Source organism: Miscanthus floridulus, chromosome 18, assembly GCF_019320115.1.
Source record: "Miscanthus floridulus cultivar M001 chromosome 18, ASM1932011v1, whole genome shotgun sequence".
Classification (NCBI taxonomy): Eukaryota; Viridiplantae; Streptophyta; class Magnoliopsida; order Poales; family Poaceae; genus Miscanthus; species Miscanthus floridulus.
The window spans coordinates 20482547-20551479 of NC_089597.1; the positions used below are offsets into that span (position 1 = coordinate 20482547).

Here is a 68933-nt window from a genome sequence, read left to right on the forward strand (position 1 = left end):
CGCAAAGCCGACTACCGAAAAATGACTATCAGGTTTTTGGATTATTAGAAATTTAGGCAATTTCAATACTAGTTTAACCCAGAAAAATATTAACAAAATGTTGGTGACATCAGACATGTGCACGTGTGATCTAAGTGTCAGGAACATATAGACGATACTAATTATCATGATTTTAATCGCTGAAAATAGGGGATGAACTACAACATACTCCGCGGCACCAGAGCCGGTTGCGCTAGTCGACATAGCGCCTATTGGAGTAGAGGTTGTTGTACGATCGAGCAGTCGCGTAGTTGCTCCCCCAAAAACCTGATTGTCGATCTTCACTCGAGCAGATGAACTCATGAACGGCACCAGTTTCGGAGGCCTGCTCTCCCTATTTCTGTGCTCGCAGGAACTGAGATGGGAAGACTTGGCCGCAGTGGAAGCGTGGATGTCTAGCGCTCGTAAGAGAGAGAAGAGACTAAATGTTGTCTTGCTTTATCTTATAGACAAGGAGCAGAGCGAGCACAACCATCCGCAGGAGATCAAGAGTCAGAAACAGAGGAGACGCTCACAAAAGAAACTCTAATCATCATGAGTGGAAACTCCCATAACTTTCACCATTAGGAGTAGAAACTTCCGTAACTCTCGCCATTAGGAGTAGAAACTCCCATAACTCCTGCCATGCCATTAGGAGCAGAAACAACTGTAACTCCCTCATTTAGGAACAGAAACTCCTGTCCATAATTAGCTTGAATGACAAAACCAATTCATGCACCGCATGCTCCTGTGGCTCATTCTTTTCTCAACTTCTCAATGTAGACATACATGATCCGCACATATAAGTCGAGTCAACATTCAATAAAAAATCTCGTATATGACTAAATCATATAGCGCATAATATTTAATATGGGCCTTAAAATTATTCGATTTAATTGGATAAAATATTGGACTTGGACCGCATTAAATCTAACAGAAACACCCTCAAAATGCTATGCCTGAGCGAGAGCTCTCTTTTTTTTTGCTTGATGTCGTCCATAATTCTTGCAGCCACCCGTAACACTGTCTCTGAGGTGTCGTTGAAAATTCTCCGGTTACTCTCCTTCCGAATGTTCCAGAAGGCGTAAATCACCATCCCATTGATGGTCCTATGCAGACATGACTGATTCCAAACAATCAATCAAACCCATATGACAAACTGTCAGTTGGTACTTGCTCCGCGCACAAAAACTTGAGTTAGAGGTAGACGATTCACTCTTACTCCTTTCGTAAAAAAAAATAAGTGTCACTTGTCTTCTATACGTGTCAAAAAAAAACAAGTGTTATTCTCGCTTCCCAACCCAATACACCTCTTTTTCCCAATCTATCTTTATTTCTGTATCTCTCATTCTTGTTTCCTGCTTACTTCACACCTTTTTTACTTTTCTTTAATCATGCGTCTGACAGAAGAGTTCACCCAGTAGGGCGCTGGTTCATTTTCTAGTCTTCAATACCCCTCGCCCCACCAATAATGCAAGTTCTAGATCGGCGTAATTGTGACGGTAGTACGGATCGGTGTCGTTGACTTGGGCGCAAGTGATGTCAAAGGCCGACAGCACCATCTCATTTACTTGGTGTCGGGTACCTTAGAACGGGGTACCCCAAGCAAACATCAAATGGGTCGCTAAAATCCCATCTAAAAAATAAAGCTAGAAGGTAAGCCGTGGGCCCCTCACCTGCCACGACCGAGCCCACTGGGCCCTCCTCCACCTTGCCTCGAGCCTCGAGCAGGAGGTCTCGGCATCCTAGAACAAACTCCACCTCACGCGAGGCTCCCCAGGGAAGGCCTCAGCAGGGAGCGCCGTCTCCGTCTCGCCCGAGGCTCTCCAGGGAAGGCCTCGGCAGGGGGCGCCGTCTCCGTCTCGCCCGAGGCTCTCCAGGGAAGGCCTCGGCAGGGGGTACATTCTCCGTATCGCGCGAGGCCTCAGTCTCCGTGTCGCTCGAGGCCGGGTCGCCCGCAGCCCGTCACCCCCTGCCTCGACCGACCCTCCAGACAACGCGTCATGTCCCATTAATGCTTCAACCACTCCCGCAATCTCAGCTGGACGACGGCTCAACGCCATAGAATGGCTGACGCGACCCGAGGTCGCATCAGCGCCATACCGGCCGGGACAGGGCACGGTGGGGATTACCGGCCACTGTGTCCTAACGCTGTGTCCATGATCAGCGCCATACCGGCTGGGACAGGGTATGGCGGGGATTACTGGCCACTGTGTCCTACCACTGTACCCACGATCAGCCGCCCACTCGAGGCCTCGGCACTGTACACCAAGGTCTCGGCTATCTTGGGGTTCGTGCCTGCCGAGACCCCTCCACCACGGTGCAGCCTCGACACCGACCAAGTCTCGGCCTCGCGCACAGTCCGTCCACAGTGGCTTGCACGTTCACCGCCGCACCCACTCCGAGGCAGTCCCGGGACTCCCACGACGCACAGGATCTGATGGGATGGCCACGCCGCCCCAGTGCTCCAAGGACGGACCACTCCGATGACTATGCCGCCACAGGAACAGGCTACAGGGCCCGGACACGCCGCCTTTGTTCACACGACGCCATATAGTTAGCTCATGTACCATCCTAGTCCTCCCTTCATGCTATAAAAGGAGAGGACTTGGGCTGTTAGAAGGAAAAAAGAAGAAGACCTTGAAACACACACACACACACACGCACATCCCTGCCGCCTGAGAGCAACGTCTCAAGCAGCCCGCACGACACCCTACCGAGACCTAGGACTAGCTCCCTCTCTCCTTTAGCTTGTAACCCCCTACTACGAGCACCCCGGTGCAAGGAATACAAGTTCGATCTCTCAGACTGGACGTAGGGCCTCGATTGCCTGAACCAGTATAAACCTTGTGTCTCTTTGCATCACCATCCGGAATCGGGAGCACGCAGAACAAATTCACTGGTTGGTTGAGGACTCTCCCGGTCCAAAACACCGATAGTTGGCACGCTAGGTAGGGGGCGCTGCGTGTTGGTTTCGTCATCCCAGCAGGTTCCGGATGGCAGACCCCGTACGACCATTGCATCTCGGCACCGTGGTTTGGTTCAGGAGCCTAGAGTTCATGTCTCTAGGGCATGAGTACGACATGGTACTCCTCACTCCTCGAGCCCCACCGTCCGACGATGAAGTTACGCCCCGGCAGCCCAGGCACAGGCGGCGTCCGGGCGGCCGCTCTCGCCGCGCTCGCCAAGCACGGCATGAACAAGGCCACCCCGACGCTACGCGAATCCGGGGCGACACGCCACCCCCCGCTGATATCCTACGACCAGCTGTTAGCATAGGGTCCCTAGCTAGGGACTTGTCTAGCCTGAGCTTGGATAAAGGAAAGTTTCCTGTGGCACGCGGCGATGCCCAGTCGTCAAGCTCTGCTCCACCACTCCCTGAAGAGCCGACCCCGGCGGGGCAGAATCTGGCGATGGCACCGTCCCCATACCCCTTTGGGTTGAGAAATGCCGCTGCCTCTTACGCCTACGCTTACATTGCCGCTCATGAGCATCCCTCGGAACGTAGCCAGCGCTTCGCTCTTGACCTAAGCACCCACGCCGACTCCTCGAATGAGAACGAGGCATGGCCCGGAGTGGATTTCTCCGAACTCAACAACCCTGGGGCTCTGCGCCAGTTCCTGGCCGCAAGCGACTACTGCTTCGGCTACTCCGACTCCGACGACGAAGGCACCTACGACCCCACTCGTGAGTGTTTTCACGTCGGGCTCAGGATGCCGAGGGTGGGTGAGGAGGACGAGGGGGTAGGTAGCCATTCCCTGCTTCGCCCAGGTGCGGGCGCCGTCACACCTCCACGCGTCGTCCTGCTGGCCACACGAAACGAGAACGTCGCTCTTGCGCGACCTCAACGCCTAGACCTAGAACAGCTCCGCGAGCTCCAGGCCAAGGTCGAACAAGACCAACTCCTTCTACAGTAGCTTTGAGACTCTCTCGAACAGGAACAGCGAGGTCACGGCGAAGGCGGGGGAGCCCGATGGAGGGCCCGCGATGTGCATCACCGCATCCATGACGACGAAGGGAGTGAGCAACCCCCAGTCTTCAATCGCGCTAGCCAGAACGTCGCGGCTGCGGCAATACTGGTCCATGCAATGCCCGAGCCTTCTACCACGGAGGAGCGGTGGGTCCGCGGTGAGCTCCGGGATCTCCTAGAGACCACCGCGGTTCAGCAGGCTGAGAGTTCTGCCTCCCGACGACACGGGGGTGCCTCGAACCTGCCCATGGCACTGCCTCGGCAGGACAGGGAAGCCCAACTCATCCCGAGCCCGACCGGGCACCGATAGCCCATAGGGCCCCCGTGCTTCTGGACTGCCTCGGCAATCGACACGAGGTACAGGGAGACCATGAGGTGGTCAGCAGGCGACGATGCCACGACAACGAGGGGCCCGCTAGGGGCTACCACCCACACCGAGGCGGTCGCTACGACAGCGGAGAGGACCGCAGTCCTTCCCCTGAACCGCCAGGCCCTCGGGTCTTTAGCAGGGCCATCCGCGTTGCTCTTTTCCCCGCCCGGTTTCGGCAACCAGCCAATCTCGCGAAGTACAGCGGTGAGACCAACCCTGAACTCTGGCTTGCCGATTACCGCCTGGCCTGCTAGCTAGGTGGCGTGGACGATGACCTGCTCATCATCCGCAATCTCCCTTTGCTCTTGTCGGACTCAGCGCGAGCCTGGCTCGAGCATCTTCCTCCCTCACAAATCCACGATTGGCGCGACTTGGTGAGGATATTTGTCGGGAACTTCCAGGGCACATACGTGCGTCCTGGGAACTCCTGGGATCTTAAGAGCTATCGCCAAAAGTCAGACGAGTCTCTCCAAGACTTCATCCGGCGCTTCTCCAAATAGTGCACCGAGTTGCCCAGCGTCGGCGACTCGGAGATTGTCTAGGCTTTCCTCTCTAGCACCACTTGTCGGGACTTGGTTCGAGAGTTAGGTCAGAACGTGCCACGCTCTGCTGCCGCGCTCCTCGACATCGCCACCAGCTTTGCCTCAGGTGAAGAGGCTGTTGGAGCCATCTTCCCCGACACTGACACCAAGGGTAAGCGGAAGGACGAGGCACCCGAGGCCTCAGCCCCCACCTCCCCAAGAGAAAGAAAAAGGGGTGCCTGGGGAAGCAGGAGGTCCTGGAGGCTGATCTGATCGTGGCCGCAGAACACAAGAATCCCTGAGGCTTCAAAGGCCCTAGGCCCTTCGACGACATGCTCAAGAAGCCCTGCCCTTACCACCAGGGTCCTATCAAGCATGCTCTCGAGGATTGCACCATGCTGCGGCGTTACTACGCCAGGCTTGGGCTCCCCGACGATGACGCCAAACAAAAGGGCACCGGCGACTGGGACGAGGACAAGGACGGCGGGTTCCCTGAGGTACGCAACGCCTTCATGATCTTCGGTGGGCCCTCAGCATGCCTCACGGCGCGGTAGCGCAAGAGGGAACGCCGAGAGGTCTTCTTCATCAAGGTGGCCACCCCCCAGTACCTCGACTGGTCCTGAGAGGCGATCACCTTTGATCGAGATGACCACCCTGACCATGTTCCGAATCCCGGGTAGTACCCACTGGTTGTCGACCCTATCATCGGCAACACCCGACTCTCCAAGGTGTTGATGGACGGAGGCAGCGGCCTCAACATCCTCTACGCCAACACCCTGGAGCTCTTGGAGATCGACCGGTCAAGGCTTCGAGGCGACATCGCACCCTTCCACGGCATCGTGCCAGGGAAGCGCATGCGACCCCTCGGGCGCATCGACCTTCCTGTCTGCTTCTGCACCCCTCCAACTACCGCAAGGAAGTCCTCACCTTTGAGGTAGTCGGGTTCAGAGGAGCCTACCATGCCATCCTAGGGCGGCCGTGCTACGCCAAGTTCATGGCAATGCCCAACTATACCTACCTCAAGCTCAAGATGCCAGGCCCTAGCGGTGTCATCACGATTGAGTCCACGTATGAACATGCATGCGACTGCGACGTCGAATGCATCGAGTACACCGAGGCCCTTGCGGAGGCCGAGACCCTCATCGCCCACCTCGACCAACTCAGTGGCGAGGTGTCTGACTCCAAGCATCGTGCGGGGGCATTCGAGCCTATGGAAACCATCAAACTCATCCCGGTCGACCCCGCCTGCCCTGACGACCGAGTGCTGAGGATCAGCGCCACCCTCGACATCAAATAGGAAGCCATGCTCGTCGACTTTCTCCGTGCGAACGCCGACATATTCGCATGGAGCCCCTCGGACATGCCGGGCATACCAAGGGAGGTCGCCGAGCATGCCCTAGACATCCGGGCCGGATCTAGACCCGCGAGACAACGCCTACGCTGCTTCGACGAGGAAAAGTGTAGGGCCATCGGTGAGGAGATACAGAAACTCTTGGCGGCCGGGTTCATCAAGGAGGTGTCCCACCCAGAGTGGTTGGCTAACCCCATGTTAGTCAAGAAGAAAAATAGGAAATAGAGGATGTGTGTAGACTACACCGGTTTGAACAAAGCCTGTCCAAAGGTCCCCTTCCCATTACCTTGAATCGATCAAATCGTTGATTCCACTGCAGGGTGCGAGACCTTGTCTTTCCTTGATGCGTACTCTGGTTACCATTAAATTAAGATGAAAGAGTCCGACCAGCTCGCGACTTCTTTCATCACACCATTCAGCATGTACTGCTACGTGACGATGCCCTTCGGCCTCAGGAACGCAGGTGCCACATACCAGCGGTGCATGACCCAGGTCTTTGGCGACAACATCGGGCAGACCGTCGAGGCCTACGTAGACGACATCGTGGTCAAAACCAGAAAGGCTGAGGATCTCATTGGTGACTTGAGGATAACCTTCAAATGCCTTAGAGAGAAGGGCATCAAGCTCAATCCCGAGAAGTGTGTGTTCGGGGTCCCCCGAGGCATGCTCTTGGGATTCATAGTCTCGGAACGTGGCATTGAAGCCAACCCAGAGAAGGTCTCGGCCATAACTAGCATGGGACCAATCAGGGACCTCAAGGGGGTACAGAGGGTCATGGGATGCCTTGCGGCCCTGAGCCGCTTCATCTCGTGCCTCGGCGAAAAAGGTTTGCCTCTGTACCGACTCTTGAGAAAATCCGAGCATTTTTCTTGGACTCCCGAGGCCGAAGAAGCCCTCGACAGACTCAAAGCACTGCTCACGAATCCTCCCATCCTGATACCCCCGGCCATGGCCGAGACCCTCTTACTCTACGTTGCCGCAACGACCCAAGTGGTCAGCGCTGCCGTAGTGGTAGAGAGGCAGGAAGAAGGGCATACTCTGCCCACCCAACGACCTGTTTATTTCATCAGCGAGGTGCTCTCCAAGACTAAAGCACGCTATCCCCACATCCAGAAGCTAGTCTACGCCGTGGTCCTGGCCTGGCGCAAACTGCACCCAGTGACTGTGGTATCATCTTTCCCCTTGGGCGAAATAGTTCATAACCAGGAGGCCTCAGGCAGGATAGCCAAATGGGCTGTCGAGCTTATGGGGGAAACCTTGACCTTTGCGCCTCGAAAAGCGATCAAGTCTCAAGTCTTGGCCGATTTCGTGGCTGAATGGATAGATACCCAACTGCCACCCGCTCAAATTCAGATAGAGTGCTAGACCCTGTACTTCGACGGATTCCTGATGAAGACCGGAGTAGGCGCGGGTCTGCTCTTCATTTCGCCCCTCGGAGTACACATGCGCTACATGGTGCGGCTCCACTTCGCTACCTCCAACAACGTGGTCGAATACGAGGCCCTCATCAACGGCCTACAAGTCGCCATTGAACTTGGGGCACGACGCCTCAACGTCCGAGGTGACTCGCGGCTCATCATAGATCAAGTGATGAAGGAGTCAAACTACCTCGACCCCAAAATGGAGGCTTACTGCAAGTTGGTACGACGCCTAGAAGACAAGTTCGGCGGTCTCAAACTAAATCACGTCGCACGGAAGTACAACGAGGCCGCCGACGAGCTGTCAAAGATGGCCTCGGCGCGTACCCCGGTCCCCCCGAACGTCTTCGCCAGAGACCTCCACAAACCTTCCATTGGATACACCTCGGCAACGGAGGAGGGCCCACCTGCGGAACCCGTGGCGAAGCTCGACGCCCCCTCTGCTGCTGAGACCCCCTCGACCAAGCCCGAGGTCATGGAAGTCAACGCCGAGACTCCACAGACTGATCAGGACATGGATTGGTGAGTCCCGTTCCTCAATTGGCTTGATCGGGGGGAGCTTCCTGACGATAGAACCGAAGCACGATGGCTTGCACGGCGAGCCAAGACCTACGCCCTCTACAATGACGAATTGTATAGGCGAAGTCCCTCAGGTGTCCTCCAATGGTGTATCAGTTCCGAAGCGGGCCAAGCCCTGCTTTGGGACTTACACGCAGGCGCCTGCGGGCACCATGCGGCGCCTCGAACGCTCGTAGGGAACGCTTTCCGCCAGGGGTTCTACTGGCCAACGGCAGTCGCCGATGCTACCAAGCTGGTACGCTCCTGCGAAGGATGCCAGTACTATGCTCGGTAGACCCATCTCCCGGCCCTAGCCCTGCAAACCATCCCCATCATGTGGCCATTCGCCGTGTGGGGGCTCGACCTGGTCGGGCCTCTACAAAAGGCCCCCGGGGGCTTCACCCATCTATTGGTATCAATCGACAAGTTCTCCAAATGGATCGAGGCTCGTCTGATCAATCGAATCAAATCCGAGCAGGCGGTGCTGTTCTTCACTGACATCATCCACAGGTTTGGGGTCCCCAACACCATCATTAGTGACAACAGGACGCAGTTCACCAGCAAAAAGTTCCTGACGTTTTGTGACGACCACCACATCCGTGTGGCCTGGTCGGCCGTAGGACACCCAAGGACCAACGGCCAAGTAGAGCGTGCCAACGGCATGATCCTACAAGGCCTCAAGCCAAGGATTCACAACCGGTTGAAAAAGTTTGGCAAGAAATGGCTCGCTGAGCTCCCGTCGGTCATCTAGAGCCTAAGAAACACTCCAAGCCGAGCCACGAGATTCACGCCTTTCTTCCTAGTCTATGGGGTCGAGGCCGTCCTCCCCACCGACTTGGAATATGGTTCTCCGAGGCTGCAAGCCTACAACGAACAAAGTAACAGCACCACCCGAGAGGACGCCCTTGATCAACTGGAGGAAGCCCGAGACGTCGCGCTACTGCACTCGGCCAAATACCAGCAGAGCCTACAGCGCTATCAGGCCCGACGTGTTCGAGGCCGAGACTTGAAGGTAGGCGACCTGGTGTTGAGATTAGCGCAAAGCAACAAGGGTCGCCACAAGCTGACCCCGCCATGGTAGGGACCGTACATCATCGCCCAAGTGCTAAAGCCCGGGACCTACAAGCTGGCCAACGAGAAGGGCGAAGTCTTCACCAACGCTTGGAACATAGAACAGCTACGTCGCTTTTATCCCTAAATTTCCAAGCATTGTATATATCGTTTCTCGAAATACAATTAAAAAGCGTTCTTTAGTTGGTCTAACTTTTCGAGAAACCCCCCGAGCCCATCGTAGGCCTCGGCAATACAGTAACACGGCAAGGGAGACTCGGTTCTGCCTCGGCAGAACCAAGCCCCCCTCGGGGGCTAGATAGGGGACCCCCCCTGGGCGTCCCCTAGGTCCCATGCGCCATTCTTCAATTGTTTTTCAAAAATTCCTACGCTAAGTCCCTAGCAGGCTCTGATGAATCAGTTGTAAAAACCCCTCGGACCAAGGTCTGTTTCCTAAGCAAGAGGCCGGTAGAGTCGCGAGACGGCCTACGCCTCCGGGCTACGGCACTCCCTCACTACCTCTCGCTCAAGGGACGGCTTAGGCCCAAAGGGGGTGTTTTGCAAACGAAATCCGATTAGGAGCGACAGAGGGCAGAAGCTCGGAAACATAAGAAAAAACAACTAAGAAACACAAGTACTTCAAAAGTAAAGGCCTCGATGGCCACAAGCGTTACGATACAAAAAATAACCCCTATTCTAATTTTTACATAGCCCTCGGGGCCCAGATCAAGGCTCAGGGCTTTTCAGCACCGGTAGATTGCAGGGGAGGAACCACCTCCTCTTCGAAGAGCGTCGCCAGCGCCGTGCCAGGGCCTTCCGCAGCCTCCATCAGCTTCGTGACCGCCGCGTCGGCCTCCTCCTCATCATCAGGCAGAACATAGCCATCACTAATGGCCGGGAGGTCGACACCAAGGTAGTGAGAGGAGATGACGGCCAGCGCCCGCTTGACACCCATGTGCAGTGCCCCCTCGGAGCCACTCACGCATCTGGCTGCTCAGCGCAATCAAGCGGCTCCCAAGGGAGCTGCCTGACTGAACCCCTTTGACCTCCAAGGCCTCGCAGGCAGAATGGGCAGCACGCTTCAGCACCTCGTGCTCCCCGATCTCAGTCTCGAGCACCATCTGCACTGCGCTGGAAGCCTCGGCGGCCCGAATGATCTCTGCCTCTGACTTGCACCGCGGAAGATGGAATGAGGTCGAGCGAGAGAAAGGACAACCTAAGTTAGGGACGGAAGCCCACGGAACTCACCCTTGGCCTTTTGCTCCCAGCGATGGGTCTCGGCTTGATAGGCCTCGGCCTTCTCCTTCAACCGCTGGGCCTCGAACCTAGAGGCCTCGGCCGCCCTGGAAGCTTCACTGCCTAGCTCTGCGTCATACAAGGAAGTCAGGGAGCAAACATAAGGAAAGGGAAACAAAATAAGGGGACTGGAACTCACCCTCGACCGCCCCCTTCAAAACCACAGCCTCGATTTGCGAGGCCTCAACCGCAGCAAGGGCCTCATTCAGAGCGCCTTTTGTTAGCCGGTGCACACTCTCCTCTGCCCCCAGTCGCCCGGCGAGGGCCTTGCTTGAGGCCGTCGCTTCTTCGGCCCGGGACCTGAAGGCATCCCGATCGCTGACCGCGCGGGTAAGCTCCTCCTCCAGCTCCTTGACCCACGCCGCCAAAGGGGTGAGCTGCGCCTGGACTGTGGCCGCCTCGACCTTCGCGTCAGCACAACGAAGGCGGAGGTCCTCCACCTCCGCACTTCGCGCCGACAGAAGCTCGTTAGCGTCGGCAAGAAGGCCCTTCTGCCGCTGAAGCTGGTCCCAGACGCCCCTCTCCCGCTGGAGAAAGACCGACTTCCCAAGCGACCGGGTCTCGAGCTCCTGGGGAAGCAGAACGAGGGTCATTGGTCGCAACAAAATCAGGAAAGGAAACGTCGCGCAAGAAAGGAAAACACGAACCTGGGCGACTCCGGGCAGTTCGTCGGCCACCACGGACAGCGCCGTCCGTAGCGACCGCTCCTGCCAGCTGGCGGTACTGCTCGAAGGTGTTCCAGCGCCCGCCCTCGGCCTGCGTCCTCAAGGGCGAATAGAGGCTCCCCCTCAGGGTCGTCCCGGCTCCGCCACAGTACCCGCGGGTGATCCCACCCTGCGAGGCTCGGGCTGGACCCGCACGAGGGCCGAGCTTCCCTCGTCCAAGAAGCGGCGCCGGCTGCTCCACGGCATCGGTCTCCTTGGCGTCGACCACCTCCCGTGCCCGGGAAGTATCATCGGAGGAGATCGGATAGACCTCCGCCTCCCGGGCGCTCTCTCGCAACAATGGCGGGCCCTGAACCAAGGGCACCACCGACGCCTCCGCCGCCTGCATCTCCGCCTCCTGCACAGACGGCCTCGCCGCCATCACGACGGCCTTGGTGACCTCGGGGGCTCCGGCCTCTGCAATTACGGACCTCGGCGGTGCTCGGGGGCTCTGGCCTCCGCCATCGTGGCCTCGGCAGACGCAGAGACACCGAACGCGGCCACCGCGGTCTCGGCGGTCGTGGGCGCCGTAGCCTCTGTCGCCTCAGCCTCGGAGACCTCGGGGGCCTCGGCAACAAAGGGCACGCCGGCCCCATCCAACTCGTGAGCCTCGCCCCCATGAGGCGGAAGCGCTCCCTCCCTCGTCTGTATAGGGGCTGCCTCGACAGCCCCTCCTTGGGCGGCCGGCCCCTTTGGGTCGACCCTCGCCGACGCCGCGCCGCGTTGGATGGCGGCTTGTGCCTCTGCCACCCAGTGGGCGGAGGAGCCGGGGCTCGCCTTAAGCGCCTTAAGGGGCGCCAAGGGGAGGTCGTCCGCAGGCCGCTTCCGACTAAGGAAAATTAACCTACAGGGTCAGCGCAAAACTAAAAAAGCGATTGAAAGACACCATGACCCTGCCAAGAATACACTTGCCTTGAACGGGGCGGCCCCCGCTTCGCCACGGCAAACCTCATCCGCAGCAGCGGAGGCGGCGGCAGAGGCGTCGCCTCCGTATCCATGGACGCCGGTCGGTCTTCAGCGGACCCCGGCGCCCCTTCGGTCCTCTGCAGGGGCGGTGGTGTCACCTCCGCCGCCACCTGCTCCACCACGGTCGCCGAGCCTACCGGGCTGACAGCGCGTTTGCCTAACGCCCGTGCCTCGGGCGTGTCGGCCTCGGCCCCGGAGCGGGCAACCGCCGGCCCTGGGTCCGCTTCTCCTCCCCTTCCCGGGGGTGCCGGGCTGCTTGCCGACACCTCGGGCGCCACCTCCATGACATCAGGAAGGTGGTCCAGGGGACCTCGCTCTCTCTCGACCTTGTCGTCCCCGTCCGAGGCCTCCGTCGACAACGACGTCGATGGGGATTCCTCCAACGGAAGACCGTCCTTCCATTGTTGACGGCGGCGCTTATCCAGCTCCTCACGCACGAGGATGTGCTTCGTGCGCTTCGCCACCTTGGCGTCCTTTCGCCTCTTCTGCGCATCGGCGTGAGCACGGTTGACCGCCCGCCGCCCCGCGTCCTCAGGAATGGGCGGTGGAGAGGAGCGCACGTCCCTCATCCCCTGAAGGAACGACAAACGCACATGAGGGAACAAGGGGTAAGGGGAGACTGAGGAGGTTCAGAGGCTACAGCGACGCACGACTTACCAGCGAAAGGAACCCCCGCGATGGCCGCATCGCGATAGGGGTCAAGTTGCCGCCCCTCAGCTTCGCCTCTACCGTCTCCCCCACCCGACGAAGAATCTCCTCCTCGGAAAGGGCGGAGGAGGACATCCGAGGTGCCCTCAATGGGCTCACCCGGCTTCATCTCGAACAGCCGCCGCCGCCGAAGCCATCAGCGGCAGCACCCTCCGGTGGTGGAACGCGGCCACAACCACAGCCATGGTGAGGCCATGGCCCCACAGCCTCGCCAGCCCCTCTAGGAGCGGCTCTAGCTTGGGCTGGTCGACCTTCGGGACGCCCCACTTCCACTTCTCCGGGCAACTCCCCACAATCCGCCCGGTGTAGGGGGGAAGCCCTCCATCGTCGTTACGAAGGTAAAACCAACTCGTGTACCACCGGCGGTTGGAGGACGCGAGTTGGGCCATGATGTAGAGGAGCAGGCGGTCCTGACGCACTTGGAGAGTGCAGCCTCCGGCCCTCGCCGCCTTCCTCTTACCCGACGTGCCCGTCGGCTTTGTAGTATGCCCCGCCCGGAACAGATGGAGCCACAACTCCCAATGGGGAGCGATCCCTAAATACCCCTCGCAGACGGCAACAAAGATAGCCGCCTGAGCGATGGAGTTGGGATTAAAATTGTGGAGCTCCATGCCGTAGTAGTGCGTGAGCGCCCGCATGAACCGGTCCGCCGGGACGCCGAGGCCGCGCTCGTGGAAGGAGACGAAGCTTACGACATAGCCGTCATGAGGCCTCGGCTCCGGCTCGCCGTACGGAGCAATCCACTCCGGCCTAGTGGAGTCGATCACCGGGCGGAGGAGCCCACCGTCGACAAGCGACTGGAGCATCTCCTCGGTGACGTCCGATGGATCCTAGGGGTCCACCTCGACAACAACGATGTCACTGGCCATGGGTGCGATGGAGGAATCAGGTGCGGCGGTGAGTCTTTTCTCTCCCTCCCACGCTCTCGCTTTTTTCTCGCTTTCTCCCTAGGCTCGCTCTTCCTCCTCTTCTTCTCGGCACTCGCTGCTCTAGCGACGGCTCGACAGGGGGCGGCGCTAATGCAGGCAAGGTAAGACGAGGAGGGGCGAGAGTCTTCGGGTATTTATGCGGGGAGGAGGCGAAACGAACGGGCGACGAAATCGGGGAGGTTTTCCCCCCGATCCGGCGCGGTTAACCACGAGCTGATTTTGCCGGCCCACGCGCCCACGTCTCCCGCATTAAATGCGAGGACAGTTACGTCCCATCCACCACGCCACGCTCGGCCACTACGGCAGCAGGTGTCGTTTCGACTCCCCATGAAACTGCCTCAAAAGGCACGCCGCCCGTACCGAGCCAATAGGGAAGATATTCCCTGCGGCCTATTCCTTTCGTACTGAAGGAACCGGGCTCTGAACCTATTACGATCCAGGGGTTCGAAGGCTGGGCCCCAAAGGGTTTCGACAGCCGCCCCAGGATAACAGAGTCAGGGACGACCGCGGGCGAGCCCATACGGGGCCGAGGCCCAAGCAAGCGAAACGCTTGGGACGCCCAAAGTTGTGTCCGAGACCGGAGGAAAGTCTCCGAATGGGATCCCACCGTAGGGAGGCACCGAGCCACCGAGGCCTAGCGAACGGCCTCGGCACCCACTAGAGACATCCTCTGGTACTCTTGGAGTGTGTCTCTGGACCGCTAGCCGTCCCCTAGCGAACGGGGTACGGGCCTCCACTCGGACTACCCGATAACAGCTCACCGGAAGTGCCACCGCTCGTGCCCATCGAGGGTAGCGAGGCACATTCCACCCCTCCTTCCGAGCGAAAAGGAAGCGCGAGGGTCGCACAAAAAGTCAGGGGAACCCCCGACGGCCTTCTCATTCTATGCAGAGGCTAGGGGGCTCTTCCTGCAACCTTGCCGAGACCCAGCGACCCCAGCTCGCACTCAAAGGGGCTCGGCAAAACAAACCCTCCTTCCGAGCGAAAAGGAAGCGTGAGGGTCAGTACAAAAAGACAGGGGAGTTCCTGACAGGCCCTCTCACCCTGTGCAGAGGCTAGGGGGCTCTTCCTGCAAATACGCCGAGACCCCACAACTCGGGCCCGCGCCCAAAAGGGGCCTCGGCAAACAAACCCTCACTGCGCGAGGGGCGTATAAAAAGTCAGGGGAACTCCCGACGGCCCTCTCGCTCTGCGCAGAGGCTAGGGGCTCTTCCTGCAACCTTGCCGAGACCAGAATGGGCTCGGCAAACAAACCCTCCGTCCGAACGAAAAGGATATGTGAGGGGCGGATGAAAAAGTCAGGGGACCCCCGACCGTCCTCTTGCTCCAGGCGGAGGCTCGGGGGCTCCTCTTGCACCCAAAGACCAAGACAAACGGTTCAAAGCCATGCTAGAGGTTTCATTACAAAACACGATAAAGGGCACCGAGCCCGTTACGGTCCAGGGGTTCGAAGGCTGGGCCTCCAAGAGGTTTCGAGCAGCCGCCCTAGGGCAACAGAGTCAGGGACGACTTCGGGGCGAGCCTACGAATGGCCCAGGCCTCGAGCGAACAGTCGCTCGGGGCGTCCTAAGTCGTGTCCGAGACCGGCAGGGAAGTATCCGAATGGGATCCCACCGTAGGGAGGCATCGAGCCACCGAGGCCCAGCGAACGGCCTCGGCACCCACTAGAGAAACCCTCTGGTACTTTTGGAGTGCGTCTCTGGACCGCTAGCCTGTCCCCTAGCGAACGGGGCTCGGGCCTCCACTCGGACTACCCGATAACAGCTCACCAGAAGTGTCCACGCTCGCGCCCATCGAGGGTAGCCTGGCACATTCCACCCCTCCTTCCGAGCGAAAGGAAGCGTGAGGGTCATACCCAAAGTCAGGGGGGCCCCTGACGATCCTCTCGCTCCGTGCGGAGGCTAGAGGGCTTTTTCTTTCTACATCCTCGCCGAGACCCCCGCAACCCGAACTTGCGCTTATGGGCTCGGCAAATGCAATAAGAACTAATCGCTCAAACGCGAAAATGGAGAAAGCCCCTGGAGGAGTAACTTCACTCCTCCAGGGGCTCGGGGGCTACACCCGGCGGGTGCGCTCGCGCGCACCCACCGGAACCTCAAAAAACAAACCAATTCCTACGGAGCAGGCATAAACCCAGCCTCGACAAACCCTCAGGGAGAGTGCACGCACTCCCCCCGAGGCTCGGGGGCTACTGTCGGGTACCTTAGAACGGGGTACCCCAAGCAAACATCAAATGGGTCGCTAAAATCCCATCTAAAAAATAAAGCTAGAAGGTAAGCCGTGGGCCCCTCACCTGCCACGACCGAGCCCACTGGGTCCCTCCTCCACCTCGCCTCGAGCCTCGAGCAGGAGGTCTCGGCATCCTGGAACAAACTCCGCCTCGCGCGAGGCTCCCCAGGGAAGGCCTCGGCAGGGAGCGCCGTCTCCGTCTCGCCCGAGGCTCTCCAGGGAAGGCCTCGGCAGGGGGGTACATTCTCCGTATCGCCCGAGGCTCTCCAGGGCAAGGCCTCGGCAAGGGAGTCCCGATCTCCGTCTCGCGCGAGGCCTCAGTCTCCGTGTCGCTCGAGGCCGGGTCGCCCGCAGCCCGTCACCCCCCGCCTCGACCGACCCTCCAGACAACGCGTCATGTCCCATTAATGCTTCAACCACTCCCGCAATCTCAGTCGGACGACGGCTCAACGCCACAGAATGGCCGACGTGACCCGAGGTCGCATCAGCGCCATACCGGCCGGGACAGGGCACGGCGGGGATTACCGGCCACTGTGTCCTAACGCTGTGTCCACGATCAGCGCCATACCGGCTGGGACAGGGTACGGCGGGGATTACCGGCCACTGTGTCCTAACACTGTACCCACGATCAGCCGCCCACTCGAGGCCTCGGCACTGTACACCAAGGTCTCGGCTATCTTGGGGTTCGTGCCTGCCGAGACCCCTCCACCACGGTGCAGCCTCGACACCGACCAAGTCTCGGCCTCGCGCACAGTCCGTCCACAGTGGCTTGCACGTTCACCGCCGCACCCACTCCGAGGCAGTCCCGGGACTCCCACGACGCACAGGATCTGATGGGACGGCCACGCCGCCCCAGTGCTCCAAGGACGGACCACTCCGACGACTACGCCGCCACAGGAACAGGCTACAGGGCCCGGACACGCCGCCTCTGTTCACACGACGCCGTATAGTTAGCTCATGTACCGTCCTAGTCCTCCCTTCATGCTATAAAAGGAGAGGACTTGGGCTGTTTAGAAGGAAAGAAGAAGAACACCTTGTAACACACACACACGCACATCCCTGCCGCCTGAGAGCAACGTCTCAAGCGGCCCGCACGACACCCTGCTGAGACCTGGGACCAGCTCCCTCTCTCCTTTAGCTTGTAACCCCCTACTACGAGCACCCCGGTGCAAGGAATACAAGATCGATCTCTCAGACTGGACGTAGGGCCTCGATTGCCTGAACCAGTATAAACCTTGTGTCTCTTTGCATCATCATCCAGAATCGAAAGTACGCAGAACAAATTCACTGGTTGGTTGAGCACCCCGGTCCAAAACACCGACACTTGGGCGCAAGTGCCTCTCCTTATTTCATTTCGCTGCCCCATCTCCAAGGGCTGGAGACGCAAGGACACCATCTTTTGATCTTCTGGTCGCCCACTTCAGCAGCAAACTAAATCGAGGCTTATCAGGTATGTCTTCGTCAATCCGCCTTTGCGGTTTTGCCATCTCTAATAATGCATCTAGCATGCTCGTATTTGAATCCATGAATTGCCTTAACAATCTGCACAACCAGAGATACGCCGCACGCGCCACTGCCACTTTACTGGAACAAAGAAAAAAGAAAAATTGAAGTGCTTCCTTCAATGTTGATCTTCAATTTTTCACAGATTTTAGTGAGACCATTGCTCGATAGTCCTCCTATTAATTAATTTTGGTCTGCAGCTACACATCATTTATATGGTCGATGAACGATTATGGTGGATGCAAATCTGATTTATGCGAGGCTCTCTTCTTCTTCGATCCACGGTTGCTCCACCTTCTCTCCTTTTCTTCTTCCTCCTCCTTTTCTCTTCTCCCCCTCCTCCTTTGCTTCTAATTGAGATCTTGAACAGCAGAGAGTAGAGCCCCCTACCCACCCCTATATGCGCCCCTACTTGTACCTACAACCACTCGCTTCTTCACTAGTTCTTGGAGCTATAATTACGAAATCACCGTTGCCCAAAAAATGGATTTAAAACTTGGGAATGTTTGTTTTTAGGTCAAGAAGATGTCTCCACTGCTTCAGTCAAATCGTTGAACAGATTGACGGCCGGTTTGGTTGGGAATTTTCCATGTGCACCAACTAGAGCTACATCCTGCCAAACTTAGCACGACTTTGCTGCCTGTGTTGATCTTTCTTTGCAGTTTGTATTATCCAGCATTTTAGTCAAAGCTAACTGATGTGTATATTTATGTTTGCTGCTATTTGAAAATGGATCTTCAGACAGACAAGGAGTCAATCCAGGGGGCCGACATATCAAAGTGGACAATGCATAGCAATTGTAACATAAAAAGCTTCACAGAAGGTGAGATCAGACGAATAACAGACAACTACAAGACTATTATCGGGAGAGGTGCATTTGGAGAAGTTTTCAAAGGAGTCCTCGATGACGCAAGTATGGTAGCAGTGAAGAGGTTAATTCACAACGTGAAAGAAAACTTTGATAAAGAACTGGTCGTCCATCGTGAAATCAACCACAAGAACATAGTCAGACTCATTGGTTATTGTGTTGGGGAAAATGCCCTAATGATGGTCACCGAGTATGTGCCTAACGGAAATCTGACTGCCATTCTTCACCGTGATAACACTCCCATCCCGTTGGATATACGGCTTAGAATTGCAACACAGTGTGCAGAGGCATTGGCATGCATGCATTCTTACAAGAATACTCAAGTCATTCACGGGGACATCAAACCTGATAATATTCTGCTAGATTATGACCTAAATGCAAAAGTATCAGACTTCGGAATATCAAGGCTGGTGAACACAGACATGACGCTGTACACAGGCAATGTAGTGGGCAGCATAGGTTACATAGACCCATTGTTTACTAAGGATGGACGTGTCACTGCCAAGAGTGATGTTTATAGTTTTGGAGTTGTCCTCTTGGAATTATTAACTAGGAAGAAGGCAACACCAACGGATGGACAAGTAAGTGTTGTTACTGCATTTGCTGAAGCTCTTGAAAGTGGCCGGGTCAGAGAGGCGAGAAAATTTCTTGATTCTGAATTAGATCCTTCGAGAAACAAGAATATTCTTGATGAGATGGGAAAGCTGGCAGCTGAGTGCCTGAAGATGAAAAGGGATAAACGTCCTGAGATGAAACATGTGGCAGAACGTCTTAGCAAATCAATGAAAGCTTCGCTTAAGGGAAAGTTGCGAAAGCACGTGTGCCGCCGCTTCTCATATACAGAGATGGTGGCCGCAACAAGGAACTTTGATGAGTCGCATCTTCTTGGTCTGGGTGGTGTCGGTAGATTTTACCGTGGAGTGATAGATGGTGGAGCAACCATGGTGGCTGTAGAGCGTTTGTGGCATGGATACGAACACGATGAATATGGAGATTTGTTTCGTTCTTTTGTAGAAAGCAGGTCGAAGCTCAACCACATCAACATTGTGCCCCTTATTGGTTACTGCGATGAGAATGACGAGAGGATCCTGGTGTACACCTACATTGATCATGGAAGCCTACATGAGCATCTCTTCGAGACCCAGAACTCACTTACCTGGAAGCAGCGTCTGGAGATCTGTATCGGTGTAGCCCGTGGCCTGCACTATCTTCAAAGAGGCGCCAAGCACCAAGCCCCTATTTGGTTCGCTCCCGGGCGGAGCTGCCTGAACCTGCCAGGGCTCCAGGTGAGCTGCCTAACAGAATTCGAAGCAAACACACCCCAACTCATCAACCATAACCTGAGGGTAAATATTCTTTTGGATAAGGAGGAATTGGTGCCCAAAATTTCAGCTAACAAAATGGCTGATCCTGGCTTGGCTGAATTAGTGGGCTGTGACACTGGCGGTGGTGATTGTGATTTCATTCCCGGTGATGTTGCCAACTGGTTAACTGAGAAATTGGGTGTCTATTCTTTTGGTGCCGTTTTGCTTGAGGTCCTATGTGCTCGTCCACATTTTGACCTTAGAGATCCAGAGGAAAAGGTAAATTTGCAAGTTTGGGCTCGGCGTTGCAAGAGGGATTTTAATTGGATTGACCCCTATCTAAAGGGGAAAATTAATCCACAGTGTTACAACAGGTTCCTCGAAATTGCTGACAAGTGTCTTGCTCATCGTTTTTTTGACCGTCCATCGATGCAAGACGTGGTTTTGGACCTGGAGTGTGCCCTTCAATTGCAGGTGAGTGCAGAGGTGAGCGGAAGCTAGTAGTCTCTAAGCACTGTCTACTTCGGAACCCCCGCGATGGCCGCATCGCGATAGGGGTCAAGTTGCCGCCCCTCAGCTTCGCCTCTACCGTCTCCCCCACCCGACGAAGAATCTCCTCCTCGGAAAGGGCGGAGGAGGACATCCGAGTGCCCTCAATGGGCTCACCCGGCTTCATCTCGAACAGCCGCTGCCGCCAAGCCATCAGCGGCAGCACCCTCCGGTGGTGGAACGCGGCCACAACCACAGCCATGGTGAGGCCATGGCCCCACAGCCTCGCCAGCCCCTCTAGGAGCGGCTCTAGCTTGGGCTGGTCGACCTTCGGGACGCCCCACTTCCACTTCTCCGGGCAACTCCCCACAATCCGCCCGGTGTAGGGGGGAAGCCCTCCATCGTCGTTACGAAGGTAAAACCAACTCGTGTACCACCGGCGGTTGGAGGACGCGAGTTGGGCCATGATGTAGAGGAGCAGGCGGTCCTGACGCACTTGGAGAGTGCAGCCTCCGGCCCTCGCCGCCTTCCTCTTACCCGACGTGCCCGTCGGCTTTGTAGTATGCCCCGCCCGGAACAGATGGAGCCACAACTCCCAATGGGGAGCGATCCCTAAATACCCCTCGCAGACGGCAACAAAGATAGCCGCCTGAGCGATGGAGTTGGGATTAAAATTGTGGAGCTCCATGCCGTAGTAGTGCGTGAGCGCCCGCATGAACCGGTCCGCCGGGACGCCGAGGCCGCGCTCGTGGAAGGAGACGAAGCTTACGACATAGCCGTCATGAGGCCTCGGCTCCGGCTCGCCGTACGGAGCAATCCACTCCGGCCTAGTGGAGTCGATCACCGGGCGGAGGAGCCCACCGTCGACAAGCGACTGGAGCATCTCCTCGGTGACGTCCGATGGATCCTAGGGGTCCACCTCGACAACAACGATGTCACTGGCCATGGGTGCGATGGAGGAATCAGGTGCGGCGGTGAGTCTTTTCTCTCCCTCCCACGCTCTCGCTTTTTTCTCGCTTTGTCCCTAGGCTCGCTCTTCCTCCTCTTCTTCTCGGCACTCGCTGCTCTAGCGATGGCTCGACAGGGGCGGCGCTAATGCAGGCAAGGTAAGACGAGGAGGGGCGAGAGTCTTCGGGTATTTATGCGGGGAGGAGGCGAAACGAACGGGCGACGAAATCGGGGAGGTTTTCCCCCGATCCGGCGCGGTTAACCACGAGCTGATTTTGCCGGCCCACGCGCCCACGTCTCCCGCATTAAATGCGAGGACAGTTACGTCCCATCCACCACGCCACGCTCGGCCACTACGGCAGCAGGTGTCGTTTCGACTCCCAATGAAACTGCCTCAAAAGGCACGCCGCCCGTATCGAGCCAATAGGGAAGATATTCCCTACAGCCTATTCCTTTCGTACGAAGGAACCGGGCTCTGAACCTATTACGATCCAGGGGTTCGAAGGCTGGGCCCCAAAGGGTTTCGACAGCCGCCCCAGGATAACAGAGTCAGGGATGACCGCGGGCGAGCCCATACGGGGCCGAGGCCCAAGCAAGCGAGACGCTTGGGACGCCCAAAGTTGTGTCCGAGACTGGAGGAAAGTCTCCGAATGGGATCCCACCGTAGGGAGGCACCGAGCCACCGAGGCCTAGCGAACGGCCTCGGCACCCACTAGAGACATCCTCTGGTACTCTTGGAGTGTCTCTGGACCGCTAGCCGTCCCCTAGCGAATGGGGTACGGGCCTCCACTCGGACTACCCGATAACAGCTCACTGAAAGTGCCACCGCTCGTGCCCATCGAGGGTAGCGAGGCACATTCCGCCCCTCCTTCCGAGCGAAAAGAAAGCGCGAGGGTCGCACAAAAAGTCAGGGGAACCCCCGACGGCCTTCTCATTCTATGCAGAGGCTAGGGGGCTCTTCCTACAACCTTGTCGAGACCCGGCGACCCCAGTTCGCACTCAAAGGGGCTCGGCAAAACAAACCCTCCTTCCGAGCGAAAAGGAAGTGTGAGGGTCATACAAAAAGACAGGGGAGTTCCTGACAGCCCTCTCACCCTGTGCAGAGGCTAGGGGGCTCTTCCTGCAAATACGCCGAGACCCCACAACTCGGGCCCACGCCCAAAAGGGGCCTCGGCAAACAAACCCTCATGCGCGAGGGGCGTATAAAAAGTCAGGGGAACTTCCGACGGCCCTCTCGCTCTGCGCAGAGGCTAGGGGCTCTTCCTGTAACCTTACCGAGACCAGAATGGGCTCGGCAAACAAACCCTCCGTCCGAACGAAAAGGATATGTGAGGGGCGGATGAAAAAGTCAGGGGACCCCCGACCGTCCTCTTGCTCCAGGCGGAGGCTCGGGGGCTCCTCTTGCACCTAAAGACCAAGACAAACGGTTCAAAGCCATGCTAGAGGTTTCATTACAAAACACGATAAAGGCCACCGAGCCCGTTACGGTCCAGGGGTTCGAAGGCTAGGCCTCCAAGAGGTTTCGGCAGCCGCCCTAGGGTAACAGAGTCAGGGACGACTTCGGGGCGAGCCTACGAATGGCCCAGGCTCGAGCGAACAGTCGCTCGGGGCGTCCTAAGTCATGTCCGAGACCGGCAGGGAAGTATCCGAATGGGATCCCACCGTAGGGAGGCATCGAGCCACCGAGGCCCAGCGAACGGCCTTGGCACCCACTAGAGAAGCCCTCTGGTACTTTTGGAGTGCGTCTCTGGACCGCTAGCTGTCCCCTAGCGAACGGGGCTCGGGCCTCCAGTCGGACTACCCGATAACAGCTCACCAGAAGTGTCCACGCTCGCGCCCATCGAGGATAGCCTGGCACATTCCACCCCTCCTTCCGAGCGAAAGGAAGCGTGAGGGTCATACCCAAAGTCAGGGGGGGCCCTGATGATCCTCTCGCTCCGTGCGGAGGCTAGAGGACTTTTTCTTTCTACATCCTCGCCGAGACCCCCGCAACCCGAACTTGCGCTTATGGGCTCGGCAAATGCAATAAGAACTAATCGCTCAAACGCGAAAATAGAGAAAGCCCCTGGAGGAGTAACTTCACTCCTCCAGGGGCTCGGGGGCTACACCCGGCGGGTGCACTCGTGCGCATCCACCGGAACCTCAAAAAAACAAACCAATTCCTACGGAGCAGGCATAAACCCAGCCTCGATAAACCCTCAGGGAGAGTGCACGCACTCCCCCCGAGGCTCGGGTGCTACTGTCGGGTACCTTAGAACGGGGTACCCCAAGCAAACATCAAATGGGTCGCTAAAATCCCATCTAAAAAATAAAGCTAGAAGGTAAGCCATGGGCCCCTCACCTGCCACGACCGAGCCCACTAGGCCCTCCTCCACCTCGCCTCGAGCCTCGAGCAGGAGGTCTCAGCATCCTGGAACAAACTCCGCCTCGCGCGAGGCTCCCCAGGGAAGGCCTCGGCAGGGAGCGTCGTCTCCGTCTCGCCCGAGGCTCTCCAGGGAAGGCCTCGGCAGGGGGCGCCGTCTCCGTCTCGCCCGAGGCTCTCCAGGGAAGGCCTCGGCAGGGGGTACATTCTCCGTATCGCGCGAGGCCTCAGTCTCCGTGTCGCTTGAGGCCGGGTCGCCCGCAGCCCGTCACCCCCCACCTCGACCGACCCTCCAGACAACGCGTCATGTCCCATTAATGCTTCAACCACTCCCGCAATCTCAGTCGGACGACGGCTCAACGCCACAGAATGGCCGACGTGACCCGAGGTCGCATCAGCGCCATACCGGCCGGGACAGGGCACGGCGGGGATTACCGGCCACTGTGTCCTAACGCTGTGTCCACGATCAGCGCCATACCGGCTGGGACAGGGTACGGCGGGGATTACCGGCCACTGTGTCCTACCACTGTACCCACGATCAGCCGCCCACTCGAGGCCTCGGCACTGTACACCAAGGTCTCGGCTATCTTGGGGTTCGTGCCTGCTGAGACCCCTCCACCACGGTGCAGCCTCGACACCGACCAAGTCTCGGCCTCGCGCACAGTTCGTCTACAGTGGCTTGCACGTTCACCGCCGCACCCACTCCGAGGCAGTCCCGGGACTCCCACGACGCACAGGATCTGATGGGACGGCCACGCCGCCCCAGTGCTCCAAGGACGGACCACTCCGACGACTGCGCCGCCACAGGAACAGGCTACAGGGCCCGGACACGCCGCCTCTGTTCACACGACGCCGTATAGTTAGCTCATGTACCGTCCTAGTTCTCCCTTCATGCTATAAAAGGAGAGGACTTGGGCTGTTAGAAGGAAAAAAGAAGAAGACCTTGAAACACACACACGCACATCCCTACCGCCTGAGAGCAACGTCTTAAGCGATCCGCACGACACCCTGCTGAGACCTGGGACCAGCTCCCTCTCTCCTTTAGCTTGTAACCCCCTACTACGAGCACCCCGGTGCAAGGAATACAAGATCGATCTCTAAGACTGGACGTAGGGCCTCGATTGCCTGAACCAATATAAACCTTGTGTCTCTTTGCATCATCATCCAGAATCGAAAGTACGCAGAACAAATTCACTGGTTGGTTGAGCACCCCGGTCCAAAACACCGACACTTGGGCGCAAGTGCCTCTCCTTATTTCATTTCGCTGCCCCATCTCCAAGGGCTGGAGACGCAAGGACACCATCTTTTGATCTTCTGGTCGCCCACTTCAGCAGCAAACTAAATCGAGGCTTATCAGGTATGTCTTCGTCAATCCGCCTTTGCGGTTTTGCCATCTCTAATAATGCATCTAGCATGCTCGTATTTGAATCCATGAATTGCCTTAACAATCTGCACAACCAGAGATACGCCGCACGCGCCACTGCCACTTTACTGGAACAAAGAAAAAAGAAAAATTGAAGTGCTTCCTTCAATGTTGATCTTCAATTTTTCACAGATTTTAGTGAGACCATTGCTCGATAGTCCTCCTATTAATTAATTTTGGTCTGCAGCTACACATCATTTATATGGTCGATGAACGATTATGGTGGATGCAAATCTGATTTATGCGAGGCTCTCTTCTTCTTCGATCCACGGTTGCTCCACCTTCTCTCCTTTTCTTCTTCCTCCTCCTTTTCTCTTCTCCCCCTCCTCCTTTGCTTCTAATTGAGATCTTGAACAGCAGAGAGTAGAGCCCCCTACCCACCCCTATATGCGCCCCTACTTGTACCTACAACCACTCGCTTCTTCACTAGTTCTTGGAGCTATAATTACGAAATCACCGTTGCCCAAAAAATGGATTTAAAACTTGGGAATGTTTGTTTTTAGGTCAAGAAGATGTCTCCACTGCTTCAGTCAAATCGTTGAACAGATTGACGGCCGGTTTGGTTGGGAATTTTCCATGTGCACCAACTAGAGCTACATCCTGCCAAACTTAGCACGACTTTGCTGCCTGTGTTGATCTTTCTTTGCAGTTTGTATTATCCAGCATTTTAGTCAAAGCTAACTGATGTGTATATTTATGTTTGCTGCTATTTGAAAATGGATCTTCAGACAGACAAGGAGTCAATCCAGGGGGCCGACATATCAAAGTGGACAATGCATAGCAATTGTAACATAAAAAGCTTCACAGAAGGTGAGATCAGACGAATAACAGACAACTACAAGACTATTATCGGGAGAGGTGCATTTGGAGAAGTTTTCAAAGGAGTCCTCGATGACGCAAGTATGGTAGCAGTGAAGAGGTTAATTCACAACGTGAAAGAAAACTTTGATAAAGAACTGGTCGTCCATCGTGAAATCAACCACAAGAACATAGTCAGACTCATTGGTTATTGTGTTGGGGAAAATGCCCTAATGATGGTCACCGAGTATGTGCCTAACGGAAATCTGACTGCCATTCTTCACCGTGATAACACTCCCATCCCGTTGGATATACGGCTTAGAATTGCAACACAGTGTGCAGAGGCATTGGCATGCATGCATTCTTACAAGAATACTCAAGTCATTCACGGGGACATCAAACCTGATAATATTCTGCTAGATTATGACCTAAATGCAAAAGTATCAGACTTCGGAATATCAAGGCTGGTGAACACAGACATGACGCTGTACACAGGCAATGTAGTGGGCAGCATAGGTTACATAGACCCATTGTTTACTAAGGATGGACGTGTCACTGCCAAGAGTGATGTTTATAGTTTTGGAGTTGTCCTCTTGGAATTATTAACTAGGAAGAAGGCAACACCAACGGATGGACAAGTAAGTGTTGTTACTGCATTTGCTGAAGCTCTTGAAAGTGGCCGGGTCAGAGAGGCGAGAAAATTTCTTGATTCTGAATTAGATCCTTCGAGAAACAAGAATATTCTTGATGAGATGGGAAAGCTGGCAGCTGAGTGCCTGAAGATGAAAAGGGATAAACGTCCTGAGATGAAACATGTGGCAGAACGTCTTAGCAAATCAATGAAAGCTTCGCTTAAGGGAAAGTTGCGAAAGCACGTGTGCCGCCGCTTCTCATATACAGAGATGGTGGCCGCAACAAGGAACTTTGATGAGTCGCATCTTCTTGGTCTGGGTGGTGTCGGTAGATTTTACCGTGGAGTGATAGATGGTGGAGCAACCATGGTGGCTGTAGAGCGTTTGTGGCATGGATACGAACACGATGAATATGGAGATTTGTTTCGTTCTTTTGTAGAAAGCAGGTCGAAGCTCAACCACATCAACATTGTGCCCCTTATTGGTTACTGCGATGAGAATGACGAGAGGATCCTGGTGTACACCTACATTGATCATGGAAGCCTACATGAGCATCTCTTCGAGACCCAGAACTCACTTACCTGGAAGCAGCGTCTGGAGATCTGTATCGGTGTAGCCCGTGGCCTGCACTATCTTCAAAGAGGCGCCAAGCACCAAGCCCCTATTTGGTTCGCTCCCGGGCGGAGCTGCCTGAACCTGCCAGGGCTCCAGGTGAGCTGCCTAACAGAATTCGAAGCAAACACACCCCAACTCATCAACCATAACCTGAGGGTAAATATTCTTTTGGATAAGGAGGAATTGGTGCCCAAAATTTCAGCTAACAAAATGGCTGATCCTGGCTTGGCTGAATTAGTGGGCTGTGACACTGGCGGTGGTGATTGTGATTTCATTCCCGGTGATGTTGCCAACTGGTTAACTGAGAAATTGGGTGTCTATTCTTTTGGTGCCGTTTTGCTTGAGGTCCTATGTGCTCGTCCACATTTTGACCTTAGAGATCCAGAGGAAAAGGTAAATTTGCAAGTTTGGGCTCGGCGTTGCAAGAGGGATTTTAATTGGATTGACCCCTATCTAAAGGGGAAAATTAATCCACAGTGTTACAACAGGTTCCTCGAAATTGCTGACAAGTGTCTTGCTCATCGTTTTTTTGACCGTCCATCGATGCAAGACGTGGTTTTGGACCTGGAGTGTGCCCTTCAATTGCAGGTGAGTGCAGAGGTGAGCGGAAGCTAGTAGTCTCTAAGCACTGTCTACTTCGGGAAAACATCTGGATCGTTGGAAGTACTATGTACTATACCTGTGCTATTAATCAGTATGCTCTCTCTTCTTTCTGGCAGAAACCATTGCTCTGTCGACAGGCAAAAAAAAAATATCAGGTTCCATTATTTTATTATGTTATATTGCTTCTCTGCTGTCATATGTACTCCAGGTAGCATGCTGATCACTGTATCACTACAAAACAGTTGTAATTCAGATTGATGTTTCTGCAATTCTGCTATGGTCAAATATTGAATACAGACAGACAGTTTCAGGCCGTGTCTATACTGCAGTTGCTCTAGTTGCTTGAGAGTTCAGATTATTAGTCGACAAAAAACATATAAAAACACATAATCAAATGCAGAGCAAAGAGAAGTAAACGAACCCCCTTCAATCAATAACTTTCTAACAGTAATAATTTGTACAACTTAGCAATTGGACACTAAGGTAAAATTTGTACAAATTAGCAGTTGGACACTAAGTAAACCTGCGGCCTTCAATCACGGCAAACCAGTTCTACTGCTTGATTGATGTTTCTTTGCTATGGTCAAATAACCAATACTGTCAGCCAGTACTTAGTAGCAAAATTTGTTCAGATCGTGCCTATACCGAACCAGTCACTCGAATGCTTGAGAGTTCAGATTAATAATCGATATAAAAAACACATAATCAAATGCAGAGCAGTCTCAAATCAAAAACTTTCTAACAGCAATACAAATTAGCAGTTGGACACTGCATGGCTGCAGTGCAAACTACACTAAGCATATGCACACTAGAAAAGAACTGCAGAAACTAGGCTAGGTCTACGATGGTTCCTGCGTGCGCAAGCACATTGGCGTTCATGAAGAAACGATTCAGCATTGCCAGTAGCACGTCGGTGGTGAGCAGGCTGTCGGAGCCGGAGCAGTGCGCGCGGCCGGCGGCGCGCTCCACGCCGAGCGCGGCGGCCACCTGCTCCAGCCCCCCGCGCATGGCGCAGCACCTGGCGAGGTGCTTCACGTCGAGCACATTGCGGCCGAACAGCTGACGGACCAGGGCGAGGAACCCGTCCAGCGTGCCCGGCAGCGGCTGGCCACCGGTGAGCACCTTGGCGAGGTACGCGAAGTCGTAGGAGCCCGAGAACGCGGTCCAGGTGAGCCGCCCGCAGGCGAGGCCGTTGCGGTGGAACCCGACGGCGAAGTCGTCGGGCGCGATGCCGAACTCGTTCATCGTGGCGAAGTCCATCCCCTGCGCGCGGAGCAAGGCGACGGAGGCCGGCGCGTACGGGTGGCGCGCGAGGTCGAAGCCCCGGAGGTTGAACTGCCACGCGACGGGGAAGCGGCCGGCGGGGCCCGACAGCGCGATCCCGACCTGGAGCAGCTTGAGGTCGTCCACGTTCTTCTTCACCAGCGCGTAGCTCTCGCGCGGCCCGCGGAGGTACCGCGGCGTGTCCGAGTCGTGCACCGCGCCGGGGAACTCGGTGTCGACGCACACCCAGGGGTAGTGCGGCAGCACCGCCGAGAGTTTGGAGAGCTCATCGTTGAAGTTGCCGGCCCACACGTCGCGCACCTCGGCGCGGACCTCCTTGGCGGCGGCCTCCAAGAACGCGCCGCCGGCGGGCGTGAACACCAGGGGCGACGGCTGCGGCGGGTACTCCACCATGGTGTACTGGGGGACGATGTGGACGAAGCTGCACAGAGGAGGCGGTGACGGCGGCTGCTGAGGGTAGAGGAGGACCGGGCCGCCGTCGTGGGAGTACATCGCCGTGGCTTCAAAACCGCCGGTAACCGCGTCTTGGCGAGTTTGCGTTTTGATCTTGGGAAGACGTGGGCGTTAATCGTGGCCGTGCCCTGGTTTTATGGTGGCGGCGCAAGATACGGGCGTGCCGACCTCGGATTGTCGAAGCGGACCACACCGGGTACGATCGATTGGACTGTATGAGTAACAACAATCGGATCGGACTCTTCTAGGGTTTCCACCCTGCTACGATCACCAATGAGGCAATGACAATCAAGAGCATGCACGATTTGTAAACCTCAGTCCAGCTAGGATTGCATCAAATTATTGAGTAGGCATCAATCACCAATGCACCAGTCATCAAAATTACAAGAGATTCTATCTACAGAACAGTCTTGTCATGTTTGCAACAAATTTTGTCTCAACTAGTTCACTCAATACACGTCTACCAAGAGGAGTTCTACGCTATATTTTGGTGTTTTTCGTGACACCAAAACCCAATGAAATATACAGATTAATAAATATCATTTTAGATGTCAACAGTCTTCCCATAAGATATGCAGGCATGAGCATCCCAAGAACTCAATCATCCAGGATTACTCTGGTCCTCCGGGGCCTGTTATACATGGTTCGCACACCAGCACGAGACTGGTCGCCTGATTCACGGCTTGCGAGCGAAAGAGAATTCATGTCATCGTTTATTGTTCGGTTTATCAACGATATCTGCCTATGCTCCACCCGTGGTCTCCTTTCCCTAGATTCCACACCATCTTCACCCGAGCTCACGCCGTTACCATGCAACCTCTCGTGCACCGACCGACGTGGCCACTCCCTGGTATTGTCAACTTGAGATTGCAAGCCAGGCGTACTAGATTGATCTCTCAATTCCCTTGACCTCCAAGCAGAATTCCTTTCCCTCTCAGCACTTGAGGCAGACACAGGGCGCTGGCCATGCAGGCTTTGCAGTGACAGCACTTCGACTGCAGGGGCTTGCGCAAGCCCAGAAGGCTGTTCTCCAAGAATGCCGCTTCCATATTTCCCAGCAGTTGTTCTTCCTTTAGACCTCTTGCCTCTGGATACTTTGTTCAGATTTGTTATTTGGACGTCAGGTAGCTTTCCCTTGCCTTCATCTGATGATATGCCAGTTTCTTGTACAAGAGGGGTAAGGTTAAGCAGTTCTGGGTCATCTTTAAAATCAAATGGACGCTTTGCTGGGTCCATTTTTCTAAATGTAATGGATATCCTGTGTTTCAGAAAGTAGCGCATTAGATTTTTGAATACCAAATAGTTCAATGAATTTTGAAAAACAATACAACAGATGAGTGTAACCTTTTGGTAGGGACTGCTGGAACGCAATGCTTTGCTACATCAGCACCGTTGCCATTCAGAACAAGGACAGATCTGTGAGTTTTCATATATAGTAAGAGAACCGTACAGTTGAACTGATGGCCTAATGATTTAGCAATATGAGTTCTGTGAACTGTACCACTGGAAAACAAGGATACTACTGTGCAAATCATAAATTAAAGATACACCAAAATAGTAAATAGACACGCCACAATAAATCATAGTAAATAGACATTCACAGCAAAAACTTTGTTTTGTAAAAAAGTAAATACAGGGCAAAGGAGATAATTTAAGCAAATCACAGTACGATGCAACAAGCAATCATCTACAGAATTCAAATGACCCACTAAACAGTCTTGATATTCATATATATTCACAACTTTGAAATGTCAAGAAACAAAACCATTTTCAAACTATCCATATATATATAGTATATAACAATAAACAAGTGCAACTAGCATAAGAAATCTATTAGCAGACGGAAAGAACATGACAGAATATGTACCCGACAGGGAGAGGGATCGCAATTGAACCGGTGAATTCTCCAGGGGCAGAAGCTTTCAGGTTAGATCCAAAAAGAATGTTGCATTCGCTGAGGAAAGAAACAGTGCAAAATGGCCTAACAAAATCATGGCTATCTATATGTGGTGGGATGCAATCTCCAGGTTCATATATATTTACAATGCAGCTGTCCGGTACACAAGTTGTAGGCAGAACTTGCCATCGTACCAATCTCTTAATCATAGTCTTGAAGAGGTCAGGCATTGGATCAGAAACAATGGTCCGTATGATGCCTGGTGGATTTCCATTCTTATCCTGCCATGATAGATTTTACCATTAGATTTACAGATGGGTGTTCAACAATGCTTAAATGTACAAATATAGTTCACAAGATGGAATTTTCAAAGGAGGAAAGTACCGTAGCATAATTGTAACAGCATCCAAATTGGATTGTTACCCGGCCTTTACCACGCATCCATTTTTGAGGTTCTGTATATGTGCGCTCTATCATGAGAGGAAAGATAACTCGATTTAGACAAACAAAAATAGGAAGCTAAATATAGCAAATGAACAACTGCAAGTTACATGAATAACATATTAGCATTCAACTATCAAGAGAAAACATTATGAATGTAATACTATATTATACAGTTCAAGATATATGAAGTATAACAGTACCTAAAATTACATCATAATTAAAATACAACTGATTTTTTATATTTATGCTTTCTCTAAAATGTTAATTCAGTTAAAAAAAGAAATCATTTGACAAAATTTGACTAATTTAATTAAGACATCCACCCCACAAGGCCACAAGGAGGAACTGAAATCAAAATAATATGATTCTGTAATAACGAATTTGTATAAACCACCAGCTTGACTTGGTCACTGAGAAGCTTGTATGATTGACTTCTCAAAGCTTTCAATGCATATAGTCAAGTTGTGATTACCTATTAGTGTGTTCATGGTGAATGTGTGTGGACTGGAGTCACAAAAGTCTATCTATTCTATAGTATTATTATGCAGGCTAGCATTTTTGTAGTAATAAAAGGCTACAGTTTGGCTCCACAGAACAAGCTACAATAAAATGTGGTACGAGCAATCAGCCCACAAAACAGGGGTAATGACAAGTGCATATTCCATTCTACATGTTGCATTTCTGTATGGTTTCAACAAAAGGAGATCTTTTCTGAAATGTGAAGAATCAGGTTCGTTTAAGGATTTGCCTGAGCCAAGTTGAGGAGAGCCCACAATACTATTAATATACTTGAAACGTGATAGAAAATTGATCAAGGACCTAAAGATATACAGTAAGATGTTCATGTTTGCCTGCTTGCAAATGCTGATGTGAAAAACTACAATTGATGTACAAGAACATAAAATAAGGAAACCAGAAAATTGTGTGGACAACACTAAATGATGCTGAGTTAGTAATGCAGGAATGCTATGGCTTATGATTTATAAGAACATGTAAATATCGGCAGTGGCTGAGCTAGAGAAATATTGAGGGGGGTGCGACCATATGGTTCAATATAACGCTATTTGGTACCAGTGTATCAGTCCCTCCCACACGCTAGGCACCAGTCTTGCGGCTCGTCATCTTTTTTTTTCCCACTTCTGCGACGATATAACACATACAGTCCATTCTTTTTTCTTGGTGATTGGTGTGTTGGAATATAAAGTTTTATGGTTCACACTATACAACATTAAAAGGTTTGAACTAGAGGGATTTAAGGATCTAGTAGAATGTATTTTCCTTATCACAAATAATGGCATCCATAATTATAAAATTCTCTAAAGAATAGAGAATATGTGAAGTTGCTTACTTTGCCATGTAAAGAATGAACAGGATAAAGAAGAGCATGGCCAGGGCAGTGGACGAATGGCGATAGGATCCTGGTGCCCATGTCCCTAAGGCTAGACACCTGACCAGTGCGAAGCAATGCCACAACTGGCCGCAGCCGAAGGTCAGCTAGGCTAGTTCACGTTGGGCTGCCTGTTGCGGAGTTGTGGGCTGCTGTGGGCTTTCAACGCTGGCTCAGCTAGCCTGTGTGGGTGCAGACGTTCGTGGGAGAGGGGTGCAAATACGGTAGAAGTGTACATACTATTGCCTATTTTGTACTTCGGCCTGGGTGCGGCCACACCCAGTAACTCTACATGGATCCGCCCATGAATATCGATGTAGCAGACTCGTGAGAATGGTTTCCAAAGTGTTCTGTAGGCGTTCAGGTCTGTCCCCAAAGGCCAACGCCACACGACACTACCAGGTGCCCATGGTTCTTAAAGCGTTGAGGCAAGGCATGATGACCCACCACCCTCTATCACCAGTGGGCAAGACAGATCGCCATAATTACAGATAAAGCAGAGAAGGAAAATAAGTCATTCACTCAATGGGCTATAACCACAATAACAAATGAGCCCCGACTAGCAGATTAACAGCCCAACCCAAAGCCACCGCTCCACTCTGGCTTACACTTCAGGTATACCGTACCTCTCAAGTCTGCTCCCCTTCTGTGCCGCCTCTCCAGTCCCTCGACACCACCACCCAGCAAGAGCAGTGACAAGCCCACCACCCCCAAGTGCCTCCATGGGCCATGAATCGCCCCCTCACCACTAGTCAAATGGATCCCTGCAGCTGCCCCCTTCCAGATCACCACCGCCATAGTTGAGCAGGAGCAGATCTGCACTGGCCATCATCCTGGGAGCCAGGGGGGCAGAGCTATGCCAGCCATTGCACCAGAGCCTATGAGGATGAAGGAAGCAGGAGACAGGGTCGTGCCGCCCACTTGTTCTCATCCTGCTTTTCCATCCTTCCTCATGGCCCCTGCTTTTCTCCTCCCTTCTTTTGGCTGGGCGTCAGCAACGCCTTGACCCCAATGAGCGCCCTGTCGCCTAGGTGATGCCTTAAAATCCATGCTGTCAGCTAGAGGTCACAAGACCCCACAACGCCTAAAAAACCATGCTCATGTGTGTAATAAAACTAATGGGCATGTGGCATTCAATAATAAAAATGTTTATTTTCCTATACTACTACCAGCTATAGGTTTTTCGATAATAATCATACTAGAGGGGATAGTTCTGGTACTACAGAATGGACCTCATATGGTAACATATAACTGTGGCACTTTGAATTTGATTGTCACGAGTCCTGAGCTAAAGTTGACTTTATCCAAACATTCCTCCAATGCCTAGTCATTATGAAAATGCAGCAAATTCAACCCCAACTTCTGGACAGAGCACATCATGAGTCAAGACCATTAAAAATCAGTGAGTGAGACTCACCTCCGAGCTCCCCACGCTGCCCTCTCGCCTGGAGGTCATACACGCATTGGACAATCCGCCGCTGCTCAGCTGCGCTGAACACGCCTGCATGAAGCTCAAGGCCAGCGAGGATGTTGACGAGCTGGCCATGAACTCTCTCGTAGCACCTGAAATCCTTGTTGCGCACCACGCTACTGAGCCTCCTCTGTTCCCGCTGCTCCCTCGTGAGCCGCACCTTGGGCCTCCCCGCCTCGGCCCCCTCGTCCCCATCGTCGGCAGCTGCTGCCGCCGCGTCATCCTCCGCCGCCGCGGCGAGCTCGTCCTCCTGCGCCATGTCCGCCCACGACATCCTCGGTTTCTCCGCGGGCGGCGGCGCCGGGGGTGGGGGCGGATCCGAATCCCAACCGCTCGGCTCGAAAGGAAGGTTCTGCGGGTGCGCCGGATCCGAGTCCCACCCCGACGGCTCAATCTGATCGACCGGCTGCGGCGGCAGGCGGCGATTCCTCTGCTGCGCGGGTTGGTTGGATGCACGTCAGGCACAAGAACTGACGAGAAACCCTAGTAGCACAAGCGTACGGCCGCACAGACGGCAGAAGGCGGACGGCGGTTACCTCGCGTGAGCAGGGAGTCGACGCGGCCGCGGAGCGAGGAGGCGCAGGAGGGGCAGAGGCCGGCGGAGAGGAAGGGGAGCCAGGTGGCGAGGAACTCCCCCGCGATGCCGAGCTCCTCGGCCGTGTACCCCTGCACGAGCGCCATCGGGTCGGCGGCTCCGGCGCCGTCGCCGCCGCCGCCTCTGCCGGAGGAAGAGGAGGGCGGCGCCATGGCCATCGTACCGCCCGCCGGAGCGTGAGACCCCCCTCGCTCTGTAGTCTCTGACGCGTGGGCCCTTCGTCCGCCGCCGCCTCGCTGGCCGCCTGGCCCCGATTTGATTCGATTCGACGGCCTTGTCGCCTTCGCCTTTCGGGGAAGGTTTTGGGTGCTTTTTGTTCGAAAGGATAGCCTAGCGTTTTTGCCGTATACACGTATTACGGAGTAAAAACAAAGGTTTGGTGACCGCGCTGGGCTCTGGCGCGTGGGACCCAGCAATCCTAGCCGTCGCTCGCAGGATGGGACGGCCAGAACGGAGGCTTTGATTGAGTGGCGAAAAGAGGAAACGGGCGTCGGGGGCGTGGCGGGCTGACGCTTGGTCTGCTTGCTTCGTGGGCTGGACCCGTTCCGGGCTTCGAGGCCCAGGTAGAGAGGCTGTTTTTCTCTTTGAAAAAAAAAATCGAATATCGTAAGATGAAAAGTTTGGTTTATGCGGGTTGTTAGTGTTTGCAAACTGGATAGAAACCGCACCAAACACCAGTACTCCTTTTCCATTTATAAAAAGAATACAATTTTCATTTTTCTAGAGTCAAACATTTTAAAGTTTGATCAAAGTTGTACAAAAAAATACTAATACATATGATACAAAATAAGTACTATTAAATTATATGGAATATATTTGTATAGTAAACTTAGTTGGAGACATAAATATTAATATTATTCATCATAAATCTGACCAATTTAAATTAGTTTGACAGATAGAAATCACATAGTTGTATCCTTTTTAGTGCAGAGGGAGTACCGAATATTGTATGGTAAGATGAAAATCGCATCAAGTCAAAACACCGAACAACCGAACAAACCACAAAAATTCGTTGTTTGGCATTCGATTCAGCGTGATTTTTCGTTTTTTTGGGTGTTTTTCCCCACCCCTGGCGGCAGGAATGCACCCTCTTGCAGCACGCACGGGGCGTTCTGGGGGCAGTGGCTTCACGGCGGTGCACAGGCGCAGCGCAGACGTTGGCCTGGGCCTAATTAGTACTACTTCATAGCACCACCCTGGCCCAACTTGGCCCATACCTCTTCGATCTCTCAAGTATGGTAGCTTCGGCGGCGCTCCGCCGGCTCCGTTCCTCGCCGCGGCTCCGGCACGCCGCCGCCGCCGCCGCCGCCGCCGCCTACGTATCTTACGGCAGCGGGGCTGCCGCGTCCGCTGCCGTGGGGATCGAGCGCGCGAAGGACCCGAACCGCCTCATCGTGGAGCTGGCCGCGGCGGGGCGCGTGTGGGACGCGCGCAAGCTGTTCGACGGGACGCCCGACCCGGACGTGGTGTCCTGGACGGCGCTGGTGTCGGCGTACGCGAGGCGGGGGATGCTGCGCGACGCGCGGGCGCTGTTCGACCGCCCCGACGCTCGCCGGAACGTGGTCACCTGGACGGCGCTCCTCTCGGGCTACGCCTGCGCCCGCCTCGTCGACGAGGCCGAGGCGCTGTTCCAGCGGATGCCCCAGAGGAACGTCGTCTCCTGGAACACGATGCTGGAGGTGTACGCCGCGGCGGGCAGGGTGGGTGATGCCTGCGCGCTGTTCGACCGCATGCCGGTCAGGGACGCCGGCTCGTGGAACATTCTGCTGGCCACGCTGGTGCGATCAGGGAGCGTGGATAAGGCGCGCGAAGCTGTTTGGGAGAATGCCGGAAAGGAGATGTAATGGCTTGGACGACGATGGTTGATGGTGTTGCGCGGAGTGGTAAGGTTGAGGAGGCTCGAGTGTTGTTTGATAGCATGCCAGAGAGGAATGTAGTTTCTTGGAATGCCATGATATCTGGGTACACAAGAAACCACAGGATTGATGAAGCCCTGGATTTGTTCATGAAGATGCCTGAGAGGGATATTGCTTCTTGTAACATTATGGTTACTGGTTTTATACAAAACAAAGATTTGAAGAGGGCACGGAAGCTCTTTGATGGGATGCCAGAAAGGAATGTTGTCACTTGGACGACCATGATGAATGGTTACTTGAAAGGCAAGCAGAGTGAGCTGGCATTGGGGTTATTTAGTGGTATGCTAATGGCAGGTATCAGACCAAACCAAGTGACATTTTTGGGTGCACTTGATGCATGCAGCGATCTCGCGACACTCTGTGAAGGGAAGCAGGTGCATCAAATGATATGCAAAACAGCATTTCAGTTTGATACTTTTGTCGAGTCTGCCCTGATGAATGTATATGCAAAGTGTGGTGAAATTGGATTGGCAAGAAAGTTGTTTGATCTTTCAAGGGAGAAGGACTTGATCTCTTGGAATGGAATCATTGCGGCATATGCGCACCATGGTGTTGGCATAGAAGCAATCCGCTTGTATGAAAAGATGCAAGAAAATGGATATAGGCCTAATGATGTCACCTATGTGGTGTTGCTCTCAGCATGTAGCCACTCTGGGTTGGTTGACAAAGGGCTTAAGATCTTTGAATCCATGGTAAATGATAGGTCAATTGCAGTGCGTGACGAACATTATACTTGCTTGATTGATCTTTGTAGCCGAGCAGGACGACTTGATGACGCCAAAAGATTAATTCACTATCTTAAGATTAAACCTGCATCAGGTTCTGTCTGGAGTGCCCTTCTAGGTGGATGTAATGCACATGGAAATGAGAGCATTGGCAATTTGGCAGCTAGAAATCTCTTACAAGCAGAACCTGGTAACGCTGGAACCTATACTCTCCTATCCAATATCTATGCTTCAGCTGGTAAGTGGAAAGAAGCAGCAGAAATTAGGTCAGAGATGAATAATCGAGGACTAAAGAAACAACCCGGTTGTAGTTGGATAGAGGTGGCAAATAAGGTTCATGTGTTTGTAGCACGTGATAAGTCCCACAGTGAATCTGACTTGATCTATGGTCTGCTGCAAAATATCCATCACATGATGAGGATTGTTGTAACTGTCCCCAGTGACCTTGTGCATGTCGATGAGAATGTAGTGTCTATTTAGTTGCAAGCTGAAGTATTCCATTTCAACTGTATGGATTCAGTCAAACAAAGTAACCTCCAGCATTAAAATTAAGGGCAACCCTACGAAAACATAAGGTAGCAATTCCTCTTACATCCCTTTGAGGATACAAGTACAGTGCTTTTATTCGCATAAAAAAGTACAGTGCTTTATGCTATCATGTTTCCTCTATTTCCTGTTTGCACTTATATGAGCTGAATTTTGATGCTACAAATTTGAACTGACGCCCAAGCCATTCCTGCAATTGATTGGCAATTTGCCAGAGGAGGATCTCTCGACATCAACACTAGCTGCAAAGCTCAATGCATATGCTGCTGAGCTCTTCCCTGCAAATATACAGAACAGAATTAGATCCAAGATTGATGAGATCTCAAAGAAAGGATGGCTCATCTTGAGGAAACTTAGTTTATACTAGCTCCTGGACTCAGATCTACTGTTGCAATGTAGAAACAAGAGAGGTGCATGATTTTGCAGAAAAAAAAAAGGAATAGCTCAGTTTTCACCATTACCATGATGGCCTCAGTCATCCTTTCTTTACTTTGCTCACAAAGATTATATAATTGTTCATAGCATAGCATCTTCATTGACGTTGTGATTATTGAGGCTGTGTGTTACCCCATATGTAATCCAAATTCATGGTTCAGACTTAGTAGTTGTTTGTTGTAATTCTGGTGGTTCATTTGTGAAAATATAGGTATTTTGACTCTTATTTGGCAGAGCTTGTGATGGTCATGTGCATGTGAATGTGACCATGAAATTTTGGTTTTATTGATTGGGGGTGTATCAGTTTGTCTGTAGATAGAAACAATGGTCGATAATGATGTGACTGTGACCACAGAAAAACAAGCGATTGGTATTATTCATTAACATTAAAAAATATGCCTGCACTTTTTCCTAAAAAGCTGATTACATGGTACTATTGTATATATCCTACTACATTGTTTTGTGGGGAAGCAATTATAGCTATTATGAACGCAATTTAATACATTGTTTTGTGGATAAATTGAAACAATAGCAGATCTTTTTTAAAAAAAAAAAAACAATAGCAGATCTAAGTTTTCCTTAGCTACTTATAGCATTAGGCTCAAGTAATAATCAATTGCGGACAAAAAATAATACTTTTTTATTCATAGGAAAAAAAATATTCAAGAATATTCAGATCTATACTTATATTCATTTCAAAATATGGATTTAAATATTGAAAGTATGCTATCCGATTTGGTAGCTGGGACGACGCCAAGGATAATAGTACATAACGATGACTTTGCGTCTCAAGTTGTGGGTGGTGTTGGAATTGACAACACAGTGTCTCACATAGGACCATGAACAAAGTTGAGCTAAAAGGAAAATTTAAGGACTAAAATACACTTTGATAATTCATGGATGAAACTGAGCCTGAAATATAATGTTTAGGGACTAAATTGACCACTTTGATAGTTACGGGATGAAACTGAGACCAAAAAAATTTGAAAACTAAAATGGCCATTTGAAAGTTTAGGGACAAAACTAAGCCTCGTGCAATAGTTGAAGGACCAAAATGAGTATTCCACCTAGATAGATTAGGACAACTTCTCTTGAATTTCATTCAGCACCAGCACAGCAGCACCATGGTCAACTTAAGCATGTCTTTCTTTATTTGTTCCCTCCCTATGTTTGTTCTTTGCCATAGTTTTAATTTTATTTGCTAATGACATACAATACCAAGCATCCGTATGGGTTCTTTTTCAGAGATGCATGGTAGATGCAATCCATTTTAAAAATGATTTAAATGCCAATGATGTATAACCATTACAGATAGTGAGTGCCCGTTCTTGTTGGGTGTAAACTTGGCATGAAGTTAAGATACTTTTGTTACAAAAGTGTCTAGCTTCCAATTAAATCCAGATCCACCATGGACTAGCCACATGTTACAAATATTGTGTGTCACTAATGGTCAAATGTGAGATGAGAATACCACTTTGGTGAACGAGGTGTAAGAGACCTTGTTGATTTGTTATCTTTGTTCCCTCAGTTGGTTTTATTTGCATATGGTGTGCTCAGACACATATTCATTTTTTGAATTGTGTAGATTATCAATTCATACTATTTTTGTGAATGAAATGTTAGAACTAAGAATCTACTATAGTACAAATCTATGATATTTTTTTTGGCTTGGATGTAGCAACGGTCCCGTCATAATCCAAGATGAATTAATAGTGACCTCCAGCTTGTGGGTATAGTGGCTACCCGGATACTTCTCCGCCTTTGTACATTGAATTTCAACTTATTTTTTGAAATTTCATAACTTTTTCATATAAATTTGGACAAATACAAACTTTATATAAAAATTATAGGTTGGTCTACAACTTTGTAGTCGAATACCGTTTGATTTTGAAGTCATTTAGGTGCTAAATACTCAAACAAAGGTTTAGACAAGAAGGGTCAAAAGGAAATAAACTCTCTATTGCTTATAGCGGGATGATAAGTTTGGTAATCCACAATCATTCATTTTACGTGTTGGCCCTCAAGCATAAATACCATCTCTCCTTCGTAGTTTGAGCATCAACTTGTTTGAGGAAATCTGTAGCTTTTCCATATGGACTTGGATGAGAACACTGCATGACACAGTAGTAGCAGTAGCGTATGAAATGCTTATTTTGGTGGATAAATTTTAAATGCTAAAAATGTTTACATGTGACAGATATAGTCATCTCATTGACACACTGCATGACACAGTAGTAGCAGTAGTGGATGCCTCTTCGTTTCCTACCCGTACATTGAAATATGCTGGGTGGTTTGGCTTAGCTAGAATCTTAGTCTTGCTACTTAGCATTACAACAACATCTAACATCGTTGGTCGATCGACTGCATTCTCTTGTACACAAAGCAATCCAATGTTTATGCACCTCATTATCAACTCATCTGAATGATGCATGGATAACAATGAAGCATCAACGAGTTCTCTCCATCTTCCCTCTTCATATAACTGCCATGTCTGTTTGGAATTTCATCACACAATAATTAATGTAGATAGATACCAATCTAACAAAATAAAGTTCCATGCATGTAAGCTGATAAACTTACATATCCAAGGATATTGATGAAATCTCCACAGTCATGGATACCAGAATTCCTTTTTCCGCTAATGATCTCAAGAATGAGAACACCAAAGCTGAATACATCGGATTTGATAGAGAAGAGGCCCCCGGAGGCATACTCAGGAGCCATATAGCCACTAAAACGATAGGTAAAGGTCAAATTTGATTTGTATTATAAATGTTCATAAATCGACCAATTTCTGTTTTCTGTGATACTTACTATGTACCAACCACTCTCCTTGTAGTGTTTCCTTCGTTGTTACTTGAGCTAAATATTTTTGCTAGCCCGAAGTCTGAAATTTTAGGATTCATTTCACTGTCCAAGAGAATGTTGCTTGGTTTAAGATCTCGATGTATGACACGCAACCGGGAGTGCTTATGTAGGTAGAGAAGTCCCTCTGCTGTTCCTTCAATTATTGCTAGACGTTTGTTCCAATCCAGTAATGATTTTCTATCTTCATCTGTATATTAGTTAAATGTTAGCATAACTGGAAACCCCTTGACAAACAATAAATTGGAAACGGTATACTTAGAAATATATAGGGAGTGAACTATGCTCAGCTGCTAGAAACAAAATACTTAAGCTTTCATTCACTTTGGAACATCGATTTGATAATTAATATAAAAATATTTATAAAATCAATATAAAGCCTAAATTAAAAACTCCAAACATACCAAAGATAAAGAAGTCCAAGCTTTTGTTTGGTAAGTATTCATAGACCAAAATTTTCTCCTCTTCCTGTGAGCAACATCCCAAGAGCCTAACCAAATTTGTGTGTTGGAGTTTTGCTATGAGTTGTACTTCATTTTTGAACTCTATAAAACCTTGTCCTGAATGTGAAGCAAGTCTTTTAACTGCTATCTCAACTCCCTCAGGAAACTGACCCTGTGAAGAGAAAATATTCAGAAGTTCTTCAGTGGTATTTTGCCGCACTCAGTTGCTTTATGATACACAAGTCACAGTTCCCATGTAACTAGTGAAAGCAGATATATATATCCATGTTGGGTCAATCTTCATCTTCACTAAAAGAATATATGCGATATCTTCTTTAGAAGCAGGCTACTAGCTAGCGTGCCCATATATACCATGACCATTATGAGGCTATCCTGGTATGCTTTACCTTATAGACGGGGCCAAACCCACCCTCCCCAAGTTTATTTTCTTCAGAAAAGTTATTTGTGGCCTCTAATATCTGATGAAAGTCAAAAACCGAAAACTCGGAGAGGTTCTCTTCCATTTCCCAATCTGGTTCTTCTCCTCCTCGCAATCTGTTATGAGTAGGCTTTCGGCGTAATCTAGGCCTACCTGCATAATAACAGACATTGATGCAATGAATTTGATCTCTTTATTAAATGCCTTTTATTGGAGTAGGAGTATATGGGAATTGGGATGAACATATGGGACTGTAAGAATTATACGACGACAGAACCAATCAACCCACCTTTTCTGTACCTTCTTCGCCAACGACAGTAAAAGATGAAGCAGAGTGCTACTACCGCTAGAGGAGGTGCTACAGACACGGCAATTACCCAGGGCTTCATCCCTGCAGGTCCTCGAGACAAATACACATGCATGAACATATTCAGTCAGATCAAAGTCATAATAATTAACACTTCATCAATATATAAAGCGTCTGATCATCAGCAAGTACTAATTAATCTTCAAACTATGTATAATTTAGCCTCGTTCGCTGAAAAACATTGTTCCGGCTGAATTGTTGTGAGAGAAAAACACCGTTCCGGCTGAAAAAAGAAGCCGAACAAGTCGAATATGGGGTAAGCCGAACATGGATATATTGTCTGAAAACATTGTACTCCCTCCGAGCCAAAATAAGTCAAACACTTTTAACTTTGAAGATCAATATATAAATCGTCTGATCTCATTTCCTAAGAAGTCAAACACTTTTAACTTTGACCAAATATATATATAAAATCATTAATATTTATAGAATATATTTGCGTACTAAACTTATTTGGAGATACAAATATTGTTATTATTTCTATAAATATAGTCAAAGTTATAAAAAAAATTGACCAGCACAAAACCTAAAACGACACATATTTTGGGAGAGAGAGATTATATAACAAGCATTTTAGACAAAAATAATAAAAATAACTAAAAAACAGGATTAATCTATTTGCTCCTATGTATAATTTAGCCATTGTAAGTGCCTATAGCCTGATTTAGCCCGCTATTAGCTAGCTGTTTGAGGAGGAAGATAGCTAAACGTCTTAGCCCGTTATTTAAACACTGCTAAAAAAAACTTCACCACGTACTCCCTCAGTCCCAAAAAGAGTGACGTTTGTTTGACCATTTTATGTAAATTATAAAATAAATAAATCATTATTAAAGTATCTCTAATAATAAAGTAAGTCATAACAAAATATATGATATTTATATAAAAAATTTGAATAAGACAGATGGTCCAAGATGTCTCGAAGTCAAAAAACGATGGTTTTTTGGGACGGAGGGATTACTCTTATTTGTTGTCGGAGCCGGAAATGGTGACGCCGGAGGGCCTGATGACGACGGCGTGATACGCTTCGTGGGTGCGCCTTCGTAGAACATCATATTCTCGAACCTGAAGTTGCACCGCAGCACGAGGACCCGTCCGCCCAGGCGCACGGACGTTGTGGCGTTGACCACGCCGACGATCCGCTGGAGGCACGCGAGGCAGTCGCCGGCGGACAGGTCCGGCGTGCACTGAGCCAAAGAGTAGAGCGTCGGGATGGAGCTGCTGGAGGCGTCCATGAAGGCCGTGGCGAACCTGCTCGGACTGGTGGCCGCCACCCGAGCGGTCTGCGTGAGCAGATCGTTCACGTCGGCGGCCACCACAGTGGCGTCGCCGGTGATGCTCGTCGGGTTCCAGTACTGGAACAGCGTGCTCATGTCTCGGGTGATGTTGTTGGCTGGGACGAGGATGTTGCTGCTGGAGAAGCCGACGAGGCAGTCATCGTCGTACACGCTGGCGGCCTTGGCGTAGGGGCACATCTTCTGCGCGTACGCAAACGAGTTGTTGACGCAGGTGGCGCACCCGGTGAGGTTGCTGGTGATGTCGCCGCGGCAGAGCGCGAGCGCGTAGACCGCGTCGGGGGCTTGGCCGGCGGTGGCGTTGGCGAATAGTTGGGCGGAGGAAGAGATGTTGGTTGAGACGGTGGCGACGAGGGAGGCAAGGTTGGACTGGTAGGTGCCGTTGGCCGTGTAGTTGCCGGCGTTGCCGCAGACCTGCCCTATTGCCGTTGCTGACGGCAGCACGAGGAGGAAGCTAAGGACGATGAACAGGACGCTAGCCATGGTTAGGCAGGCTACCCGCCGACCGATGGGCACGCTAGCTAGTTGCCATCTTGTTTTTTTTCCCAGGCCAAACGGCTGGTGGAAAGGAAAGATAGAAAGAAACGCTCCAGGTCACCGTCTGCTGCTTTCAATAGGAAGTCAGTCAACGCCTTGCTTTAAACCATCAACCACGGCATTTCTCGCAAAAGTCTTTATACAGTACGCGTGCATAGCGATTGCAAGTGATGCACGGCTACGATTGGGCCAAACCCGCGTCTTCGTCTTCCTCCCGTTCGCGATAGGATGCACACCGCTGGGGGCAGAGCAGTGGGAATTAGGGTTAAGGATTTGGGATTTTCATGAAGACTGAAAGGTCCTAATGGTCAGAGGGGGTGAATAGCCTAATAAAAATTTCTACAACAATACTTAACAAAATGGTTAGACAATTATGAGACGAAACAAGTGTTGCGCTAGCCTACTCAAAATGCAAGCCACCTACCACAATTCTAGTTTAGATAGTATTTATTCACACAATAGCTATGACACTACCATATGTTAGTGTGCTCTCAAAGGTTAACTAAAGAGCCACACTAACCAAGCAAGCAAGCTCTCACAACTAGCTACACTAAAGAGCTTGACAACTAGTTTGCGATAATATAAAGAGAGTGATCAAGAAGATTATACCGCCGTATAGATGAAGGAACTAATCAATCACAAGGATGAATAACAATGAAGACCAATCACCTCGGAATCAAGGATGAACACAATGATTTTTACCGAGGTTCACTTGCTTGCCGGCAAGCTAGTCCTTGTTGTGGCGATTCACTCACTTGGAGGTTCACGCGCTAATTGGCTTCACACGCCAAACCCTCAATAGGGTGCCGCACAACCAACACAAGATGAGGATCACATAAGCCACGAGCAATCCACTAGAGTATCTTTTGGCGCTCCGCCGGGGAAAGGTCAAGAACCACTCGCAATCACCACGATCGGAGCCGGAGACAATCACCACCCTCCGCTCAACGATCCTCGCTGCTCCAAGCCGTCTAGGTGACGGCAACCACCAAGAGTAACAAGCGAAATCCACAGCGAAACACGATCACCAAGTGCCTCTAGATGCAAACACTCAAGCAATGCACTTGGATTCTCTCCCAATCTCACAAAGATAATGAATCAACGATGTAGATGAGTGGGAGGGCTTTGACTAAGCTCACAAGGTTGCTATGTCAATGAAAATGGCCAAAGGTATAAGCTTCAACCAGCCATGTGGCTTAAATAGACGCCCCCACGAAATAGAGCCGTTATATCCCTTCACTGGGCATAACGCGGGCTGACCGGACGCTGCAGTCCAACTGACCGGACGCAGCACCGGACGCTCCGGTTGTGAATACCGGACGCGTCCGGTCGGCATATCGGACGTGTCCGGTAGCCCCTAGACTGCCATGTGTCCAGTTCAAACCATCATAGCCGTTGCTACCTAATCTGTCGACGACCGGACGCTCACACTGGACGCACAAACACAAATGACCGGACGTTGAGCCGCAGCGTCCGGTGGCATATAGTAAGCATCCTTGCTTGACCGGACGCGTTCGGTGATACCGGACCAGACGCTGCCAGCGTCCGATCGACTGTCCTGCCGTATACAGCTTTTTCTGATTCACACCGGACGCGTCCGGTGTGGCGACCGGACGCGTCCGGTCGCTGAGTTAGTCGCCAAATACCGGACGTGTCCGGTCACCATACTGGACGCGTCCGGTCACTCTGTAACCATCGCGGCTAACTTCTCTTCGACTCTATCTTCTTCACCCTTGCTCAAATGTGCCAACCACCAAGTGTATCACCTTGTGCACATGTGTTAGCATATTTTCACAAACATTTTCAAGGGTGTTAGCACTCCACTAGATCCTAAATGCATAGGCAATGAGTTAGAGCATCTAGTGGCACTTTAATAACCGTATTCCGATACGAGTTTCACCCCTCTTAATAGTACGGTTATCAAATCTAAATGTGATCACATTCTCTAAGTGTTTTGATCACCAAAACAAAATAGCTCCTATGATTTATACCTTTGCCTTGAGCTTTTTATTTTTCTCTTTCTTCTTTCCAAGTCCAAGCACTTGATCATCATCATGGTATCATCATCATGTTATGATCTTCATTTGCTTCACCACTTGAAATGTGCTACCTATCTCATGATCACTTGATAAACTAGGTTAGCACTTAGGGTTTTATCAATTCACCAAAACCAAACTAGAGCTTTCAAAGACCCTCAGTCAGGCCTTAGAACGGTGAGGGGTTCGGTGGCGGTCGGCCCGGGGGTGGAGGTCGTTCAACGGGTAGTGAACGAGGCGATGAAGGCACCACCGAGGGGGAAGTGCTGAACATCTGGTAGATAGGGGGCAAGTGGTGGGGGTGATCGACCGCAGCGTTAGGATAAGAGTGAGGCTGAGGCAATGGTGGTGGGATGTGAGTGATGAAGTCGGCGGCAGCCAAGACGACAGTCGAGGTGGCGACCGGAGGAGGAGGAGGAGGGGTGTCACGATGAGAAAAAGAAGAGAAGGAAGGACAGAGCCAGTGTCCAACCTACTGGTTGAAACACAAATACCGGATGGCAACGATAGAAGCGGAAATCAGTGAAATTTGATTGAAATCTTGTTCAAAATTTTTAAATTTTCATGAAATTATAGCTAAAATTTGAAAAAAAAAAATCTGAACGAAATGGAATCGAAATTACCGGTATGTACATTTACCGCCAATAGAAACGAAAATCACTGATTTTCGGTGAAAACCGGCCGAAATTCCGAACTCTGGATGGAGCAGAGACGCTAATGGTGATAGTAGATGGTGGGGACAACGGTAATCGCTGAAATTTTGGAAAAAAAAACTGTGAAATTTAAATGAAATCTCAACCGAATGAAAAATAAAATTAGTGATATATGTATTTACTGGGGTCACCGGTAGGACTCAAAACATAATGAAATTCGGTGGAAATTCTGAATCCTGTGTAGATGCCACCAGGGCCATCCATGGAAATTAGCCGTACTAATGGAGATGGTATCAGTGATTGTAACACCAGAGAAGGCAAGAGCAATGGTCTGGTTCGCTAAGAACTAATTGTCATGACTGATGATACCAATCACAATCGATAAGTTCGTGTCACAAATTGGTTGTAATACCAATCGGGTGATCATCATGCAACCGACTCGTAATATCTCTATTTAATATTCAGGGATTAACTAACATCTAATTTTCTAAATTAGTTTATCATTAAAAGTTTCGTTAAATTGAGTATGTACAACTAAATCAAAATTTATTATTTGTATTGTCTCTATTTATTTCTTAACACAATATCTATTTGGATACTCTATAATCTCTATTTGGTTGTGATAAATTTATTAATTACTCTATTATGTTTCCACCCTTTTTGGAATGCATCTATGGATTTTTAATATGTATTTAATTGAAATCTTAGCTTGAGCTATTACATCTTGTTGCATCCCCTTTTCTCTCGTCATGAATCTGTATTTTATCTTTCAACTTTGAATCTTATTAGTTCTTGTAATTTTTATCCATGTGTTAGGTTCAAACTCTAGTTTTGTTTGCATCTTTTATTCAAACTTTATTTTTTATATTTTGTTAAAAAAATAGATTTTAGGTCTTCCACCACACTTATAATTATTTCGATGGCATAAACAATCGAATCCGACTACCCAGTCACAGAGTCAATGGCTCTATGTAAATAATTTTTCACTTATATCAGTAAAAAGAATAGGTAGGGACCTACACTACGGCTACGGTTCCCATAAAAATTGCATTCGAGAATAGGAAGCCTTTTTCATATTCTTGAAAGTGGATTATTGAAACACCAGCACACCAGTTCACAAAAAGAAAAAGAAAAGAAAGACCAGTACACCACCTAAACTTTTACTACAAGCGCAACAATAATATTAATATATAATTACTAGTCAGTGACTAGGATGATAGTAGAAGTGTAGAACCCCTATGTATCACCGTGGAAGGAAAAAAAAAACTATCTTGGAGTTGTGACCGATATGGTCACATCATTGATACTGCATGACTCAGTAGGTGTGGATGTCTCTTCATTTCCGACCCTCACATTGAAATATGCTGGCTGCTTAGGCTCAGCGACGATCATAGCCGTCTCACTGCTTAGGCTTAGCATTGCAACAACCTCTGCCATGGTCGGCCGATCAGTCGCATTTTCTTGTACACATAGCAATGCAATCTTGATGCACTTAGTCATTTCTGCTGAGTGGCTCTTGGGAACCAAAGATGCATCAACTAGATCAATCCACCTTCCATCGTCCCATAATTGCCATGCCTGTATGCAATATGGTCGCAGGTCATAAGTTCGAATCAGATAAACAAAACAATTGCTAAACTCTCGTGCCAGTGTCTTAAAAACTCACATATCCAATGAGATTGATGAAATCGCCACATTGATGGCTACCGGAGTTCCGTTTTCCGCTAATGATCTCAAGAACAAGGACACCAAAGCTGAATACGTCGGACTTGACAGAGAAGATGCCCTCCGAAGCGTACTCAGGTGCCATGTAGCCACTAAAACGGTATGGAAAACATGTGTCCAAGTCAATATATGTTGTTGATTTTGAATATAAATATTCATAGATGGATTTATTTTAATGAAACTTACTATGTACCAACAACTCTTCTTGTAGTGTTTCCTTCAATGTTGTTTGAGCTGAATATTTTTGCTAGCCCGAAATCTGAAATTTTTGGATTCATTTCTTGGTCCAGGAGAATGTTACTTGGTTTAAGATCTCGATGTATGACACGCAGCCTGGAGTGCTTATGTAGGTAATTAAGCCCATGTGCTATTCCCTCAATTATTGCTAGAAGTTTGGGCCAATCCAGTAATGTTCTTCTATTTTCATCTGCACATAAAAATTCATATTAGTAGAAAACACTTGGAAAATAATCAGAATTTTGTACATCTCAATGACTCTATACTCATGGGGATGATAGAAACAAAATCTTGAGTAAACTTTTGTCAATCTGCTACGTTAACAAATCATATCTAAACTAATTTTTAAAAAGGCAATGCATACCGAAGATGAAGAAATCCAAGCTTTTGTTTGGTAGGTATTCATAAACCAATATTTTTTCCTCTTCTTGAGAGCAACATCCCAAGAGCCTAACCAAATTACTGTGTTGGAGTTTGGCTATGAGCTGGACTTCATTTTTGAACTCTGTGAAACCTTGCCCTGAATGTGAAGCAAGTCTCTTGACTGCTATCTCCAATCCCTCAGCAAATTGGCCCTGGGAAAAACAGAGTATAATTAAAAAGTTAGGATCTTCCAACTCTACTCTATTGGTAGGCTGGTTCAATATTTCCCTGTCTAGGGTGAATATACCAGCAGGATAGTGACTCTAATCCACAAAGTATTTTCCTCTTAATGAAAAACATGCGCAAAAGTATTGTTGGATTGGTTTATATATACTGCTAAATAATTCTCAGTAAAGGAGAAAATGGCAACTATATGTCTTTTTTCCTAATTAATTTACCTTGTAGACAGCGCCGAAGCCTCCTTCTCCAAGCTTGTTTTCATCTGAGAAATTATCTGTGGCCTCCAGTATCTGTTCAAAATCAAACACCGAGAACTCTGAATTCTTCCCGTCCAAAACTAGTTCTTCTCCCTGCAATTCTTGAGATCCTGCTTTTGGCCTCATCGTTTTACCTGTGGGTATATAAATGAGAATCTTTCTTTCATGCATGTTTAGTCATAGCTTATATGAACATATACCATTAGTTGAATTTAATTTATACAATTTCAGTATGCAACAGATGAACATACCTTTCTTGTACTTTCTGAACCAAGGGGAGTAGAAAACGAAGCAGAGAAGTGCTGCTGCTGCTAGAGGAACTACAACAACTGGAATCACCCAGAGTTTGCTCTTGCGCCCTGATCTCAACATGCCACTTAATTAAGCTTCCATTGGAAAGTAACAATGTTTAGCTCTGACAAAGAATCTTTATTTGTTTGATGACTGATGAGTACATGCATATGCAGAAATTACAACCATATACTTACTGTTGTGTTTCGCCAGTATAGTTGGAGCTGGAGCTGGCGCCGGCACCGGTCCGAGACGAAGCATGGGTTGACTGTCGTAGAACTGATAGGCCTCGTACCTGAAATAACACCGTATCACGTGGATCTGCGCTCCCATCCGCAGGGCCATGGTGGAGTTGACCATGTCGACGAGACGCCGGAGACACGCCAGGCAGTCGCCAGCGGAAAGGTCCGGCGTGCACTGCGCCATGGAGTACACGGTCGGGAAGGTCGTGCCACTGTCCATGACACCCGTGGCGAACCGCCTGGGCGCCGTGCTGGCCGCCCTTTCCACGGTATCCACCACCAGCTCGTGGATGAGGCCGGTGATGAGGCGGACGTCGTCGGCGTCTCCGGTGACGTTCTTGATGTTCCATCTCACAAAAGGAGCGTCGCCTGTGGCGTTGGAGGGGTCGACGATGTTGTCGCCGGACCAGAAGACCGGGCACGCGTTGTAGTAGAAGAAGCCCCGGTAGCACTGCTGGTCCGGCGGCGGTGTTATATTGAACGTCTGGGCGACGCATTCACCGCAGGCGGTGGCGTTGTAGTCGCCTTGGCAGAAGGCGAGAGCGTACACGACGTCGGGGGCTTGGCCGACGATGGAGGTGGCGAACTGTACACGGGAGGAGGAGGTGTTTTGGGGGAGAGTGGCGGCCACCTGTTTAAGGTTGTCGCAGAATACGTCGGCGGCTGCCGGAGATGGCCCGAGGCCGCCAAGGACGAAGAGCAGGACGCCGAAGATGACGTAGTTCATCATGGCTAGGCTAACCTGCGTCAAGTCTTTCGTTCACTTTCGGCGGGTTAGACGATCATCTGGGCAGGTCTCCTTATTTATCAGCAATTCTCCAATTCCATCACCATCAACGACTTGACTTGAAAAAAAAGAATGGAAAATTTTCAGTTGATTTCTGTTTCTGCACCGGCGACTCAGTTGCTTTCTGCGCTTGGTTGTCTTCTCCAGCAAGAATAGAATCAGCTCACTTGATTTTCTTAGTTTTAGAACAAAAGTTCACTTTGTATTTTTACCTACTAGAACTTTTATTCCTTCGGAGAAACTTGTTCTTGCGCGCTTAAAATGGCCATGTTCTCTGAGAAACCTGCTTGGCTCTGTCTAGCACATCTTATGGAAGATGCATGTACTTAGGGCCTGTTTGGATCCATTAGATTTTAGGAGGGAAGTTGTTTAGATCCACCTGATGATAGACGGTTGGATAGTGAGTTAAAGGTGAATATGAAGTATTAGCATCTATTAACAATTCCAATCATGCTAATGAAACTAATAAAAATTAGCAGGTTTGCTAGTAAGTCTGTTTGAATTCATTAATACTAATTTTAGCCGCTAGTTTTTAGTACTAATGGATTCAAACAGACCCTTAAGCGACTATAAGGTATGAGCATGAAGCGCAGAGGACCATTGAGATGCGTAACTCGGTCAAATTACAGTGAGTAGTGATTGATACGGTGTTTCGAGCATTTCGGTCTGGTATATTCAATTGTTCATGATTATATTTCTGGCAAACCCGATGCAGCGGAAGAGTAGATTTCAGTTTTCTGGAAAGCGGGGGTAGCGCGGAAAACTACCTTCCAAACGCCGTGTGCAGTTGCAGCACCCGGTGAGGTTGCTGGTGATGTCGCCGCGGCAGAGCGCGAGTGCGTAGACCGCGTCGGGGGCTTGGCCGGCGGTGGCGTTGGCGAATAGTTGGGCGGAGGAAGAGATGTTGGTTGAGACGGCGGCGACGAGGGAGGCAAGGTTGGACTGGTAGGTGCCGTTGGCCGTGTAGTTGCCGGCGTTGCCGCAGACCTGCCCTATTGCCGTTGCTGACGGCAGCACGAGGAGGAAGCTAAGGACGATGAACAGGACGCTCGCCATGGTTAGGCAGGCTACCCGCCGACCGATGGGCACGCTAGCTAGTTGCCATCTTGTTTTTTTTCCCAGGCCAAACGGCTGGTGGAAAGGAAAGATAGAAAGAAACGCTCCAGGTCACCGTCTGCTGCTTTCAATAGGAAAGTCAGTCAACGCCTTGCTTTAAACCATCAACCACGGCATTTCTCGCAAAAGTCTTTATACAGTACGCGTGCATAGCGACTGCAAGTGATGCACGGCTACGATTGGGCCAAACCCGCGTCTTCGTCTTCCTCCCGTTCGGGATAGGATGCACACCGCGGCCAGCAGAGCAGTGGGGATTAGGGTTAGAGATTTAGGATTTTCATGAAGACCCTCAGTCAGGCCTTAGAAGGGTGAGGGGTTCCGTGGCGGTCGGCCCCAGCGGCGAATCTAGACTAAACTGCTGTCGGGGTCGCACAGATTCATGAACTTAATTTGATGGGATCGTAGCTGGCCGGAATACGCGGGGTTCCACTGATTCGTACAAAGTTATCGGGGTCGCATGACCCCGGCACATGCACTGTGGCTTCGCCGCTGGCCGGCCCGGAGGTGGAGGTGGTTCAACGGGTAGTGAACGAGGCGACAAAGGCACCACCGAGGGGGAAGTGCTGGACATCTGGTAGATAGGGGGCAGGTGGCGGGGGTGATCGACCGCAGCGTTAGGATAAGAGTGAGGCTGAGACAATGGTGGTGGGATGTGAGTGGTGAAGTCGACAGCAGCCAAGACGGCAGTCGAGGTGGCGGCCGGAGGAGGAGGAGGAGTGGTGGCACGGTGAGAAAAAAGAAGAGAACGAAGGACGGAGCCAGTGTACAAACTACTGGTCGAAACACAAATACCGGAGGGCGACGATACAAGCGGAAATCAGTGAAATTTGATTGAAATTTTGTTCAAAATTTTTTAAATTTTCATGAAATTTTAGCTAAAAATTGAAAGAAAAAAATCTGAATGAAATGGAATCGAAATTACCGGTATGTACATTTACCGCCGATAGAAACGAAAATCACTTATTTTTGGTGAAAATCGGCCAAAATTCCAAACCCTGGATGGAGCAGAGACGCTAATGGTGATAGTAGATGGTGGGGACATCGGTGAGGACGCTGAACAACCTGTACAACGATGGGACAACTGGAAAAAGAGATCTCGGGTAGATGGAGATCGAAGGGAGAAGAAACTGTATGTTATTATCAGAGTATCAAGACGTGTTGACGTCACTTTGAATTAGTCTCTGATTTATAGCCTGTTCGTTTCGGCTTATTCGCTCGTATCTGGCTTATAATCCCCGGCTTGAACAGTATTTTTCTCTCACATCAAACTAGCTAGCAATACTTTTAGTCATGGCTTATAATCCATGAATAAGTTCCTCTGTATCTCTATATAATCATGTACACACAGGTTCGAGTATATATGCAAATAGGTTCGTGCTCGTGCGTTGCTACGGGACAACTAAACTTTTGTACTAAAAACACACGGATCGCACGATAAGATAACAATACTGTAAAAGTATATGACCGACGTTAAAGTGACATTTAATCAAAAAGCTAAGTTCGTGAAATTTACATAGTCACAGAGAGCGTGGCGTCGCAGGCTCACAAACTCTACTGTGTAGATCTTTTCCGTGATGCGGCTAAGATCATTTTTTATACTGGCAGAAAGAGATTTCCGATATCCATTTTCTTTTGTGCGCCAACAAATCCACGAATAAGTTCCACCACATCTCCATACCATCCTGTACACGGCACTGACAAGCGAATTAGCTACAACTTATGTAATTAGTTTTATAATTAGCGTATGTTTAGTCCTCCTAATTAATATCTAAAAATTCAATATAACAGGGACTAAAGTTTAGTCCTGGGATCCAAATACCCCTTAACTCTCGACTCCTGCTGGCTGCTCACTTGCACCACCATGTCTATGTGCCTGCACGTATATACTCTAATGCCAGAACGTCTAAAATGGTCTTTATTACCCACCCTTTGAAAATATCATAACTTTAAAGTTGCCATTTGTGTATGCTGTAGGATTAGGATGCTTTGCACTGATCCATGAGGGTGTCCATGAGAGTTAAAATTTTTGATGCCATTATGATGTCTAAGCTTACCAATTAGACAGAGACGAACTTGATTGTTAAAATATTTTCAACACTGCTTTCATATACTCCCTCTGTCCCAAAATAGAATTCATTCTCGCTTCCCGAGAAGTCAACTTTTTTTTTAACTTCGACCAATTATATATAAAAGAATATTAATATTTATAATACATAATTAGTATCATTACATAGACCATTGAATATATTTTCATAATAAACTTATTTGGAGATATAAATGTTGCACGTATTTTTTACAAACCTAGTCAAAGTTGAAAAAGTTTGACCTGCACGCATCCTATAACGACTTATATTTTAGGGCAGAGGAAGTATATGCTAATGGGAGTAGTCAACTGGAAGTCGTGATGAACACAACAATACTTTCATATTATATGCTAATGGAAGCACGAAGAAACGCAGAGGAATGGACCTATATAGGTCTGCATGCTGAAAACATTAAAATTAAGGGCCAACCTCATTGAGTCGTCTTGCTTGATCTTTGCCAATTGTCTTGCTTGAGCTTTGCAAATAAATTATACCATTGGCAAAGACTAACACATAAAGAGGTAGAAGTTGCAAGAATAAAGCTAGGTGGCCTACTATGCACCTAGCCTAAATTTAATATCCTCTAAATTATGGACAATACCATATGATCCAGTTTACGTGGAGATGAAAGATATCTGACCGAGCGAGAGAGGGGCACCGCATGATTGTTTCCTTCCATGCATGATTATTGTTTCCTTCCATGCATGTGGCCTCATGTGATCGATTTGTTTCCTTCAAAGCAGGCGGGGATCGCAAGGATGACAGTTTCTTTTTCTATCGCGCGATGCATGATTATTGTTTCCTTTCATGCATGTGGCCTCAGGTGATCGATTTGTTTCCTTCAAAGCAGGCGGGGATCGCAGGAATGGCAGATTCTTTTTGTATCGCGCGATGCATGATTATTGTTTCCTTCCATGCATGTGGCCTCAGGTGATCGATTTATTTCCTTCAAAGCAGACGGGGATCGCAGACGTGGACAGACGGACGAACCAAAACAAATATCGCAAAAAAAAATATCCACACTTTATTTTTTTTACTCGTAGGAGATATATAAATTCTTTCTTCATCCGTCTTGTGTCAGTCCACGCTCACCTAATAACTACTGAAACATACCACAGATATCATTACCTCCAACTGGACTCCGTCGACAATCAGACCATGTGCCATTTGTCGTACATAGATGCAAAGGTTTGGCCTACTGGTTTTGACATAAATATCAGAGGGGCCCGTAGAAACGGTAATCGCTGAAATTTTAAAAAAAAACTGTGAAATTTAAATGAAATCTCAACCAAATGAAAAATAAAATTAGTGATATATGTATTTACTGGGGTCACCGGTAGGACTCAAAACATAATGAAATTCGGTGGAAATTCTGAATCCTGTGTAGATGCCACCAGGGCCATCCATGGAAATTAGCCGTACTAATGGAGATGGTATCAGTGATTGTAACACCAGAGAAGGCAAGAGCAATGGTCTGGTTCGCTAAGAACTAATTGTCATGACTGATGATCCCAATCACAATCGATAAGTTGGTGTCACAAATTGGTTGTAATACCAATCGGGTGATCATCATGCAAATACCTCTATTTAATATTCAGGGATTAACTAACATCTAATTTTCTAAATTAGTTTATCATTAAAAGTTTCATTAAATTGAGTATGTACAACTAAATCAAAATTTATTATTTGTATTGTCTCTATTTATTTCTTAACACAATATCTATTTGGATACTCTATAATCTCTATTTGGTTGTGATAAATTTATTAATTACTCTATTATGTTTCCACCCTTTTTGGAATGCATCTATGGATTTTTAATATGTATTTAATTGAAATCTTAGCTTGAGCTATTACATCTTGTTGCATCCCCTTTTCTCTCGTCATGAATCTGTATTTTATCTTTCAACTTTGAATCTTATTAGTTCTTGTAATTTTTATCCATGTGTTAAGTTCAAACTCTAGTTTTGTTTGCATCTTTTATTCAAACTTTATTTTTTATATTTTGTTAAAAAATAGTTTTTAGGTCTTCCACCACACTTATAATTATTTCGATGGCATAAACAATCGAATCCGACTACCCAGTCACAGAGTCAATGGCTCTATGTAAATAATTTTTCACTTATATCAGTAAAAAGAATAGGTAGGGACCTACACTACGGTTCCCATAAAAATTGCATTCGAGAATAGGAAGCCTTTTTCATATTCTTGAAAGTGGATTATGGAAACACCAGCACACCAGTTCACAAAAAGAAAAAGAAAAGAAACACCAGTACACCTAAACTTACGGTGAGTAGTGATTGATACGGTGTTTCGAGCATTTCAGTCTGGTATATTCAATTGTTCATGATTATATTTCTGGCAAACCCGATGCAGCGGAAGAGTAGATTTCAGTTTTATGGAAAAGCGGGGGTAGCGCGGAAAACTACCTTCCAAACGCCGTGTGCAGTTGCAGCAGCTAAAACTATTCGTTTTGTTTTTCCAAAAAAAAAAAACTTCCAAGACAGATACCCTGTAATTTAAAAGTTCCATCCTATTCCGGAAGTTCCGGGATGTCCAGACGGTTTTAGTGTGTGTTTGCATCTATTTTGCTTTAAGGATTTTTCTAGCATTGTTCTTAGGCTTAACAGTGATGATTGACGATTTAGATCATAGCACCTTCCCTTCTAAAAAAATCTGCAGGTCGCCAATCCGGTCTTGGAAAATCCCCTAGGTTTTTAAGTCATTTAAAAGTTTTCCTTCGCCCTCTTGTAACAGGCTCTATTGTCCTGATCTCAGATTTAGGTTCAAAATACGACATAGATGTGTCATAATCAGGTGTCATTGTCAGTGACCAACAAATTAGAGATGCCAACAGTTTTCCACAAACGACGGCCGTCTTGACTCCGGCACTCAGAAATTGCCGACCATTGCGTGCCGGCTGGGCCGGGAGAAGATATTGGCCAGCTCAACCACGACCGTCTACAGTTGACTATGCCCGATGCTGGGTCGTGGTCGGCGAAGCTATCCAACTATTGCTTTCAGCGTTTCCCTGGTATGCAGCAGCAACACAAGGTCCAAACTACTACTCACATATCACACAGAGATAGAGAAGATTGCGATGACATGTTTTTCATTGAGAAGTAGAAGTTTTATATTAAAGAAAAGGACCGGAGCGTAGGCTTAAATTTTAATTTCTTTAATCATTCACCTTGATCCTCGCATCTCTACTACCCCCATGATGAAGGCGCTGCGATCGGCGGTCCATGAAGATGCAGAGGGCGGCGGCTGTGGAGAGGCACCACGCTCAGGCGAGAAAAGCCGGGATTGTGATACCAGGTTGTCAAGGGCATCGGCGTTGAGGGTAGCAGGACCCCGACTACGTAGTTTGTAGTCGCGATCCGTGACTAAGGTGAGGTTTTACCCCTATGCTCTTAGCCAATTAGGAAGAAGGGAGTAGTAGAGATGTAGATGATAATTATCTTGCTTATCCTTATTCCATTTCATCGTACAAGACTAAATAGGCCTTAGGGCTAACAAACTAGGAAATAATTGTTCCTTAATATATGGAACTGATTTGATACCCTTCTATCCTAGCCACTAGCCGGCTCAACTTGCCCTGCATGGCTAGAGGGCGATGGCGTGGCCCCAGCAGCGCGCTTGGCGGCGCGGCGTATGTCTCTGGCGCGCCGTTTCCTTGCATAGGGGCGGCCCCACATGACATCTCCCCCCCCCTCGACGAGCAGCTCGTCCTCGAGCTGGAAGGATGGAAACCGGTCACGAAAGGAGTCCAAGTCTTCCCATGTAGCAGAGGCAGCAGGTTCGCCTTTCCATTGGATGAGCACCTGGCGGATCCCCCGGGCTAGGCGAGCGCGCACCGCGTGTTCCGGCTCCGGCTCCACCGCACCGTTGTGCATGGCTGGAAGAGGTGGCGGAGCATCGGGTGGGTTGCCCACCCACTTCTTCAGGAGGTCGACGTGGAAGACATCATGGAGCTTAGCCCACGGAGGTAAGGCGAGACGGACAGCCACGTCGTTGATGAGCTCCGTGCGAAGAAGCGTGGCTGCAGCTTCCCTTTGGGCGCCTGGGACAGTGAGGTGACTGGGCGATGGCGTAAACGGAGCAGGACCCAGTCGCCCACGGCGTAGGAGACGTGCCGGTGATGTCTGTCGTAATGGAGCTTCTGGACAGCTTGGGCTTGCTCCAGCCGGTACCGAGCAGCCTCCAAGAACTCCTCGTGTTCCGCCATTGTTTGGGCCACCGTAGCCACGCGCGTGTCCCCGGGCTCATAGGAGCGGATGGTTGGAGGATAGCGGCCATAGACCACCCGAAAGGGCGTGTCGTGCAGCGATGTCTGGTACGCCGTGTTATAGATGTACTCAGCCCATGGCATCCAGCGGAGCCATTGACGTGGCCGGTCGCCGGTGAAGCATCTCATGTACATGGCGATGACACGGTTGGCCGCCTCCGTCTGGCCATCCGACTGCGGGTGGAATGCCGACGTCATGTGTAACTTGGTGCCCATGAGTCGCATCAGCTCCTTCCAGAATGTGGAGGTGAACACGGGATCTTGGTCGGACACCATGGACTGAGGCATCCCATGGAGGCGTACAATGTCGGTGAAGAATGCCTAGGCCACTGACTCCGCCGAGTATGGGTGCGCGAGGGGGATGAAGTGATAGTACTTGCTAAAGCGGTCCACCACTGTTAAGATGACGGACTTCCCCCGCACGCGTGGCAGTGCCTCCATGAAGTCGAGGCCAATATCAGCCCAGACCGCCGTCGGGACCGGAAGTGGCAGGAGCAGGCCGGCCGGGTGAAGGTGCTCCGATTTGTAGCGTTGGCACGTGGCGCATGCACGCACGAAGTCTTGGACGAGGCGGCGCATGTCGGGGAAGTGAAAATCCCGGTGGAGACGATGCAACGTGCACTGCACACCCTCGTGGCCGTCCTCATGTACCGCGGCCATGATCTCCGGAAGAAGAGGCGATGATGGTGGCACATACAGTCGCCCGTCATAGGTCACCAGGCCATCGGTGAGAGACCACGGGGCAGCGCGCGATCCTACAGCGAGCTCATCCCGGATGGCGACCAAGGCCGGATCGGTGGCCTGAGCTTGGCGAAGGCACGTGATGAAGTTGAAACGCGGCGCGGAGATGGCCAGCACGACGCCGTCGTCCGTGTCGCGGCAGGAGAGTGCGTCTGCAACCGTGTTGAGCACATCGGGCTTGTACTCAATGGTGAAATCGAATCCGAGCAGCTTCCCGACCCAATGGTGCTATGGAATCGTGGCGAGGCGCTGGTCGAGGAGGAACTTCAGGCTATAGTGGTCCGTGCGCACCATGAAGCGATGGCCCCACAGATATGGACGCCAGTTACGGATGGCGTGGACGAGGCCGATGAGCTCGCACTCATAGGCGGTGAGGGAGCGGTGTCGAGGCACCACCGGCCGACTGAAGTAGGCAATGGGGTGCTTGTCCTGGAGCAGCACCGCCCTGAAGCCGTGGGTGGATGCATCGCATTCGACGGTGAAGGGCCGTGCAAAGTCCGAGAGCGCCAGGACCGGGGCCGTGGTGACCGCGGTTTTCAGAGCCTAGAAGGCCGCGGCGGCTTCATCGTTCCAGGTGAAGCCCTCCTTCTTCAACAGCGCCGTGAGAGGAGCTACGATGGCACCATAGTCATGGATGAACTTGCGGTAATAGCCCGCAAGGCCCAAGAACCCCCTGACTGCACGCGCCGAGCGGGGTTGCGGCCAGTCACAGACCGCCTGCACCTTGGTGGGGTCCATGGCGACACCGGCTGCGAAGATGGCGTGCCCCATGTAGGCGATGGAGTGCTCGCCGAAAGCGCATTTGGAGCGCTTGACGAAAAGGCGGTGCTGCTGTAGCTTGGCGAAGACCGCCCACATGTGGCGAAGATGATCAGCCCATGATGCACTATAGATCAAAATATCATCAAAAAACACGAGGACAAAGCGGCGAAGAAAAGGCCACAGCACGTCATTCATCAGAGCCTAGAACGTCGCCGGGGCGTTGCACAGCCCGAATGGCATGACCAGGAATTCGTAGAGACCGTCGTGGGTGCGGAATGCCATCTTGGCGATGTCGTTAGGACGCATGTAGACCTGATGGTAGCCCAAACGCAGGTCGAGCTTGGTGAAGAACTTGGCGTCGTGGAGCTCATCTAGAAGCTCGTCGACGATGGGTATGGGGAAGGCGTCCTTGACAGTGATGGCATTTAGGGCGTGGTAGTCGACGCAGAATCTCCATGAACCGTTGGCCTTCTTGACGAGGAGGATAGGCGAGGAGAACGCCGAGGAAGTCCATCGAATGAGGCCTTCCTGGAGCATCGCGGCGCACTGGCGTTCCGGCTCGTCTTTGTGCGTGGCCGGGTAGCGGTAGGGGCGCACTGCGATGGGCTGCGAACCGGGGATCAGCGTGATGCCATGGTCGCGGGCGCGGGGTGGTGGCAGCCCATGTGGCTCGGCAAAGATGTCTGTGAAAGAGGTGAGTAGCTCGTCCAGTAGAGATGGCGTCGCCGTAGTGGTGCAAATGGTGGGCGCCTGGGACCCCTGGACGCCCTGCCAACAGATCGGCTGGCCGTTCCGATGGAACGTCATGCGGCGGGCACCAAAATCCCAGAGGATAGGGCCCAACGTTGCCAGCCATTGAGTGCCCAAAACCATGTCAAAACCTAAGGGGCATGACAAACAGATCAACGTGAAAGGTGTCACCGTGGATGGTGATCGTGGCCCCATGGATGACGCCCACGTAGGAGACGCGTTCGCCGTTCGCCACCGTCGCCGTGAGCCAAGGGCAGCGTTGTAGAGGGAGGCCGGTGCACTACGCTGCGGACTCAGAGATGAAGTTATGTGTAGACCCCGAATCTAGGAGCGCGAGGAGCGAAGTACCCCTGAGATTGACGTGGTGTTGCATGGTGTCGGTGAACCGAACGCCCGCGATGGCGTGAAGAGAAAACACGGGCGACTCCTCCTCGGTGGCCGCTGGTTCGGATGACTCCGGAACCTCCTCCGTGTCCTCCACCATGCTGTCCAGCAAGAACAGGCGTTTGCAGACCCTGTTATGACCGCAGACGAATTTCTCGTCATAGTTGTAGCAGAGTCCCAAGCTGCAGCGCTCCTCCTGCTCGGCTGTGGTGAGGCACTTTATCGACCGGGCATCCACGATGGCAGTAGTCGATGTGGGTGACGTCATGGCGGGTGGCGCGGGGAGAGCGAGACGTTGAATGGGCGCCGGCAGAAGGCCGCGTGGGGCAGCGCGGGGTGGCGTCGCAGTGTACTGCTCCCGTAGCTCCAGCTTGTAGGCCAAACTCATCGCGCCAGCGAGGGTCTGTGGGTTGTGAACCTCGACGTCGAAGCTGAGTGGCGGTAGTAGGCCGCCGTTGAAGAGTTGGACCCGCTGAGCTTCGTCGAGGGGTCCCGCACGGGGAAGGAGCGCCTGGAAGCGGTCCTGGTACTCGATGACGGTGCCGGTGCGCCTACAGTCCGCCAGCTCGAAGAGGGGGTTGGATCGGAGGGGAGGACCATAGCGGAGGTTCAGCAAGTCCTTGAAATGGTGCCAGGATGGAATGCCTTCGTCCTGCTGGACTTGGATATACCACATCTGGGCACCCTCCTCCAGATTGTAGGAGGCCATCCACACCTTCTCCTCCTCCATGATCTGCTGCTGATGAAAATACGACTCGCATCTATTGATGAAGATGAGAGGATTGGACTTGCCGTCGCACCACGGAAAATCCATCTTCTAGAACTGTGGCGGCCGGTCCTGGTGGTGCTCACCGGTGATGGACTTGCCGGAGGGCGATCGAGAATCAGCTGCTAGGCGTTCGACGGCCCGAGAATTGGCCTCGACCGAGGTCTGTAGGGTCTTGAGGGTGGCGGCTAGGGTCTCCAAGGTGGCCTTGAGGTCGGTGTTGTCCCCCATGATGAAGGCGCTGCGATCGGCAGTCGATGAAGATGCAGAGGGCGGCGGCTGTGGAGAGGCACCACACTCAGGTGAGGAACGTTGGGATCGTGATACTAGGTTGTCAAGGGCGTCAGCGTTGAGGGTAACAGGACCCCGACTACGTAGTTCTTAGTCACGATCCGTGACTAAGGCAAGGTTTTACCCCTCTGCTCTTAGCCGGTTAGGAAGAAGGGAGTTGTCGGTGTTTCGCACAAGCACCGGCAAGTAAATTTATAGTGATGCGCGTTAGGCTCGGATGGTGCGCTAAAGGACACAAGATTTATACTGGTTTAGGCTGAATGTCCCTACATCCAGTTTGTTGCTGCTCGTGTTATTAGCACCGAAAATGGTTCGTAGTAGGGGTACAAATGATCGAGAGAGGGACTGGTCCCAAGTCTCAGATGGAAGGGTCGAAAGGAGGCCAAGAGCTTGGTAGCAGCTTGACTGTGTGTGTTGTGTGTTGTGCCGTCAAAAGTCCGTCCCCCTGTTGGAGGAAGCGCATCCCCTTTTATAGATGAAGGGGATGGCTTTACAAGTGTGAGGGCTAGGATGCGTACTCTACCTAGCCTTGTGGCTCACGTCTACCCAGCCTGGTTTCCCATTCTGATGGGTGCAAAAGGATGATAAGCGCCTACAATACTATCGATGTCTCTGTAGAATGTTAGGATGGTTACAGAGCACTGCCCCTCGCAGGGTATGGACTGTAGTACAGTGGCTTTGACTTATGAGCCTTACCCAGTCTTGCTCCGCACGCCTTCTGATTCCTATGAATCTTTGTTGGAGGGACGCGGGGTCGGGGTCCGGAGTAGCATTGTGGCCAAGGTCATCCGATCGGAGAGGGCGTCTGGAGGCTAAAGCGTGTGCTCCGATCTGGTGAACCCGAGGGGGCGGGAAGCGGGCGCCGCTCCCTTGGGGCCATAACGTGGTGACGGCATATCCGTCATTTGTGGAGATCGCAAATCCTTTTCTGAAGCATAGTGGTTGTTGTCTATCTTCGTCAGGTTCCGTGTCCTAGAGCTAAAGGCGGCGCCTACAACTCTACAAGGCGAAGAGCACACACCTGCAATACTTTTCAGGCTCTGCTATGCCCGGAAGGGTCTAAAGCACCCATCCCGTCGTTCCCTGGCAGTACCTTTCGTACTGGGGCGCAGGGTATGGTCCTTGAAGCCGTGGTTGACCTGAACGTCTTGTCTTGCCCTGTACCCATCATCATGAGGGAATGGGGAGAAGTTGTCAGGAAAGACGAAACCAGTCTTTAGACATCGAGCGGGGTGAGGTTCATCCTCAGTCGTTGGGCGAGGCGAAGACTAGTCCTTATCCCTTGGGTGAGATCGAGCCTACCCCTCGGGGGTCGGGCGAGGCAGAGTCTATCCCTCAGCCGTCGGGCGAGGTGGAGACTAGCCCTTAGCCCTCGGGCGAGGCAAAGCTGTCCCAAAGGCATCGGACGAGGCTAAGACTAGCCCTTAGCCCTCGGGCGAGGCGAGGCTGGCCCAAAGGCGTCAGGCGAGGCGGAGACTAGCCCTTAGCCCTCGGGCAAGGCGAAGTTGTCCCAAAGGCGTCGGGCGAGGCTGAGACTAGCCCTTAGCCCTCGGGCGAGGCTTGTCTGGCCAAAAGGCGTCGGGCGAGGCGGAGACTTGCCCTTAGCCCTCGGGTGAGGCAGAGCTGTCCCAAAGGCATCGAGCGAGGCTGAGACTAGCCCTTAGCCCTCGGGCGAGGCGGAGCTATCCCAAAGGCGTCGGGCGAGGCGGAACCAAACTCCCATCATTCGGGCAAGGAACGTAGCGGCGCCCTTGTCCATCCAGAAGTTTTTAACATTTGATGGTTATTGGTTCCACCTTCTGGGGTACCCCGGTATTAGGTCCCCGACAGTAGCCCCTGAGCCTCCAGGTGATTCGGATAGAATCGCCTAGGGGGTGTTTCCGATTTTGTCAGAGTTACTTTGCCAGAGGGTGCGCGCGAGCGCACCCGATGGGTGTAGCCCCCAAGCCCCCGGGTGATTCGAGTAGAGTCGCCCAGGGGGTAGTATTGGACCCTTCGTGGGTAAGGCTGAAAGACTTGGTGTTTCGTCAACTGGATATTTTTAAGGGAATCGTGGTATTCCGTTCGCGGGAATTTTATTCTGTGTTGGCCCGGCTGGGACCCGACTGCGGATCAAGGCCCTGGTGATGCTTGTGTCCTTGAGTCCTGGTAGTTTGCGGGCCTATCCCTCGTTGGGATGACCCTTTGGCTCTAGGACCCTAGGTGGGCCGACCTCCGGTCGTTATGGGCCCAGACAGGTTTAGTGAAGAGATTTTCCTGGTCCACGTCCTCTCTGTGGGAAAAGAGTCCGGTCGCTTCGGGAAAGTGAACCGCCCGGCGTGATTTTGGTGGGAGAGGATAGGGATGGTGGGCGCGTGTCCCGCGACGCGACGCGACGGTGCGTGTGGCTGGCCCAGAGATCGAGGCGGACGGTTGCCCTTCTCGCATCCGTCGCCACTATAAAACCACGGGGTTCGCCCCCAGGGTTCCGTACTTTGCTTCCTCGCCTTCACATCTGTAGCTTTCGCTGCCAATCGCCTTAGCTTCCCACGCCAAGACTGCTGCCATCGTTAGGTTTGCATTCGCGTTTACCGTCGCCGTCGAGCTCGCGTCCGCGCCGCCGCCCTCGTTGAGTTCGCACCCACCTTCCCCCTGGTGTTTCAATGGAGCTGTGGGGTAGATCCAGCATTACTTCTCAGCGTTTGGAGGGCCTCATCCACCGTGGCCTCCTCCGCCCGCTGTCCACCGTCGGGGAGTGGCTGCTGCCCGGTGATGAGAGTGAGCCAGCGCCGCCCGAAGGGTACGTCGTGTCTTTTGCCATCTTTCATGAGCGGGGATTTGCCGTACCCGTGCATAGATATCTTCGGGGGTTGTTGGATTATTACCAAGTGGAGTTGCAGCATCTTACCCCCAATGGTGTCCAGCATATGGCGGCATTTGTTGCCCTGTGTGAGGGTTTCCTAGGGATCAATCCCCACTTCGATTTGTGTCGACACTTTTTCACCGTCAGTTTGTCAAAGAGGAAGATCGAGGGGAAGGATGTGAGCGTGCCAATGGGATGTGCCAGCATTCATCTGTGCCCCACCCGGTCGAGGGACTACCTGCTGATGCGTCTGTCATCCTCAAATAAGGGGTGGCACTCGCAGTGGTTTTACGTTAGGGACGACCTGAGTGCCACATTGCCGAAGTACTCTAGGCGCCTTATCGACGAGGCCCCAGAGTCGTGGCAGTGGGGCTGTCCAACTCCGGAGAAGAAACACCTTGCCAACCTTCTCGCTGCCATTCATGCTCTGAAGGTCTGGGGCGTGAAGGGGTTGGGGAGCATTGGTGCCTACCATGCGAGGAGGGTGGCGCCGCTAATGGCACACGCGCTTCCCTTGTACTGGATGGTTCCTAGAGAGTCATTCGAAGGAACGGTGCTCGTTGATGAGGCGCTTGCTCCTTCTGAAGTGGCACAGCGTATCAGGGAGGCGATGGAGCCTACGAAGGACACCTCCGGCTCTACCCTTGAACATGTGTATCTAGTGCCAGGGCATCCCCCAATGCGACCGGAACCCGGGTTCTTTGAATTTGTAAGCTTTGCTTCCCCGTGCCCTCCTTTTTGATTGAATTTCTGATCCTTTAATACCAACCTTGGGATGGTAGGACCAGCCAAGGAGGCTATTCTTCAAGGACTGCCCGGTCCCGCTGCCGAAGGATCGGGTCGTGGTGGCGGTGAATCGCGTCACGGCCGAGTGGGAAAAGAGGGCAAGGGAGCAAAAGAAAGCTGAGGAGCTACGGAAGCAGGAAGCATGGGATCGAGGAGAGGATGTAAGCAGCGATGACGACGATGATGACGATGATGATGATGTTGATGAGGTTGCTGCCGATGTGGTTTGGGGTGTCCTAGAGGACGAGGGCACGCTGACCAATGCCCCTCCGTCTATGCAGGAACCCCCCTCGTCCCACGTGGAGGGAAGCGAGTCCGCAAGGTTAGCGGAGGTTGGAGCCGAAGAGTCCGCCGCTTCGCACGGGGTGCCGACAGAGGATCAGTGGGTGGCTGGTTCCAAGGAGGCGCCCAAGGTGCTGATGGAGGAGGGGGGGTCCTGTTGCCGTGTCTCATGAGAGGACGGAGGTGAGTGGATCTGCCACCCAGCCTGAGGTGTTGACCGAGAGGGGTGGCTTTGTAGCCGCGCCCTCGGAGACGAGGGAGATGAGCTCCCCTGCCCAGGAGCAGGGGGCAGGTTTGAAGTGGTCCCATCCCGATGAGTTGGGCAGGGGTCTGGGGGTTCATCCCCAAAGCGCTCCCGCCGGCCGAAGGCGTCGGGGTAAGCCACTGACTCCCCTGTCTTTCTTTTATTTCATTTTTTTTGTTTTGACTTTATGCCTTTTTCTTTTGTGTAGACTTTTGCGGATGGGCCACCCTCTGGGGACGGCGCCCAAGAAGAGCCTTGCCCGTCAGGCAGGATGGGCGGCGTCGCTCGACGTTGCTCCTGTTTTGGGCAGGAGTGGCGACGATGCTGCGGCTGCGTTGGTCGACTCGACGATAGCCGTGGTGGCACCCGCGCCTTTGGTGGCCGCCGAGCAGGCAGGATCTTCCACAGTGGGTGCGACATCACTGGCCGAGGGTCGCGTATCGCCGGTGGAGGTGGTTGTGACTGCACTAAGCCAGGATCAGCCGGGCGCAGCCACGGTGGTGCTCGAGGGCGTAGTGCAGTCCACGCCACCAGGGGCCCCGGTGGGGGTGGCCGTGACCACGCCGTGCTAGGAGAAGCCGATAGCAGCCACGGTGGTGTCCGAGGGCATGGTGCAGTCCGTGCCATCGGGGGCCCAGGTGGATCCGCCTATGGAGGTCAAAGCGGCCCAGATGGAGGAGGATCCGGTCGGAGGGTCCTCGGGCGTCATGGCGGTGATGCGGAGGACCAGGAGGGAGTTGCCCCCAGCCCCTTTGTCGGGGGGCAGCTGCTCCCCTAGGTGGGGTGAGCCGCCGCTTCAGTGGATGGCCGCTCAGGACCCATCATCGGCTCTTTTCACGCTCGACGACCATGCCGAGAGCATGGAGCGGGAGAGTCTCGACTTCGGGCTTTCGACTATGATGATTGCCCTGGACCAGGTCAGAGGGGCCCTGCGTGAAATTGTCATTCCTACTAGCCAGGTATCTGCTTGTTCTTCCTCGTTTTCCTCCTTCTTCAAGTACTTTTGTGTTTTCGTATTTTTGATACCGGCCTTCTTTTCAGATCATTGTTGCTCATAGTCGGAGCAAATCCCAGTTCCTCCGTGAACAGAAGGCGGAATGGGATCGCCTTGCCGAGGAGGGCCGGCTATGAGGAGATGTGGGCACGCAGCTTGCTGCCGCCCAGCAGCAGGAGGCCTAGGCGTGTCAGGACATGGAGGAGGCCCACGGGATGTTTGAGGACTTGTCGGCGAGGACAAAGCTAGATGAGGAGGAGATCTCCAGGCTCCGAAAGGAGCAAGACGAGCTGCTGTAGAAGAATGCTGTGGCCTGTGAGAGGGCTGGCGAGCTCCTAGCAGAGCTACAGACGGAGCGGGACCTCAAGCTAAAGGCTGAGGAGAGGTCTGTGATGTTGCAAGAGAAGGCAAACCAGGATGCCTTGGTGGTCGATCAGACCATCCGAGAGCGCGACTGTAACACCTCGGGTGTTAGCCTTGCATAACTTGACTTGCATAACATGAGCATGATCATCACTCATTCATAAACAAGCATTTACACTTGAAACATTGAATTGAAACATATGCAACGTTGCTTGTTATTGCATGTTTCTTTGTACATATGCAAATGATCATGAATGTAAACATGTACTTGGTAGATTTGAGTCACCAAAATATTTTGGCAATGCTTAGGTTCACAAATGGAACATGGATCATGAATGTCATTTTCCATGGTCAAGTCTTTCAGGCATATTTCATGTGATTACTTTAAATAGCTCTATGAGTGACTACTACATGAAATGTTTAAATGACCTTGCAAATTGCTTGAACATGCTTAGGATATCATTGTGAACAACTTTGGTATTTAGGGCTAGGGCTAGTTTGGTCATCAAGCCATGCTTTGATGTGTTTCATCTTTTAAATGTGACATGTTTGACCAATTTGGAACTAGATGTTGGAGACCTTGCATGGAGGAGTTCACTAAAGCAAAGTTGTAGTACTTGGTATAAGGAACAACTTCTATTTTTGGGTCATTGACTGATTTAGCTTCTAACATGCTTGAATAG

The 68933-nt window shown here is 51.2% G+C and overlaps 7 protein-coding genes and 2 pseudogenes across 13 annotated transcripts; 3 read left to right on the top strand and 6 right to left on the bottom strand.

The window, feature by feature from the left end:
- Nucleotides 1–17410: 17410 nt before the first annotated feature.
- Nucleotides 17411–20284, top strand: LOC136521381 (uncharacterized). Of its 3 annotated transcripts, XM_066515117.1 has the most exons (3): nucleotides 17411–17538; nucleotides 18108–18216; nucleotides 18333–20284. In XM_066515117.1, the coding sequence occupies exon 3, from the start codon at nucleotides 18378–18380 to the stop codon at nucleotides 20262–20264; it is 1887 nt and encodes a 628-aa protein (XP_066371214.1). In that variant the 5' UTR covers nucleotides 17411–17538; nucleotides 18108–18216; nucleotides 18333–18377; the 3' UTR covers nucleotides 20265–20284. The 3 variants fall into 3 exon arrangements, with proteins under 3 accessions (XP_066371214.1, XP_066371213.1, XP_066371215.1); XM_066515116.1 differs by having other exon boundaries at nucleotides 18108–20284; XM_066515118.1 differs by lacking the exon at nucleotides 18108–18216 and having other exon boundaries at nucleotides 17439–17538.
- A 4507-nt stretch (nucleotides 20285–24791) lies between these two features.
- On the top strand, nucleotides 24792–27928 carry LOC136520357 (uncharacterized). Of its 3 annotated transcripts, XM_066513830.1 has the most exons (3): nucleotides 24792–24919; nucleotides 25489–25597; nucleotides 25714–27928. In XM_066513830.1, the coding sequence occupies exon 3, from the start codon at nucleotides 25759–25761 to the stop codon at nucleotides 27643–27645; it is 1887 nt and encodes a 628-aa protein (XP_066369927.1). In that variant the 5' UTR covers nucleotides 24792–24919; nucleotides 25489–25597; nucleotides 25714–25758; the 3' UTR covers nucleotides 27646–27928. The 3 variants fall into 3 exon arrangements, with proteins under 3 accessions (XP_066369927.1, XP_066369926.1, XP_066369928.1); XM_066513829.1 differs by having other exon boundaries at nucleotides 25489–27928; XM_066513831.1 differs by lacking the exon at nucleotides 25489–25597 and having other exon boundaries at nucleotides 24836–24919.
- Nucleotides 27929–28057: 129 nt separating this feature from the next.
- On the bottom strand, nucleotides 28058–29570 carry LOC136520360 (probable CCR4-associated factor 1 homolog 11). Its single transcript, XM_066513832.1, has one exon. It carries the CDS (start codon nucleotides 29407–29409, stop codon nucleotides 28462–28464), a length of 948 nt encoding a protein of 315 aa, XP_066369929.1. The 5' UTR covers nucleotides 29410–29570; the 3' UTR covers nucleotides 28058–28461.
- A 129-nt stretch (nucleotides 29571–29699) lies between these two features.
- LOC136520359 (RNA demethylase ALKBH9B-like) lies at nucleotides 29700–35322 on the bottom strand (annotated as a pseudogene).
- Nucleotides 35323–36225: 903 nt separating this feature from the next.
- Nucleotides 36226–39324, top strand: LOC136522027 (pentatricopeptide repeat-containing protein At2g35030, mitochondrial-like). The gene is given in 4 exon segments (XM_066515809.1): nucleotides 36226–36972; nucleotides 36974–37000; nucleotides 37002–38380; nucleotides 38567–39324. Coding segments are annotated over 3 exon segments (1884 nt in total). The 5' UTR covers nucleotides 36226–36399; the 3' UTR covers nucleotides 38286–38380; nucleotides 38567–39324.
- A 1589-nt stretch (nucleotides 39325–40913) lies between these two features.
- LOC136520356 (cysteine-rich receptor-like protein kinase 10) lies at nucleotides 40914–44950 on the bottom strand (annotated as a pseudogene).
- A 3518-nt stretch (nucleotides 44951–48468) lies between these two features.
- On the bottom strand, nucleotides 48469–51503 carry LOC136521259 (cysteine-rich receptor-like protein kinase 10). Its single transcript, XM_066514959.1, has 7 exons — nucleotides 50729–51503; nucleotides 50492–50599; nucleotides 50202–50374; nucleotides 49745–49955; nucleotides 49330–49570; nucleotides 49085–49235; nucleotides 48469–48996 (listed from the first exon to the last, which is right to left on the bottom strand). Exons 1-7 carry the CDS (start codon nucleotides 51501–51503, stop codon nucleotides 48685–48687), a joined length of 1971 nt encoding a protein of 656 aa, XP_066371056.1. The 3' UTR covers nucleotides 48469–48684.
- LOC136521260 (cysteine-rich receptor-like protein kinase 10) lies at nucleotides 51477–52961 on the bottom strand. 3 transcript variants are annotated; one of them, XM_066514960.1, is made up of 2 exons: nucleotides 52328–52961; nucleotides 51477–51613 (listed from the first exon to the last, which is right to left on the bottom strand). In XM_066514960.1, exons 1-2 carry the CDS (start codon nucleotides 52614–52616, stop codon nucleotides 51534–51536), a joined length of 369 nt encoding a protein of 122 aa, XP_066371057.1. In that variant the 5' UTR covers nucleotides 52617–52961; the 3' UTR covers nucleotides 51477–51533. The 3 variants fall into 3 exon arrangements, with proteins under 3 accessions (XP_066371057.1, XP_066371058.1, XP_066371059.1); XM_066514961.1 differs by having other exon boundaries at nucleotides 51484–51618; XM_066514962.1 differs by lacking the exon at nucleotides 51477–51613 and adding an exon at nucleotides 51813–51939 and having other exon boundaries at nucleotides 52328–52960.
- A 6405-nt stretch (nucleotides 52962–59366) lies between these two features.
- LOC136523423 (uncharacterized) lies at nucleotides 59367–60644 on the bottom strand. The gene is made up of 3 exons (XM_066517110.1): nucleotides 60501–60644; nucleotides 60116–60329; nucleotides 59367–59938 (listed from the first exon to the last, which is right to left on the bottom strand). Exons 1-3 carry the CDS (start codon nucleotides 60642–60644, stop codon nucleotides 59367–59369), a joined length of 930 nt encoding a protein of 309 aa, XP_066373207.1.
- Between the last annotated feature and the right edge of the window lie 8289 nt (nucleotides 60645–68933).

Excerpts from the sequence above, each read along its gene's own strand:
- LOC136520357 (XM_066513829.1), top strand. The coding sequence starts at position 25,702 with ATGGATCTTCAGACAGACAAGGAGTCAATCCAGGGGGCCGACATATCA.
- LOC136521381 (XM_066515116.1), top strand. The coding sequence starts at position 18,321 with ATGGATCTTCAGACAGACAAGGAGTCAATCCAGGGGGCCGACATATCA.
- LOC136521259 (XM_066514959.1), bottom strand. The coding sequence starts at position 51,503 with ATGATGAACTACGTCATCTTCGGCGTCCTGCTCTTCGTCCTTGGCGGC. Across the intron at positions 50,375-50,491 it reads GTTCAGAAAGTACAAGAAAG|GTAAAACGATGAGGCCAAAA; the intron begins GTATGTTCATCT and ends ATATACCCACAG. Across the intron at positions 49,571-49,744 it reads CTTGGATTTCTTCATCTTCG|ATGAAAATAGAAGAACATTA; the intron begins GTATGCATTGCC and ends TTTTATGTGCAG.
- LOC136521260 (XM_066514960.1), bottom strand. The coding sequence starts at position 52,616 with ATGGCGAGCGTCCTGTTCATCGTCCTTAGCTTCCTCCTCGTGCTGCCG. Across the intron at positions 51,614-52,327 it reads CTGCACACGGCGTTTGGAAG|TCGTTGATGGTGATGGAATT; the intron begins GTAGTTTTCCGC and ends TTTCAAGTCAAG.
- LOC136523423 (XM_066517110.1), bottom strand. The coding sequence starts at position 60,644 with ATGTGGGCGGTCTTCGCCAAGCTACAGCAGCACCGCCTTTTCGTCAAG. Across the intron at positions 60,330-60,500 it reads ACCCCACCAAGGTGCAGGCG|GCTCTGAAAACCGCGGTCAC; the intron begins GTCTGTGACTGG and ends GCGGCCTTCTAG. Across the intron at positions 59,939-60,115 it reads CGGCCTCGTCCACGCCATCC|ACGCACTCTCCTGCCGCGAC; the intron begins GTAACTGGCGTC and ends ACACGGTTGCAG.
- LOC136520360 (XM_066513832.1), bottom strand. The coding sequence starts at position 29,409 with ATGTACTCCCACGACGGCGGCCCGGTCCTCCTCTACCCTCAGCAGCCG.